This window comes from Mya arenaria, chromosome 7 (assembly GCF_026914265.1).
Source record: "Mya arenaria isolate MELC-2E11 chromosome 7, ASM2691426v1".
In the NCBI taxonomy this organism is placed as follows: domain Eukaryota; kingdom Metazoa; phylum Mollusca; class Bivalvia; order Myida; family Myidae; genus Mya; species Mya arenaria.
Window position 1 is genome coordinate 46287826 of NC_069128.1, and position 72089 is coordinate 46359914.

A 72089-nucleotide genomic window follows, 5' to 3' on the forward strand; every position below is an offset into this window, starting at 1 on the left:
TATGCATCTTTAAAACAAGTGTTTTCCTGTGTTTTAATCAAAACTTAGCAATACATATTTAACAAAGGTACCTTTATAATCAAAATACTCCAGAAAGATAAAAACTAGGAGAGTGTCAAATATGAACAAGCATAAATTTGTAATTATCAATTATGCGCTATACTTCACGTGCGATATGGCTTATTGGTGGTTTGAGTATAAGCAGATTTTAAATTAATCAAAGTGATAAGAATCTCTTGAGAAGGGAACGTTCATTACAAAGGAACAATTGTATTCATCTCATCTGGATGCTATAGTAACCGAGCGCAAAAATGATATCATGTATGTTTTACTGTCAATCATGTCAATGGTATTTTCACTTTTCCTCGCAGCTTATTTCTCACTAGTGGGAAAACTAACAACCGCATCCTCTGTGGTAATTTTATGTCATGACCAGTTCCATAAATATATAAGCCACGGGTCTCCCTCGGATGTTCTACTAAATTTATGTTAACGAACGAGGGAGGATTGTAAGAGAAACGAAATAAAAATTAATAAAATAACGTTTGATGAATTAGTTAATGTAGAAAATTTAAACAAGTCTGGTCTAAGAAAATATTGGATTATTCGACTTACAATCTGAGGTAAATGCATATTAACAAGTTAACGAGTTAGACATACTTTCTGTGATAAATGAATATTTACGATTTCGACTAACACACTGAAGTGAATTGATATCAAACAGTATTAAATTTAACTTACTTTGTCAATAACAGGCACGAAACATAATCAGAATTAATATTTGCTCATGTTATTACTTGAACGCGATGTGGGATAAACATTTCACTCAGTATCCCTAGTAGACCATGGCTGGTATTCAATATTGATCTTGATTGGATCTATGAAAGATGTACTTGTTATAAATAATAGACTAACAAAATGAATGAACGCAAGGCTGTTTGTCCATTAGATTAACTTTGGTAAACTTTGGTTGAATATTGAATACCATCCCAGGCGAACGTTTACGATCACGAACGACACTTGTAATTGTCTGCCCTCAGTTTAAATGGCGAAGAATATCTTGTATACATTCGAATATTTGTCTTATGAAAATATATGATAGACAGCAACGATAAACTTAAGTGCTTTATACCTATGTTTGAGATAGTAAAAGTCTAACAATTGCATATATCGTATTCATCATTGTAGATTAATTGTTATATTTGCATTTACATGAAGTGTTTGAGTGTTGAAACAATATATTACTAGTAAGGTTGAGCACTCATTGTTAATGTGATTTCGTTAAAAAAACAATCACTAAATAATGTCAGATGAGGGACGGAATAATGCAAACTTTTTCAAAGAAATACTGACTAACATTTGGATACTGACTCGGGAATATGAATAATTAATAACCATATTATATTTTACTTTCAGCTTTTTACAATAATTTTCAAGGACAGAGCAACAAGATAGTAGGACAAAGGAAGACATAAAACACAAAAGCATGTCCGTTTATGACAAGGGAATGATGCATACGTTGATTTTTGGGATGTTGCTAGTCCTAGTAGCGGGTCGGACAGTTCCATCAGATGACCTCGGAGAGAAAGTAATAAAACCTAACGGTGTTGTCACTAGGACCGAAGAAAGTTTACGGCAATATAGTGGACCGTAAGCCTGTTTACAATACCATTTTAATATGCATGTTTGTAAGTTGATATGCTGTGAATATTTTTTTTTGTAAAAACGCGGTTATCACATTTCTGTTTCTTCATGTTTTATTTGTCCTCATATATCTCAAATGTCGCATCAAAATTCATTTAGAGTAATCTGTGATAATTTGCGTCTAGATTATTTTTATAAACATATAGTATAACTTATTTGTGAAAGCATTGTTGCTTTGTATTGTTTTGTGAAGTGTCACTATATGAGTGTAAGAACTTTTCGTGCATTTGATATGACAGTGTAACAAATTGAAAAAATAACAGGCTTTTATTCAGCGAAATAATCATCGTTTAATGCACCATTTTACTTGTCGGTCTGACTAAAACAATTCAATATTATTCGTAACAATTTGCTTTCATATTGTGTCAGTGTTTTTGATTCAAAATGAATTGTATTCATTAGTTTCCAAATGCCCCTCTCTTATTTTACAGAACCGTTTACCAATTCGCCATACACGGTTTGTGTAATCACAGATTTGGCAAGGTCAGATTCTTCAGGGCGCTCCGTAATCACTTTCACAACATATCAGGTCCGCTCATAATATCTGACTATTCGCATAATACATTGTAATTTTATAGACTTGTTGCCTGAGAGTTAACAGCCGAACACGATTTAGGCATTCTTTGTTTCGTCATTGTTTTAATAAGGACCATGATTTCGATATGGGAAAACAACCATATTCAATTAAAGTATCAAATATTAGGTTTCTTTTTCTGCTGGTTAAGATTGTTGATTTCATTAAGTGTTTTTGATTTTTCAGATGATATGAAAATCGCATTTGTCCTTGACATTTGTAAACGACGAGATCAGATGCTGACCAAGTGGGTACAGGAAATATTTGATAATGACGGTATGTTCGATAGTTGATATGGGTAGAGGACAATGTATTAAAATATGAGTGATCTTCTTTGATTGGATTATTATAGTATTCACAAACAGTTCACACACTGGTCGAAGTTTAATGCCAGTAATCCGTAAAATATGATTGTTACATCAAAAATAATATTCATTATTTTCTGTTTTTAAAGGTGATGGATACATAAACCGTTTTGAAAAGGATTTCTACAGAAAATGAAACTCCGACATCGTATGGCACATGACAAGGGAAATTGATCATCGCTATAGTGTTTCGGTTCCGGATATAATCATTAGGACAGACCTGTCTCATTCAGTCTGAAATTCATAGTAACTGCGTACTCAGTGTTTTAACAATTGAATTCAAACAAAATATTTGTATAAGATAAACTACTTCGAAGGTGTAGAAGTTCCTCTGTTTTATATAACGAGAACTCTTTCACCTCCGAGAACATTTTAGAAAAGTAACAAACATCTGAAACATGAGAAAGATTTTGTCTCATCTCAACGTTCATTACATTACTAAACGAGTACTTTTATCTGGATTGCCACTGTGTGAAATAAAAAAAAATCATTTGTATTTATTTGTTGGTGATGCATTAACATTATTTTGTATTTGTCTAATTATTATGCATGCGTAAAAAAGCAAATTATGAGTAAAATGTGTGTTTAAACTTAATCTTTAAATGTTGTATGTAATGTTTAGTATACCTGTTTCATTATATGCTTCTAACTCAGCTTTTCATTATGTCAAGCTAGACGGCTTCTTTATAGTTTAAATTTTTCTATACATTTATAATGTCTGTGTATGTATATTTATTTTGCATAGTGCTGGCAAGTTGCAGATATATTTATATTGTATATATATGCACAGTTTGATGAATTTATTTATGTGATTAAATACACTTGATTGAACGACTTGTATACTTTATTTCTCCTTAATACAGTGACACAGTTGTTGGTAACAGTAGCTCAGGTAATTATTTTGAATCAGGATATGAACTGTTTTGAAAAACAAATCTTTAAAAAACGTGAGGTTTAGCGTAGAAATAGTCAATACAATTGAAAATACATGAACTTTAATCGGTAAACAAGAGCGAAAGCTTGTTTTATATCTTTAAGACGCAAGTTGTTATAACATAGCCAATGTTTGCTTAAACATATGTGATAACACATTTGTATCGAATTTATTTCCTCAAAGTATTTCAAAACCTGTTAATCACAGATCATATTGAGTAAATTAAGCGTTTACTCAGGACTAATATACTCTATTCGAACGTTTTTTGTCATCTTCCTTCCAGCTTTGGTCAGGACAATCTTGAATACAGAGATTTGTTAACAGCGATGCATGTTTCATTAAAACTGTTCCTTGATATGACTTGTCATCGCATTATAACCAACGCATTAGTAGCCAAACGTTTAAACATATAGTTTAATGACAGAGAGTAAAAGCCAAAGACAAAGAATACAAAAACAAACAAAGAATCACAAACAAGTTCCACAGAACAGCAGCACAAACAACACTGTGCATGTATACTATATAAAAACAAGGTGTTTTTATCGAGGATTGTTAGGTCACGCCTAGGAATGGTCAGTAAAATAAGTTTACTGGATGTTTAAACAAATTTGCGTGCACATCCTCATACTTATCCTAACAATCCTGAATAAAGTAAAAACGTAAAAGGTGTATCTTTTCAAAGGAGACAAGTATTCCTTTATTTCTAATGACATACGGATGACGATGAAATAAATCAAACGGTCTAGTTTATACTGCTCATTGGTCATATATCAAAAATTTCGGGAATATGCAAGCATCAATCTTGAGCTGCAAGACCTGCTCTTACTCATATATCAGGCATCAAAACTGTGAATATTATTGCAAAATTGCATCGAATAAAAAAGTGAACTGTTCTGCACCTGGTAACATTCACGTAAAATGATGTAACGATGAATTTGACCATGTTTTGATACAAATGAGATTTTAAGCTTACTGCCTCATTTAAACGAGGTTTTAAGGTAATAAAACCTCAGAACGACGGGCGAATGGAATATGACGTAAACATATGGAATGACCATTTATCGCAGATAATACAAACTCTCTGTTACCACTGCGTAAAAACACGTTTAATTTTAACTTCGACTGGATGTAAAATCCATTATATTAAGTTATATGGAATCTAGAAATATTTAAGCAAATATAATTTAATAACAAATCTTTTTACAATTACAATTTGCATAATCTTAATACAAACGGCACCTTAATTCGAGGACTCCTTAAACTCACTTTAAATGAACTCAAATGCTTTTTTAGGTGCACATTAAGCTTAAATCTCAAAACACTTACAACAAGGTCTGCATTTACTTAAAAGTATCTTTAAAATGCTTGCGACATAATTCTAATCATATAAACAAACACTGACGAAACATTAAACGTTTTTCATATAAGAAAGTCATCAAAAATGAATAAAAATGAAGAATTTACTAATTATTTTGATTTGATTACACACAATTCCAAAAATGAAAAATACTTTTTTAACATTTTAGTTATGGCATTCCATTAAGCATTCATTAAATTAAGTCTAAATTACTTTTGTAGTCTAGAGAAATGTTTTGAATGAAAATCAATGTATTGTTTATTTCCATGAACCTGTGTAGGCAGTCGGTCCCGGAAAGTGTGCTTACTCAATTATTTGTTATACTGGCCGGGAGTAGCAGTTAGAAAAAGGCAATCATTCTTTAGGGGGAACCCGCCAGCTTCTTATCATACAGAAACATGCAGGAAACATTGAAGTAGTCTTAGACGTTCTATTACAAAGATGCTATTTATAACTGCATAGCAATGGTTTATTGAGAACAAATAAAATAATTTCGACCTCATATTCATATCACTTGCTTAATAATAATAAGTGTTTATATTCTCCAAATCATATATAGGTTTTAAGGACAGTTACAACAAGTAATAATAGAGTATTAAATTATTAAAAAATATTTTTTTATAATAATCGAATTATTTTCATATATGTGACATCATATAAGAGAAAATGACATGAAATCAAATATTTATTATTAATTGCGAATAAAAGGTATAATTACATTTGTTTAAGATATTTAGGAAAAAATATTAAAACTTTATTATACACTGAAATATTTTATTAACCAAACTCCATGCTCTGATAAGAAATACTTTATTAAAAAAAAACTGTATGTTCAGCCAATGAAATTGCCGATATAATACCATTAACTTATTGGCTTAATCATTACGAATTTTAACTTTCGTGGGTGTTGAAAGGTCCGCCTGTTACAAACCCTGCATCATTTTGTCAGCCAATGAGGTTGTAAAGTTAGGCAGCTAGATGATCTGAAGTCATATCTTAATTATTAAAAAGATTTGCTTCGCTAACTCCGCCTATCGTTGTGATTTGATTTTATATTACGTCAACTGGTTACAATTGCAACACAGAGAACCATTTTAACTCAGCGTTTCCAAACGCTTATGTTGCGAATAAACTTGTTAAAATACCCGAATTTGAAACGCAAATATTAAACTCACAATATAAATTGCAGTAAACTTGAATTAGATTTTAAACACATTCGTGTTCGTGGAAGTTGAAGCTTCTAATTAACTCGAGTAAACGCGTCGATGTTTTCGAGCGATGTATTATTGAATAATATATCAGATTCACGCGTTTAAGTTGACTAATTCAAAAAGGCGATGACTAGAATAAAGAGTAAATAAAGTAAAAGTAGGAACGTGATAAGTTCATTTAAGAGTAATCATATAAAAGGTATCATAACCGCATTTTATTAATTGATACCACGTCAAGCCTAAATTGTGTCTTACAAAGAAAAGTCATTTGTATTAGGGGTATTTTATAGCTTTGTAAAATATGTCACTTGAAGTATGATAGTAAATTGTATTAAAACGTAGTTCAGTTAACAAAATTTAGATGCCAGTTTGAATACTTAAATATCGCATGTCGGTAATCTAAAACCACTTATTTACAAACCCGCATGCCACAATCATGAAACGTTTCAATTTACTTCAAAACCACTGCATCATTCAAAATATATACCGTCAAGATCAGCACAATAGTTCAAATGGTTCCAAATGTAACAAGATATATAAAACATATTAAATACAAAACAGTTATTGTTTATTATGTTTATGTCTTTTAAGATAATATCAAAATCACATTGATCCTTGATATATGCGAAGCATGAGATCAGACGCTAAGAAAGCTTGTAAAAAATATTCCATCAAGATGGTTAAGTTTAGAATTAATATGTTTAAAATTTGAAATAGTTATGCTCGTTATTTTGATATGTATAAGGATTTATAAATAGTTAAATATCAATATTAGCATGTTACAAACTATACGCAGCGCAGCAAAATATACATTTTTACCCTTATTTGTACAAACGTATAATTGATGACAAAAATCTCCAAAATATCAACGGATGAATAATATGATTCATTTATTCACGTATATATTAATGTAATTATTTTGTCATTATTCATATTTGCAATAAAAAGCTCTGGAATATCTGTTTTTGGTTATGGGTCATGCAGATATTTTCTTGTCCGAAATGTTAGGAACTTTCTCTAAATAAAAATAAAATCAGTAATGTGTTTTCGCTGTCTCTTTTATGATTTATTGGAAATCTATTTATTCCGTTTTTGTTGTTTGCTCGCAAAAGCTTGCTCGATTAATATTCTTGTATATTCCAAGCAAAGGTAAACGAAGAAACTGGTATCTCATTATTTGAAGTATTTCATCCTCACTGATATCATGAAAATAAACTACAAATAACTCAATCAACAATATTTGTTTTCCTTTTTTTAATGGCAACACTTCATAGAATTGAAGGCACTTAAAAATTAATGATACGAAGAATCAATTAGCTTTGGTCGATGTTGAATTTGAATAACAATGCATATACCTTAGAAAAGATTTACATCATAACCCCCCCCCCCCCCAAAAAAAAAAAGGAAATAGTACAATATTAAAAGAAAATACAGGCGACTAACTGACGGTAAGGTTCCTTTGAATAATGTTTTGTTTAGATCACCAATGAAAATCAACTTGAGAACAATTTAGATCAAAGCAGAATAAAATTAGATCAAAACAATTCGTTCCATAATTGAAAGAGGAAATGATTTACATCTTGCTATTCGAGAGGCCATTGAAACAAAAAAGCTACTCTTTGTGTACAAACAGCGATAAATGGACTGCAGTTGTTAGATAAAATGTAAATAATTTTGTTTTAAAACAAACATTTTTCGAAGAAACGGTATCAAAATGAAAGGAAATGTAAGTATTATAAGTATCGAAATGATATATTAGACAGACTTAAGCTAATTTAAAAAAGGATGGTCATCTATATTATGTACTTTACTAATATGTTAATACAATTTGCAATTCATATATGCATGTATATTTAATATAAATTTTGTTTGATCCAATTAAAGTCCCAGTTTTTATATGATACTCACATTATGTCTGGAACGTGAGAAGCATACGCTATTTTAACATGGTATTCATGGCTTCATGGAATTTAAATTTGCTAAAAAAATATTAAAAAAACTTTGTTTATGATTTTAAGATAGTAAATGTACGTGTAGTACACTTTTATTATATGCGCTTCTGTAGTATATGAGAAGTATCAAAGAAATTATAATGATATTGCAGTCTTTTCAAAATTGAAATAATACTTTGGTATTTTTACAGAAATTTAAGCCTCTCGCAATTCCAAATCAAACATCAGCGCAAACAGGCCTCGAACATATAGTCGCGACGACAATTGTAATGGCGTTACGCTCATAGACAATTATGCGCGCTTTTTTGAAAAACTAAAATCAACTGTCAACTTATACACTTTTATGTTATGTGTTAAAAAGAAGTATTGTAGGTTTCAGTGTAAGCTCAATGCTTCTTTCATGCTTTCCTCTAAATAATAAGATTATCAAATTGCTATTTTCACTGCATTGCTTGCAAGGGAAAAACATAAATAAGAAATGATTTCGTCATAAATACCTATTGTATTTATAAACGCTGATACTACCTTCTGTCTCACAAACACTTCACACAAGTAAAGACGTGTACTTATTAACACTCAATGGTGGTACCTTAAATACTAAAACTGCGATTAAGTGGAGAATGAGTATCGTTGTATATTAAGGACTTCATGCATTACTCATGACTGTTTTGTCGAATGTGTTACCTCTCAGTACGCATACCAGAAAAAAATCAAATCAAACTCCACTTCTCCCACTTATTACGTAGTAGTCAACGCAGCCGCTAGGGCATGAATGTACGATGTGATAAAATGCGTGTCTGTAGTAACACGCGAAAATTCTCATTTTCAACTTACCAAAAAGAAATTCAATATAAATTGATCAATGGACAAAGAAGAAACCAACAACTGGTACTGACACATTCATGTGGATAATTTGATTTGCTACAAGATAATTTGATTTGCATTATAAGATACATCGCGTTTTTATAATGGCATTTACCATACTATTTACGCCTCTTAATATGCTTAAGTTTGTATAGAAAGGGACTTGCACTCTCCGGAAATGGTGGGATATCATTTACCCAACTATTCTCTTTCCAAACGCAACTTTTTGGCTCACCAAAGTTTGACTCTTAGCTTTGATAATATTAAAATTAACACACAACGGATATCAATGCTTAGAGAAAGCTTATCTTTTGATGCAGATAATTGGTTTACGTTGATAATGTATATGTGCATCCCGCTGAGGCCACAAAAATTTCTCTCCCATTCATTATTTATTTAGAGCTGCTACATGAAGCATTCAACTTCAATCAACTATTAACTGGTCGTTCAACATTATTGCATATTTTATTGAATACATTTAAAAGGCAGGTCCTTGGATGCGTTGCATTTATGCAAAACCTCATTACCGTCAAATATCAAAGACTTATTTGCAATGGATTATCCAGAGGCAAGCCTGCTAGCATAATATTTAGCCAATAGCAATATTCAATGCCAAATAACGACATAAAAATGAGATACAAACGCTGCATGAAAATAAACATTAACATTTACCAATATATTATAATATAAAAGTGAATTACTGTCTGTACTAACATTGTTAGTCGAAATATGTGATATATAATCTCGTCTGTGTTAAAATGTTAATACTAACCTTTTTAGAACGGAATCAGAAGAAACATTTATTTTTAGCTTATATTTTTTGACGTCATAAATGACTCAGTCTGGTCAAACATGATAAACCTGATGAGAATATATCTTCAACCCGGAAAATCATAATTAAAGCCGTATTCATTTCATGATTTTCATACTTTATGAGACAAAGATAGTTTGCTACATGCTTCTTTAAATGCCACAACATGTTTCAGAAAAAGTTTCAATTTCATTTAAGAAAAGTCGTGACTTCATGTATGACAATTTATAAAACTCCGGTATAATAATATTTGCGGTAAGGATCAAAGTATTCTGATCAATGACCCTCGATAATACCGAGTTCAAGATTTGTATGTGTACTTTATATAGATCAAAAGTATTGCTTTTTTGACATTTTAACTTGTTTTGTATGGATGAATTTATTTCCAATTGAGCTGAATTAGTACTTGCATGATCGCTAGTGTTCCTGTCTTAATAGATTACTTTCATTCGATTATCCTCCTAACTCGATGTGATTTGGAATGGTTTTGCGAACACCTGTTAAATATGTAGGTCTTGTCCATGTCCTAAAACTTCTACCTCACAAATGATTAAAATTCAGTTTACAATTATGTTTGTTATTTATTCTTGCTGTATACATGTCGTATAACTGTAAACAAAAGTGTGAATCAGGTGTACCTGTCAGTTATGTTGAAATGAGTAATAATTGTATTTTCCACAATATAGTTGTCTGATCGACTGGACAAGTGCTTACCAGCCTTACCGGTCGTCCATAATCAGTATTCGAAACGTGTCATGATAGCCCGATGACATCAGGATTATTCGGCAACTAGTCGTTGAATACAATTCGGCCGGTTTTGTTGACTTCGACGCAGGTTTCTGTTCTTATACGCTGGATTTAATGGCTTCAACTGCATGATATATCACCCTATATCACAAGACAAACAGACAATGATTACGGAAATATTTGGGAAATTCCATAGTTACATGTTATAAGTTCAAATATGTAATCAATATCGATGTATCCAAATTGTTTCTTGGCCTGAAAGACGATGCATTTGTGAATGATTTACCATATATTAATATTAAACATCGAGTAGAGGAAGTATCCATTATACAAAACAAGGTATAATGTTTCTTAATAGTGAGCTAGCTTTCGGACCACATTTAAACTATAACAACGTATATTTCATTACAGAGATATAGATTATATGTTAACAAAGTGAGTCCTTGCTTTAAACATTATCGTGATAACTCCGTCATCATTTAAACTGTGTTCCGCGAGAACATTTCAAACATATATAGTTTCCATTGACACAGACACAATGTGTTTTAGACAAGATATAACGTAACGTAATTTTAACGAAGTTTACTAGTTTTTGATATATTAAAATTTGCTATACATTAACCGATTTTCAAAGTTTGAGTTAACAATATAGAGTAATAATGTGACAAAGACATCAATAAATTCAAACTCAATATTTGTTCTATCAGTCATGTACATTAGCGACTTTTAAGCTGAAATACGTTGCACCTCAATCTAGCATCACAATACAATATAATAATATTGACAGACGAAACAGTACCAAGTAAGAAAACAAACAGGCAAAGTGTCAATTATAAAACAAAACTTAATTAATTAATTACTGTAAAGTACGCAATATACCTGACTTTCGATATGGCCTATGAGTATTCTAAGCAAAAAGCAAAATTAAATTAATCATTTTGATATGAATCTCTTTTGGAGGGCAAGCTTATTACTTTACAATAATTGTATACTTCTTATCAAGATATTCCAGGAGCATTGCGCCAAAATGATATTATTTAATGTCTTAGCTTTATCATGTCAATGGTATTTGCAGTTTTTATTCTCGCAGATCATTTCTCATTAGTGGGAAACATCCAACCATAAGCCTCTGTGGTAATGTTTTCGTGGCTTGTGTAATACATATTTAAACAGCTCATTTGCTACAGATATATTATTAATTGAAGAGAAAGGAAAGAGAGAGGACTTTACACGCAACTTAGATATAATAAATACACGTTAGATTTAAAGTTAAATCTATATATCTAATCTATATAAACAATATCAACAGCTATCAATGAACCGGCAATAGTGTTCATATTCACAGACACAATATGACATAAACCAAAGGCTACCAATTAGTCTATAGATGATCAGTTTTTGGGTTACTAATTTCGTTCATAATCATGCGAGAAACTAATATATATCTCCCGAATAATACATTTTGTTCAAATGACGATAAGGTAAAATACCTTCAATAGCTTTCATACAATGATTCTATGAAAGAGAACGACGAATAGCTTAAACGCTTCATATCTTTGGTTGTTAATATAAATTGTATAAATTGTACGCATTTACGTAGCATATGTTGCAGTCTTTGCAGTAAAGCGAAGTGATGGAATGTTAATTTATTGCAGCGGCATTCAGTTTATGATGAAATAATTGTGCCTGTAATGTTCAATGACTACATTTTACTGCTGATACACGTTTAGTTAAAAACTCATTGCTAATGCGTTTTTTTTCTCGAAAACTAATTCTTTTAAAAGTGTCAAATGTTTGACGGTATTATTTACGCGAATGTAGAATAAATGCAGATACCATAGTAAGTCTGGAAATATATCAGCCATTTGTTGTTTTATTTTTAGAACTATTCAACCAGAGAAGACAGTGAACATTGGAATGTCTGTTAACAGTATGATAATGACTCGCACGTTAGTTTTAACGGTATTGTTTGTCACTGTTGCGAGCCGGGCAATTGAATCTAATGACTCTGTTGAGAAGCAAATGGAAAAGGACGATGACTTCACCAAGCCTGAAGAAAGCATACGACAATACACTGGACCGTAAGTCTGATTTTGATATTGTTTGAACCTTATTTTCATTAGAAGTTGTTTTGTGTCAAGAGCCTCTGGGTTGTTTTTAGATACACTCTTATTATAATTATGCCTCTCTTATGTTTTGTGTCCTAAATTTCAACAGTTTTGAACGTTTATAATATATGTGTAATTTGTAAAGCTTATACAGTTGAGTAGCGTTGCAAATTAATGATTTGCTTTATGGAGTATGTAGGTTATATCCATGGACGACTTCTCCTATAAAGTCTTATAAACGGATTTGTAATATATTGCTTTGCATTGAACCATTAAAAAATGTCCATGCACTTAGCTGTTAATAAAAAACAGATTACATACAATAATGGTGTCACGTGTTGTGTAGATAGAAAAAAAAACAAGAGTGTAGCTATTTTGTCTGGTCCTTCGGAACAATTACTTATGTTGGACTGTTGCTGCTACCATTGGATATCTCTGAAATATATTTCAAATGTTGGTTATTTATTATACAGAACCGTTCACCATTTCGCCACACACGGTCTGTGTAACCACAATCTAGGTAAGGTCAGATTCTTCAAGGCACTCCGGAATCATTTCCACGATATTTCAGGTTTGTATTATACATTTGACCTTAATATCTTACAAATATTTCATTTGTAAAATACGTGTTGCCTTTGAGGTAACAAGAAGACGGGAAATTGAATTCCCCAAATATGCAACATCGAGCAATATTTTGACAAAACGTCAAATAAAATGAATCAGTGAAGTGTATTTGCATTCGCAGTTTTTCATGTTCCAGTGCCTAATATTGTGTGTGTGTTCTTTTTCCAGATGCTTTGAAAATCTCATTTGTGCTTGATCTTTGTAAACGAAGGGATCAGATGCTGATAAAGTGGGTTCAGGAAATATTTGACAAAGACGGTATGTTCAGATTTTGACTTTTTTCTGTAGTTTTTCATATCGAAATGGTTAAAAAACAACATATATAAAACTGAGTACTTTCACTGAATTATTAAATAATAGGTTGTTTATTGTAACGGTATACCAATAGTTATGCTAGGATTAGACGTTTGTCGAAGTGAAATTAAATATGTATATTCTTACAATAACTGTGAGGGCAGTCAACCATCCAAAATTACCCTTATCACGTTCTTTTTTTAAGGTGACGGACACATCACCCTCTTTGAAAAGAAAATTTACCGATGAGACATTTGCAACAACAAAAGCAAGACATTTGAAGGTGTTAATTGCTATTCAGGAAGACTGCCCAAAGTTCACATGTTTTAATATTTTGTTTCCAGATACTTTATTAAGGAGGTACTGGATACACTGTTAAACACTATTGAGAGAAATCCGGATACATTATTCAGAAAAAGGCTTAAAACAGTATTGAAGAAAAGCATATCACATTCCTTAAGGATAGTGCCGAGATATGAAGTCGTAAAATTATGTTTTAGATATACAATGTCAACAGAACTGAAAGTGTTTCCAGAAAACTGATGATACTGTGTTGTACAACGGTGTAACTACTTTATTGTCAATATAGTGAACGTGTACCGCAATTTGACATTGAATGGTGTGTCTAAAATATACAAGAAACTCTTGTCGCTTCAGAATACAATCCGGAACACCTCGACCATTTTCCATCGAAAACATCCTCGGATGTATGCCAGTTTATCATTAGATTTAATTCGTTTTTTTATTTTAAATAGAAGTATTAATTACTTGTAGTGTTTTAGTAAGCATTTGTGTATTACTAAGTTTGAATTGCCATATGTGTAATATCGAGTACATAGTTAATATTCGAAGGGGTAAAGTCAGTAAGTTACTTGATGGATTGAAATTAATAAGCGATCTACTTGCCGTGTAGTTCAATATTTATATTTTTGACATGTTAACCGTCCATTTATATCCGAAATTGATTTCGATGGAAAATGGCCGAGGTGATCCACAGGCAAAAACTACAAGATGGATACAGACGTCTTAAAGAAATCCACATGCTGTCTATCATCTAAACATTTTGTTATTTTACGCTTACCGTAATCCAGAACATAAGCATTACAGTCTGTGATATAGTTGATTACTGTTTACATGTTTTAATATATTTATTCCGTGTTGTGTGATATGTTTTTGCAGTTATGTGTGTGTGTGTGTCTTTCGCAGCAAACAATCGGGCCATGTTGATACTGCCATTTAAAATGATGTCATTATGTTTCAGTGCAGTTGCCAAATGTTCTGCTTGAATCTTACTATAGCCATTACCTGTTACTTTGTGTGTGTCTACTGTCAAATATGTAAATGTTTTATATAATTTAAATGCTGTATTTAATTTAAAATTGCCTGTACAAATATATATTTATTTATTTCGCATAATGCTGGCGTTATGTATATTTATTTTTTTTGTAATAACATATCGTGATGAATTTACGTCGGTAATAAAATGCTATATATAATGCATTTTGATAATTTGATATCTATAAATTCCTTATGTGTTAGCAGTCTTAAACTAAAACAGATCAAATAACTTTGAATTTAGACGTAACTTTCCTTACCCTGTATTTGCTAGCGTTTTATTTGATATCAAAATCATAACATCAATACTACTTTGAGCTTCCACCATGAAATGGGCAGAGGAATCGCAAATGCATTCAGCAGTGTGTGTATACCACGTGATAAATTACGTTATATATGCTACTTTGGAAGGCAACATTTTGTTTCGAATGAAGACTTTAACCAAAGATTTACTATTAACTATATCTTGACCATTTTAAAGGAAACATAGGGCAGTTCATGATGATGGCGGAGCCACGCCCGCGGTCTTTTAGCAAAGTTTGTTTGAGCGTTTAGTTTCTGAAAACACTTCGACAATTCTTTTAACAAAATTGGCGACTGATGGAGAACTGTCAAAATACTATTTTGAAAACAGGTTTGTCGAAGTGTTTCAGAAAACTTTTCACCTAATCAATATTCAGTAATAGAACGAAGGCGTGGTCCTCCAAGCGGCATAGGTTTGCCTTTGTTTAATTTAAAATGGTTAAGAAAAGAAAACAAATCTTAAAAATCTTGCACACCTTGGTATTAGGGCCTTTGGCACATGTAGAACTACTTAAGAATAGTTGCCAGATAAGCTTTCACACAGTGAAATCCTTCTTAAAAAACATTAGTATTTGCATAAATAGTTTCCGAAACAAATCAATAACAGTTTTGTTTGAAATGTTTTTATCTGATTTATCAATATTAAACACCAACCAATCCCTTTTCTGCAGATCTGATGGGGTCATGTTAAAATCTGGTAGTGATTTTTTTTTGATGTAGCACATTCAAAGTACTACAGAAATGATGCAGAACTTCTTTAGACTGATAGCACTCGGAAGCGCAAAAAAATACCAACGCCTCCTACAAGTGGCTCAAGTGACATTCCATTTCCTATTATCATTAAGAAATATACAATGAGGCGGACTATAAAACAATGAATTCATTGTCCATGAAGTACGTGTTAAGAAGGAAGTAAATAAATGGTATTCCTGACAAGTCATACTGCTCATTGTTCTTATACCAAAGACATCAGGATTATGCAATTAACTGATATTGAACTTCTTGAACACGTCGATTGTTCACTTAACTATGCTCGCGACTTAATTGTCGAAACTTAAGGTATGATTGTTATTGTAAATGTACTAACAGAAGAGTATAATTGTTGAAACGTGCTGCATCATGAACGAACAACATATTAAACAATTATGTTCCCTAACTTACAATACAAATAATCGCATACCCCTATCATCCATGCCTTCCCCGAAAGGGTATTTATCCGTGTAAAGTAGGTATAAGATCAAATGACAACACGATTTAACGTAATCTACCACTTTTTCCATAACTGGGTAATGGGTCACCATAACAATGGATGAATAAAAGATGACTCTTGAATATGAATTAATCATTTAACGTAGAATATAAAAAGCGCACACTATTTACTATATTAGATAAAAGTCACAAGTGTTTAAGTTGACTGACTTAAAACAGACACTCGAATGAAGAGTGAATAATGTGAGAAAGTTGAAAAGCAGAAATATATTTTACGAGGTATAGCACTCACACTTCCATTACATCCTTTTATTAATTGTAATTCCGTCAAGCGTCAAATGCGTTTAACAAAGAAGGCATTTGTAACGGGATGGCTTTTATAACTTTGTAAAACGGTTATCATATTCCACCTTACAAAATATCATTTTCATAAAATAAAATATCTGATAAGATACCCGTCTTAATCATAAAATGTCTAGCGCCTGTCATCAAACCGCACTTCGTGTCATAACCGTATCATAACCGGTCATAAAACGTTTCAATTACATAAAATATCTGCATAAATTATAACAAATGATAAGTTCACGATCGACACAGAAGTAAAAACGGTTCTCTGCGGTGCAAATGTAACCAGAGAAGTGCACAAACTTATGTTCAACGTTTAAAAGTTTATATCATGTCGACTTTCATACCATTTTAATAAAAGTATCTCTTTATTTTCACACTTTTAATGCTGTCATTACAACTAACCAAAGACGTTGTCTAAAAAAGTGTTTTAATGGTTCAAATACTGATTATCATCAATGATTCTATATTTATTGAATGTCACCATTTAAACTGATTAGTAAGGATCGGTTAGCACGTTTATGGTCGGTACAGTCGAACCTCGCTGACTCGAACTCACAAGGTCCGGCGCAAATACCACGAGCCTCAGACAATTCGAGCCAAGAGGGTATGATAACCTTAAGCATAAAGCCATTGGTCCCTTAATTAAGTTTGACCCAACGACGAATCGAGCCAAGCGGCTGCGAGCAAACGGGTTGATTTAATATTCCTATGCAAGTTACGACTGTGGCTGTTTTATCCGTTACCTCGAGGATGTCGTTTTCTCCAAGGAACCAAAGCCAATCAGTGATTAATTGATTATCATTTTTGTCATGGACATTGAATCAAAAACAGATATCACAGTCAGCCATTCTAGTCTACAAATATTAAAGTGTTTATATTTCATTTTACAAATGAAAGTTGTAGATCAAACTTATTATGGATTGTTTACAATGATTTTTACTTCCAAAAAAGGTGTATTTTAAATTTCGATTACCTTACTTGTCCCTCAAGTATCATTGTATTATTTTTTCAATGTTGAAATTTCGCAAAAGTTATAAAACATATTTTCACAGAGTATATAAATAATGGTACATTTCAATTAATACGCGATAGTATATAAATGGTAATTGAACCGCTATCGACAGTCCTCACATCATGTTAAGCTATTTATCAAGTAGTTTAAAGGCCGCTAACCGTATGTTTTAATGCAATTAAATATTAAAATAAATACAATATTCGAAAAGCAGGAATTAAAGTTATTTACTAAAACTGCTGTCGGACACAATTTCCCGGTACAGATATGTAGACTTTTATGATATTGTGTATGTTTTATATAAACAAAAAAAAACATACTTTGTCAACATTGAAAGAAACGATGTCAACATTTTAGTGACAGTGTTTTAAAGTAGTAGGATAACTGAAAGCTTTCAAGCGGCCTTACTCCAACCGCTAAACGTGTCTGAATTAGTATGAACAAACACATATATTGGCCAGTACAACGAGCGCCACTTAAGGAAAGACAACGTTTATTGTCATGAGTATGAAGTTTAACATAAAACCTAGCCCATTAAAGCAGTACTCAGACGCGTTGTTAATTAAAATGGCAATGCCAAAACCTTATAATATTCCATAATTTGCGTCTTGTATTCCGCTTTATTCTGTGCTGAATAAATACGACATCTGTTAATGCATACTTAATATCAATGGTACATTAGCTGTGTCAAAAGCATTGGTTCCCTGCTGAGCGGTTTTTGTGCTCGACTTTTGTTAATATTGATATTTAAAATTACCGTAAACATATTAATATGTTAATAATGTCAGTTACATGAACTCTCTTGACCTTTGACTCCGTAGTAAGATTCGTCATGTTTCTAAACGGAAATGTCATTATTGTGAAGGCAGTGACTCACTTTTCGAAAGCCTCCTTCTAGTTATTAACGAGCATAATGATAGAAATATTGAGTAAGTCTGATTATACGCTACCGACGTAGATTCTTTTTTATATAATGCGATTAAACGTTTGATAAAAAAGATATACACGCTGGATTAGACCTGGAATTGGAACTCACTGTAAATGATATGGTATAATGATATGATGGCATTACTGATCTTGAGAAATTAACCTGCTCTGTAATGATCTATAACACAGGTTTATGTGTTGTTATTTACTCTGGTGTTAAGGTTGGAAAGATCCTTGTCTATTACACTAATGTTTTACCTTTATAAAAGGCTTACCAAAAGCACATCTGTGTTTATTTTTTTCTGTTTTATCCTTATCCATATACATATGGCAAGTTGTGGTAATGAATTGTGGTCAAGTACAAACACTCTTAAAGACATGTTTTCACATCTACCATTATTTGTCAAAAGAAAGCAATTAAAATTTTCGTCCAGACTAATCGAAAGAGATAAACGATAAAAATAATGAAGCAAGTTAATACGCTCACGCGATCTTTTTTTTCAACAGGTGAATTTGACTTGATGGATCTTTAGGAATAAAACAATACATGTTATGGTGAGAAGACTAGTAGTTGCAAATGCCCTTAACTATGTTAAGTGAGAGCAACGTGACATAACATATTAAAGCTGCACTCTCGCAGATTTACCGTTTAGACAACGTTTTTGTTTTTGTGTTGGAATGAGCCTATGCTTGCGTACATATCTGCAAACCAGTGCAAACCAAGACTGCGGACAAAAGATCAGATCGCCGATTTTTATATTACCGCTCGAAAATTAATAATTTATGACTGTAGGCGTTACTTATGCTTTTAGACAAATTATGAAAATCTACGTTCTGATTTTATGTCACTGGTTTCCATGCAGTTTCGCATAGATTGGCTCGTTCTAAGACAAAAAATAAAAAAAAATTCTTAAAAACGTTCAATCTGTGAGGGTGCAGCTTTTAAACGCACAAAACTGCATATTGTAGTTTTAAACTATCAAGTACGAGTAACACAATTGTTACACCAACATTGTAACATAATTCAATTTTAATTAATTTTGTTAGTGGGTTTTAGTGGGTTTGTTTTCTTTTCAAATTTATTTCCATGTTTAGTTTAAGGCTGAACAGTTATCTCATGTGAGTAAATCGTTCCTGTGTATCATCATGATTCGGCAACAAGTTTTTACAAAACAAGTTATAAGGTTTCAAAATGTGAAGTAGCTTTCGATTAACAAATGTTTATGACAGGATTAGGGTATTATAAGTGAACAAAACGAGCCACTGTTTTGAATGTTTCTGTTACTTCTCTGTCCTCATTTGAACTATTTTAACCGATCATATTGTCATAGCTAAAATTCCCGTATGTTACTGAAATGTTTCTGGTGCAGAGTTAATTGCTTTTGGACATTCTGTAACTGATACGGCACTGTGCATTATCAAATAAACAAATGGTGCCTGTATTTCTTTGTTAATATTGCCAATACCCTTTTTCATCTCCCTTTAATTTTGAGTTTGCAATTAAATATAATTAATAAAGGATCAACTTAATTCTAAATTTACATGTAGCGTTAAATACGACGAAGATATATAATATTATATACTATCAAACACAATCCGAAGAAATCAAAACTAATAAGGTGTCAATTATAACAAAAATACTGCCATTCTTCACGTGCGATATTGCTAATGGATATTCAGAGTAACAAACATATGTATCCTTTTGATAAGATAATCTTGAAGGTAGAACGTCTATTCTAGCATAAGAATAGCCTACAAAATCCAGAAACCAAGCTCAAAATGTTATAAAAGCTTAATAACTAAACGTTATTGTTAAATCATAAACACGCTGCTATAATACATATGACAAACAGATTCAATTGGTACATTTCATAATCGCGAACAAAGGTATAGAGCGCTTAAGCAAATCGTTGCATCATATCATACGATATCATAAACCTTTGAAGATATTTAAGAAGCATATCGACACTTCAACTATAGCCAAACGAATACAGTTTTCGTGTCAGATATTATAGCAAGTAAACAAGCTAATGTTATACGAAACACATTGCGTGGGACCACACTACCATTGAATTTAACAGCAAAAGTGATCTCGTTATAATTAATTATCTAAATTATATCAGATGTGAGACAGAATAATGCAAGAGTTGTCAAATCAATACTGACTAACATTTGGATATTGACTCGGGAGTATGAATAAATATCAACCATATCATATTTTACTTTTAGCTTTTTTACAATCATTTACAAGGAGAGAGCAACACGGTAGCAGGACAAAGGAAGAAATAAGACACCTAAGCATGTCGGATTCTGAAAAAGGGAGTGATGCAAACGTTGATAATTGTGGTGTTGCTAGTCCTAGTAGCTGGCCCAAATTTCTCGAAACTTCTTAAGCTTAACAGGCTTAAGTAGCTTATTTCAATTAGCCAAAATACATACTTAAATTAAAATTTGATAAATGAAAAATGGTGTATTGTGATTAACATAAAGATAATTTCTATCTAAGGTGACAAAAACTCTTAAAGAAGTTAATATTACGCAATTACCTGAAAACCAAAAATAATGAGATTAGCTTAATCCTGTTATAAGGGACTTAAGAAGTTTGGAGAAATTGGGAAGTTGATATGCTGTGCATAAAGCTTTTTGTAGATACGCATCTCAAATGTAGTCTCTAAATTCATTGAACATAATCTGTGATGATTTGTGCTTAGATTATAATCGTAAAAATATATTTTAACTTCTTTGTGAAAGCATTGCTGCTTTGTATTGTATTGTCAAGTATCACTGTATGTTTGTAAGAACTTTTTATGCATTAAATAAGACATTGTAACAAATTGAAACGATAACAGGTTTTATTCAGAAAAATAACCATTGTTAAATGCACTTTTTTCTTGTCGGCCTGACTAGAAACAATTTCAAATTATAATTCGTAACAATGACTGTTGTTTTCATATTGTGTCAGTATTTTTGCTTTAAAAATAATTTCATTTATAAGTTTCCAAAGTTTCTCTCTAATTTTACAGAACCGTTTACCATTTCGCTATACACGGTCTGTGTAATCACATATTTGCCAAGGTCAGATTCTTCAAGGCGCTCCGGAATCACTTTCGCAACATATGAGGTCCGTAAAAAATATCTGATATTTCACATAACACATTGTAATTACATATACTGATTGCCTGAGAGGTAACAGCCAAATATGATTTAGGCATTATTAGGTTCAACAATGTTGAGATAGAGAGCATGATATTGATTGGAAAAACAACTATATTTAATCAAAGTATCAAATATTATATTTCTATTTCTGCTGCTTCGGATTCACTTAAGTGTATATTGTTTTTCAGATGATATGAAAATCGCATTTGTCCTTGACATTTGTAAAAGACGGGATCAGATGCTGACGAAGTGGGTACAGGTAATATTTGATAATGACGGTGTGTTAAAAAATTGATACGGGTAGAGGACAATATATTAAATATGAGTTATATCCTTTGATTGTAGTATTGCAATAATCACAAACTGTTCACAAAATAGGTCGAAGCTTAAAGCTAGTAATACGTAAAATATTATTGTTACATCAAATAAAATATTATTTCATTTCCTTTTTTAAAAGTGATGGATACATAAACCGTTTTGAAAAGGATATCAACTGAAAAGCAAACTACGACATAGAATGGCAAATAACAAGGAATATTGACACTAAACACTGTACATTTAGGACGTCTATCTTAAGGTTAACCTTCGGCTGCCTTTCCTAGCTAGAGTCCACTCCTCCTAATGTCACAGATTCACCACCAGGGGTAGAGTTAATGTTTGTACCCGGAGTTTGTTGAAGGTTTACTCGGCGCTTTAACTGACTGTGTCCGAGGTTGAACCGGGTTACGTCTGGCTGTTGATCTAGGAGTATGGGAACCATCCTTACTTCCCGGTTGCGTTTTAGACTTAACAGTTGTGAGTTTTGTACCATTTTGCGGCGTCCCGTGTTTTTTCTTATGTTTAAAGATTGTGCATGTATATGTGATCCAGCATTGTTATCACCTCAATGCATTGCTAAAATATTACCATGTTATTTCGATTTAAGGTGGAACGCGACTATGAATTTTTTTTCGAGTTTCTGTCTGAAAATTGGAATACGAATAGAAGAGCATATGCCCGATTAGGAACTGTTTTTACATTTTCAATATTCGGAACAATTTTGAAACTATGACTCCTCAAAATATACCTCTGACGTCAATTTTGAGACGTCTCTCATATTTTTGCGTTCCAGCTACAATAACCGATAGTCTCACCAATTCTTCGTTAACAGCCAAGAAATTTAAACCTCAAGTGCGTCTTGTGAAAACGTTCACGCACATATATTTTTCGTTCTCTTGTTTTACGTTATTTTTTTTAAAATTCGTCTTTAACGTCATTTTTCGCAGGAAAAACGGCGTCGTGTTTCGCTGAAAAAAAATGCGCCTTTCTTTAATTCTTGAAAAAACTGCTCGTTTAATTTTTGATTTTTTTAAATACATGTATTCAATGTTTCATTACAAATCGCCTGATATCAAGAAAAGGGTACCTCACCGACTTCGTTTTTGCGCAGTATCAAATAATCTAACCCCTATACCTGTTATTGTTCATTACGTATTGTTATAAAACGTTTAGTATGACGTAAATCGAACTATTATTTACGCTAATAAAAGCTTAGTTTTCAATGAACAACTAATCAATAACACATAACAGTTGTTGTTAATTTTAGTTTAATTGATAATTCAACATTGTTTTCTTCTGTTGAATTCCGAATAGTCAACATTATTAAATCATTAAAGCACTGATTATAAATGAACTATAATAGTTAAAGTGACATGCTTATCCAAAATCCATGCATAAACATGTATAACAAGTTCAATTTTGTCTAATAAAACTTTAACTTCTTACTCAATTATGCATTTATGGAAAATATTTAATGACTGGTTACAAGATTTTAACCGCGTGTTTAATAACAGAATGCGCAAAAACATTAAATTATTGGTGAATGCTAAAATATTTACTGTGGTCTACCCTAATCTCATAATGTTAAAAATACCATGTTTTATGCTCATTTTTTTCAAATCAACTCGGTATTTCTCATAAGAACCTTTGTTTTCGACAAGGTTTCTGCATCCAAGCGTCAGATCACATACGACCTTACTATCATGGAAGATAAATAGACTTATTTTATTTGCATGTAGAATATAAGCTTTTTATTTATACTTATATATAGCTATATCCTACCTATATAAATATTTTGGCACCAATTTGCTATAATTTTAAACTGTTCTATTATGTATATAATATTATTTATGTTCTATGTCTAGCAATGGTTGGATGTATTGTGATTATGTCCAGCCATGGGTAAAAATAAGATATTGAGTTGAGTTGAGATGGGAGAGTAAGTGTGCATCATTAAATAGTTACTTTAAGCTCATTTTCTTAAGGGTTGTTATAGCTTACATACAAACACACGCACAAAACGTACAATAAAGTCACGTACGCAAGCACGCGTCAAATCAAAACGCACCCCACACACCATCCCATCCCGCACGCACGTACGCACGCACGCACGCACGCACGCATACACACACACACACACATACACACACGCGCACACACACATATACACGCACACGCACGCACGCACATACGCACGCACGCACGAACTCACGCGTGCACAGACATTGTACGCACGGCAGGGATATTGAGTGCGGGATAAGGTAGCTATGTTGGCTTCTGTATTATGGGCATTGAATGCATCGCCGAAAGTTGTCTCATGAAGTTGCTTATACGCACGAGAAGCTTTGATTACGTGGTAAAGTCATGAAAACAAAATAACTCGTTATGGATTAAAACAAACAATGCATTGATTAACACAATTGAACATTTTACTGCACTAAAAACGTTAACTTTAAGATCATTCTTTGAGCCCTTTGGAACATATATTTTATCATAGCGTGCATGTGTGTATATGCGTGTATGGGCGTGCATGGGTGTGCGTACATGTACGAGTATGTGGGCGTATACGTGCGTTCATGTGAGTGCATTTGTGTGAACTATAAAACCCTTAATAAGATGAGATAATAGAAACAATTCAATGTGATCATTTACAATCAGTGCAGACGCATGTATTAAACAAAAAAACGATTTACCACAACTAATACTATTGTTTTAATATGCCTTTAAGAATAAATATATATTGAAAACAATGGTTCTCATGCAGAATACCGAGTTTAATCTGAAAGAAATATGAGACCATAGTAAATCCTTTAGCATTCACAAAAAAAAAATGAATCATTTTTGCGCTTTCTACTATTAAATAAACAGTTACAATACTGTAATCAGTGAATAATATTTTGTATGAGTTTATTATTTAGTGAAGTAAGGGTTTATCAGTCAAAATAACTGTTTGTTATACATGTGGAATATTGATTTTGAATAAGAGTTTCACTTTAAAATTTTAGTGTGTTTTAACTTAACGCCAATGTATCATTCAATTTTAACCCGTTATATATTGACCACATGACTCATTTTCTTTCTGTTCAAAGAATGACCGATCATTTGTTATCGTCATGAACTGACCATCCCCCACCCCTCCCCAAACCGTTGCGTAACAAATGACCCTCATTGAAAATGTTCAAGAGTTATATTCACTACAAAACTTAGTCAATAATAAATATGGTTACCCCTGTTAGTGGAATTTATTAATTGTATATGTTTTTATACAACGATAACCGATTGACTACATCAAGATTAGATTCAAAACACTGAACTCTATAGTCGCGTTTTTGCGTATTTTATAGATCTGTATACTATTACATTTCTCTCCGATAGTGACATACAGAAGAAAACTTTGGATGACTTAAGGGGGGGGGGCTGCACCCCCTCTACTGCCGGTATTTTATAGATCTGTATACTATTACATTTCTCTCCGATAGTGACATACAGAAGAAAACTTTGGATGACTTAAGGGGGGGGGGGGGCTGCACCCCCTCTACTGCCGGGATCCGTTTGTGCTTTTTACAATGCAGATTTCTGTGGATTATCATTTCTTGGTTTGTTAGTTATATTTTGTGTATGAAATGAGTGTCACACACTGGTTTTACTATGCTTTTGCTTAGTTTAGAGCCTTATAACTGCAGATCTTTTCTGAAACTTATAAAAGAAATTGGTAACTAACGAAGTAGTAGAACCGTTTATTGTTGTGTTATTACTGTAGATGTAAATATACAAAACAAAGCACTAATCAGCATAGTCGCAGTTCATAGCATAGTGACTAGAACGATTATTGATGTGTATTATCAAAATATTATAATTCGGCAAATGAGATTGCTTAATAATTAAGAAAGCCTCTCATTAAATTGCCGCCAGATTTAAGTCATTGATTTATAAAGCTGGTTATTCAGCGCTCGTCTTGTGTGGAATTAGTAATGTACAACAACAATAACAAATATCACTAACATAAAACTGATCAGACACTCTAAGATCTCTAATCTTTCCATTTAATAAACAAAAAATATTCGATTAACGTCATGCTAAACGTTTAAATACACTACGAATTGAAAAAAGAAACAGGGGTTAGATTATTTGATACTGCGCAAAAACGAAGTCGGTGAGGCACCCTTTTCTTGATATCAGGCGATTTGGAATAAAACATTGAATACATGTATTTAAAAAAATCAAAAATTAAACGAGCAGTTTTTTCAAGAATTAAAGAAAGGCGCACTTTTTTCAGCGAAACACGACGCCGTTTTTCCTGCGAAAAATGACGTTATAAACGAATTTAAAAACAATAACGTTCAACAAGAGAAAGAAAAATATATGAGCGTGAACGTTTTCACAAGACACACTTGACGTTAAAATTTCATAGCTGTAAACGAAGAATTGAAGAAAATATCGGTTATTGTAGCTGGAACGCAAAAATATGACAGACGTCTCAAAATTGACGCCAGTGGCATATTTTGAAGACTCGTCGATTCAAAACAGTTCTGAATATTGAAAACGTTAAAACAGTCCCTAACTGTGCATATGCTCTTCTATTCGTATACCAATTTTCAGACAGAAACTCGAAAAAAAAATCATAGTCGCGTTCCACCTTAAATCTAATTATTGTATTTGAAACTACAAAAATACAACTAGTTTCTTTTATCATTTGCTAAGGAATGCAATTTTGAATATTATTACCATTTAGGTGTTTTACATTATTCGTCATTTTTCATGTCGTTAAGCCATACCATATAATATAAATCAAATAAAACGATTACGTGATACCAGTTTATACTCAATGTGGCATTAAACATTGTGAAATATTATCATTTGTTACCGCTTTTAGATCGTGTGAAACACTTCTGATAGAGTTTTTATATATTTATTGACACGAGCTATAACAAAGGAATGTAATTTCAAAATTTCCCTTCACATAATATATTTTTAACATGTTCGTTTATTCAGAAAGAACAACATGTTTTTATTCCGCTTTACATGAAAATATAGAATACGCCATATTAACTGATGATATCTGGGTAATGGTTCCAGTTGACACATATTTATGAATGCTAAAAACATTACGATCCTCATCTAGTCAATGGCTGATTTTATTGTTAATAGTTTGAAGCTTAACACAAATCACAGTATGAGTAAATGTTATATGATATTATTAAATAGTAAAGATGAGTTGTCCTTCGTGTATTTAAGATATTCAAAAAAATGCTTTTCGCATCATAGATGGATCACAAAGTGAAGTTAAAAACGTTAACAGTACAATCCACTCTCGGCACTTTCTTCGAAATGTTTATAAGATAAAAAAAACACACAATATAATGAAAAAAATTCAGCAGTGTAACTACTTCTATTAAGAGCAATGCCTCAAACACATTCAATATCGAGTGTAGAAAACGGAACGTGTTGCTTGTAATTCTAAATGTTATGTTACGTAGAATCTTAAGCTAATCCATATACTAGAAAAGTGGAATACACATTTGCTATGAAATGGCATTGTAAATGCAGAGGTACATTTAGTAAAGAATGAAACAGTACATAACAATTCCAGGAAATAAGTATAGATATGTCGCAGACATATCAGAGCATATCACAGACAGATGTTCATTGGTCTTCACAAGGTCCAATATTCGTATAAAATATGAAGGTTTGCTCTTAATGAACAAGAGAATAGAACGGATTGACCAGCAATCCATTACGTGGTCAAACCAGTCCAGATGTGTTCAAAAATGAAAATGGACACTATAATGTTTCTAGATCAGCGACAGCATTGTAAAACATGTCCTCCTCGAAACGGGATATACGTTCATCACCTGAAAGTAAAACACGTTTAAATGTTAAATGTATAAGCTGTTTTTTAATTTTCTTCGAATTTCTAAACATATGATAGCATATGGCAAAGGCAGATACAATACTTTACAGTAAGCTTAACACAAGGTTTAGCCCACCTTTAGCCGTAGGCCTTCCCCTCCCTCCCCATAACCGAATATTAAGGCTGTAAACTTTTTCTAGAAAGTTGATGAGAGTACCCTATTTTCTTTTATAAAAAGAGTTGCCTTATTAAGCATTATTAACTTTTTTACCCTACTTAAATTACAATTAAAGGTTTTGCCCCCTCCCCAGTCAAATCTACTCGAAGGTGTTATTTGGACAATTCTTAGAACAGCTATCATTCCTTGTATCAGTATACACGTGTTGGAGCACCTATTCAGACAGCCAACCGCCAACATCTTTGCAAATAGTTTGGGCATTCTACAAAATCTGTGTTTTTGAACACTTTAGTCACTCTTTCCATCCGTATCAACGTGGTGGATCACCAATTCACTCAACCAACTGCCTGGTAATGTGTAAAAGGAATATTCCACGGATAACCTGAATGACTATGAACATAGCAGTCATTTATAACATCCGTATAAACTTGTTTCCTCACCTACTCAACACTCAAGCCGCCTGTTTCTTTGCAAAGGTAGTTGACCACGGTCATATTGAATGAGTATGAATATAGAAGACTGACTTACCATCAGTATCTACGTGTTGCCGCACCCACTCAGCAAGCCAGCCGCCTGAATCCTTGCAAAGGCTGTCGACCATGAACAACATGAAATCATCTGAAAAATATTTTAAGCGAAATAAGGATACTTATTCTGTTAGGGAATACACTATTCTGTTGGACAATTGCAAATAAATTAATAATTTCGCATTCGAACAATCATAGGTGAAATATTTCCTTCGAAAATGCAATATTTGTTATTGTACCCAATGTCTACAGCAGACGCAAATGTATTTTTTTACAAAATCAAGCATAGTTTTGGGATGAACTACTATTCTGATGTGAACAAAGACAGCATATTTTGTTGTTTATAAACAAGCCAATACTATAATATTCGCATACCATTTGTGAAGCCTGTGTTTCCTTGCTTCTCTGAAGATGAGCAAGCCTTGCCTAGTACTGCCCTCTGGAACATCTGCCTCCGTTCATGAGTCTTGCAAAGGTGTTCTTGTCCAAACCTTTCGGCACTTCTGAACAAACAAACACAAACCACATATCAAAAGGATCAGTCTTGTACTGTTCAATGGAACATTTATGCACATTCATCCCTTTTTGGTGTTCGTTGATTGCCAAAATGTTAATGTTTATACTTGAATGTTGCAATATAAGTTAAACAAAAGTACAATTTTTTATCCCATTTTTAGTTTATCTGTTCTCAATGTAATATTATAGATACAGTAAGGTCACTCTTATTTACCATATATGTTCAAGTAAAATACATATAAGACACCAGAAATTAATTACATTAAAATGTGTGATTATTTGTTTCAGTGTAAGGTGGCAATATAGTGTACCGATTTTGCAGCAAAAGCTATGTTTCTCGAGTAGTTCAGTCAGATGTAAACTACTTACTTTTGAAGTCCACAAGGTTAACACTATTGTGATTTTAAACTGAAACTATTTCTTGTTCGTAATTGTGAAAAACATGATATTAAAATAAAAGCTAATAATGGTTTTGCAGAAATATATTTTATTGTACTGAGAAGTCTCTATAAATTACATCAAAGATAATGATAAAATCCATTTATCGTATAGTTTTGTAATCTGTTTGTTCTTGCCATTTCATATACATATTTGTAATTTTTCTTTGCAAACAGTTCAGACTATAAGATGTGTATTTGTATATGATGGTCGGTAAGCTGCCTTTGATTATGGCTTTTTTTCGATATACAATCAAAGTAACTTAAAGAAACAATGAACGTCAGACAAAAACCACATTAATTGACCTATTGTTAAAAGAGGTTAAAGCGTACAGGCAATACCGGAAACAATCGTCTAATTTGAAAAAAAATATTAAAAGCATCAATACAGCAATAAATATCCTTGAATCATTTGATTAAAGGAAATTGTTTTGCATGATATTTTTTAGTTAAACAACATCATCTTCTTGTCCATATAATGATCAAAATCAAAGGTACAGTTGCATCATTTGTTCTGCATTAATCATCTCAATATAGGAATAAATGTAACATTTTATCCTCAGTTAAATTGTGTGCAAATCATATATTCTACGTAGTTAAAAATGAACCGTTAACATTGACAAGCATAAAGAAATATATTTTTTGTTAAGTTGTTTCGGAAAATAACTTATTATTTCAGAGGTAAATTCCTTTTTTATTTTGAATTTAAATTGTTTCAGTCATTCCCTTTTTTGCATTGAATCGACTCCAAAAGGGATTAAAACGAAACTGTTTGCGGTCAAATATTGCGTGCAAAAATTATTTACGTAGTAAGACATAAACCATTACTTAGCATAGAGTAACACTGACAAGCATGAAACGGCCGTCTTATAAAGAATATTCTACTATTTAAGAGGCAAATGCCCATTCTTAATTTAAATAAGTTAAGTCGAGTATATGGCGTAATAACATTACAGTTTCAAACATTAAGCATATGATAAACTGAAAGTTGATACTTAACAATCATATCAAGTCACACTCATTTAATAGTCGGAATATGTAAGGTATATCGTTTTATGATAAAAAAACTCACCAATAATCCCTGAAATATTTTCATATATGGTTCAAGCCCATTTGCATACGCCAGGATAAATATAATACAAGTATTTGCTCATGTAACTGTAACTGTAACATGTGATTGCTATTACGAAATTAACAAAAACAAATCAATACTTAAGATTTCACATTAGTGTAGCTAATGTATCTTGATCAGAAGGAACAGAATATTATTACACAATATATTATATTTCGTGGTTGTACTTACAAATAGTTGAAAGACTTTCCATTTACACGTAAAATGTTCATTCCCAAAACACTCAGTACCAGCATGATAACACACCTCATCTTCTATTTCCACTGTAAGAATAAAAATGCACTAAGCTCATCTTTGCATGATTGTACGGCATCAAGATGAATTTAACGCCTTCAAAAGATGTTTCCATTTTCAGGAATTATTAAAACAAAACGTAGCATGTTTTATAACAGCAGACGCATACCACTATTTTTAAATTATGCGATTATGTTTCAAAATAGAACAATTAAAACTATCGGAATATGCTGTTATCAAAAGTCAAAACATATGATTGTAAAAAATCACATAGAGATGTCCCTAATGTTAAATATAACAATACTATAAGAGGTCTTTTTTCATGAATAAATTACTGATTGATTATGAAAAGATTTTGTTGACTAAAACGTTAAGATCGAGATGACATTTTATAGCCATTCAAAACCACAACTATTATGAAAACGCTTTAATATCAAAAACAAAAATGATTTGGAAAAAATGGTTTAACACTTATTATTATTTCTGAAATTAACAACTAAAATTGTATAAAGTACTTACCACGTATAATCAATTATATAAAAAAGAAACTACACAAAAATGAAGAAGTATTTAAAGAGCAACTCAATTATATAACTTGGATACTTAGATTGAGATTACCTTGTGAATTAATATCATTTTATACTAACCAATTGTTTCGTTACTCAGAGAATATGCTTCCTTCGAATTTGTAATCCATTCCTCACGCCAATCAGGAAAGTCAATTGAATCACGAGACCATTTCCACTCATAACGTAATAATCAAGGTATTGGTGAGCATATGAATGCACGAAATGAGGAGATGCCTTTCTGCGGTAACACACTTATATTATCACTTTAATATTTGAGAAAAGTTAATGTTATATTAAGTGCTCCAACGTAAAGGTAAAAACCGGATACTGGTACCGACTAATTTAATTAATGATAGTATTGGAACATCAAAAGTTGGTTAAAAGATGATATATCTGAATTATGATAATTATCATTTTCATTTCTCAAATATCTCCTTACAATGACATTAAATATAGTGTTAAATACACCGCATCACGCGCTCACACTGTGAATGAAGGGAAAGGATATCCCCTTTCACTCTTTCTATATGGTGGGATATGATATACCCAGCTTCTAGGCTTACCATTGTTTGAAACTTAGCAGCAATGACATTAATTTAGTGAAAGGAGTAAACAAGCTTTGAGAAAAACTTAAGCTAAAAGCAAAAATATTTTTTCCATAAATATTATGGTCCCTACCTTCCCTTACTCCTCCTCACACCGCACATTGTGTGTGTACCAAAGGACATGCTTATACGAGATTTTTAGCAGACTGGAACCCTACGGGCAGTAGGCTGACATTTGAACACATACAAAAAGCAACGTTATTTTTTTTTATTGCGTGCTTTTCTTAATGACTTAAAGTGTGCAATTTCATTGGCTGAAAATATTTGTTGTATTCTTAGACTGATGCTTTGTTGCATATGTCTTTACCTTTAATGACTGGTTTCAATCAGACCAAAACGTCGTAATAATGCATGAGCCTCTGTCGTATACTTAGTCGGTTCACGTGGCTATTAACGCTCAGACGAAATAGCAACGATTTATAAGATTTGGAGCTCTTGAATGATTTTTTTTTATCACGTATACGTAACAAAATGATCACTGAAATTATACGACAATATTTTCACAAGTTCTAGCGTAAAAAATATTGCACTCTTTACCTTTACCTTAACCGCAGGAAATCTTAATACGATTCAGAAATTATGCAAATATGTCTATAGGAATTATATTACATTTACTTTTTTGATATCATTTAATAATATTCAAATCAGATTAAAATATATTTTTATCCCGGACATAGCATCATGAAATCGGTGTTAAGTTCATACCTGTCATACTAAACGGTACAAACATCTTTTCCTACATGCATAATTCTTAGCCACTATACGATGATAAGGTATTCAATTTCATTAGAAAGTAACTTTTTGTGCACGTTTGGAATGTCACGTATGACGTCATACATTAAGAACATTTATTATTTCGTACAGCTTCATGAATATAAACCTATATCAGTAAAATTAATCATTTCGAAATAAAAACTATTAAGAATGTTCAATATGTTCCTCGGAATGAAATATAATTTTCTACAAAACGTGGATACACATCTGTGTAATAGTCAATTCCAGACGCGGTATTATACGGGATAGAAAAACGTCGCTATCGTGAAAAGATTATTTTATTTGGAAGCACATACTAAAATGCATTAACTCCTTGGTAACCTCATATAGTTAAGGTCATGTTTTAGCATTTATATAAGACAGTGGAAACAACATGGGTACTCCTTGAAGCCTACAACACCTATATTAATATAAAAGTGAATCTTCCCTTTCACTGAATGCATAATTATTGCGGCATACGAACCATGCCCGTTTGGAGGTGCTGATAAAACACCTGGAGGTCATAGTATAAGGAAAAGGTTGCCACGCGCAGAGGGAATACATCAATTAATGGGTTACTTATTCGGGAATCTTATTTATGCTATAAAAAGCAAAGAACAGAAAGTCAGAAGGAAGCCTTTTCTACGTCCTGAATTTGAAAAATAAGACACATTTATGTTACATCGTCTTGGTTGGTACAACACTGTCAACGGCTCTGACCTCTTTAGGCGATTTTGAAGAATGCAAAAATAAAACATTATGATGACGTGTGATGACAATAAAACCGTAACCGAAAACGCAGTAAAGGTACTTCAAATTTAATTTAATGTTTATTTAGTTATCTTTTTTCAAATTTTAGTTCTGAATTAATACAATTGGAATGGTTGACTGTCAACATAAGAATAGAACATTGGTAACAAGGTTACCATTGCGATTTCGGATCCCTTTTTAAGTTCGTACTGCTGTTAGAAATGACCGTTAACTAGTAAACATATTAAAAATGCCATTCACAATGACTCACTTAATCTATAGAATATGACGTAGCATATTAGGTTCGCACTACACTTGATGAAATTGTCATTAATCATTCGGCAAGGCGTGTTATGATTCACTCTAATAAAGCCTGAGATTCAGTAATTAACGAGCACAATGAAAGAAATACTGTGTAATTCTGCTTATCAGCGTCCAGCCCAGACTCTAACTTACAATCTCGGTTTTAAAGCTTGGTGATAAGCTTCTCTTAAATTGATAAGAATTGTTACAATTTTAATTGAAAAACCTTGTAAAATGTTTTCTATAATGTCGTTTCCTTGTTGATCTTGATAGAAATTAATTTGATATTAAATGAATCAGAATCAGGTTGTTGTCAATCCCGCTTAGTCAATCCTTGTATGTACTTGTCCAATACACTTATTTTTCAATGAAAATAGTATTGTTGGTTTAACAACAACATTTTATGCTGATATTTAAGTAAGCTTTTTTCTGACAATTTTTTTTTTTTATTTTGAACATAATCTTAAACCATTTAAATTTAAAAGAAAGCTTAGACAGTTTTTTTTGTATTTGGTAACCAAGTAAGAGTGATAATTAGTTGACTGTGGTCAACAGACTTTCAAATATTATTGATAACACATAAGCAGGCAGTTAATCACTACCGAATGTTTTCGCTAACAGGTGTGTTTGCTTCATTTAATGTTCTGTGCTTAGCAATGTGTGTAATGGTGAGATGACAAGTCATTGCGATTGCCCTCAACAATGATAGACGCAAAAACATGTTGCTTGTAATTATAATAAAATGGGCAATACGTTAAATACAATTGTATAAAGGACCACCAACACTGCACATAAATTCAGCGAAAGCTATTCACATCATATATATGATTTTAATCTCATATACATATTATGTCTATATCAAACATTCAAAATAACTATTGTTTGATATTTATTTCTTTGAACTTGCATTGGAGTCATTTCGAAATTGATATCCGTATATATTTGTATAGTGTACAGCGAAATGATAAAAGAAAATTGGATTCATAGCGTTGAGCGTCATCATGTTGTCATGCATAATAACACCAATGAGATAACAGGACACTTCATGTAATTATACAAATACATATGATAACCCAGCCGAAAAAGCGAACACCAATTGGTCGCAAAGCGGTTCAAGTATATTAAGTAGGCCCTGGTCAGCGAGCGATCAATTGAGTATTTGAGAGTTCCGTTACGCCTAACAAACGTTCGTTCACCGACTTTCGGTAACGTAAACGTGTTCTTATATGTGAAAGTTTTTTATTGTCTGTTATTCAGGAAGTTTGCAATTCCAAGAGTTAAATGGATTTTTAGTATGACCATTTGCCACTTTTAAAGGCAACTTCACTTACTAGCAAAAGCCAACAAATACAACAATATAAAGAAAACATGCATACACAGATATAAAATATGTAGCCAATATTGCATCATTCCTTTTACATCTTGTCGTAAATGACTACGCAGTTTAATTTATTCTACGTTATGTGAAATATTCATATCACGAAGGAAAGTAGTAATCAATCAAAACAAAGTATTAGGTTTCAATTCATTGAGCCTGTATTCGACCCACAAATATTTAAACTATTATGTGCATTTTAATGACAATTTTAGGGTATATTAAGTAAATAACATTAATCTTTGTATTATATGTTATTGCAATAACGGTGTCCTTCTTGAACTTAATTAAGTGAAAAACTTGCAACCACTGAACTCCCATTCCATGTAACTGAAACCTAAGTGGTGCAGATTTTACATTTTAGGGAATCAACTCGAACTGGTACGAACTGATACGAGAGTACATAGCAGAATAAGGACTTCTGTCACTCTTCTATATTACATCAAACATGTATTTAGCTTATCCCCAGTTCTCTTATTAATTTCAACTTAGTAGTGTAATGTAATCAAGAAAGGAACGACCGAATATTAAACATAACTTTGCAACAGATAAATTGATAAACATAAATTACTTAAAGTAACAAGTAGTATCTAATACTCATGCTATCTACTTTAGCTGAGAGTATTGTGAAAGCTTGAACTCACGTAGAGTTGACTGAAAGGTGTGTGGTGCTGAATAAATGTTGATGTTTTGGCCAGTCTTTAAATAGAGCGATGTTCTAAAATATCAATTAAATAAATGTTTTTTGTTTTTTTTATTTTTTTTTTACATTTACCCAGCTTTTCAAAAGACATTTAATGTTGCAATTCAGTGCCATAGAAAAAAAAATTATTATGCGTCTTTAAAACAAGTGTTTTCCTGTGTTTTAATCAAAACTAAGCAACAAATATTTCACACAAGTACCTATATAATAAAAAATACTCCAGAAAGATAAAATATGAACAAGCATAAATTTGTAATTATCAATTATGCGCTATACTTCACGTGCGATATGGCTTATTGGTGGTTTGAGTATAAGCAGATTTTAAATTAATCAAAGTGATAAGAATCTCTTGAGAAGGGAACGTTCATTACAAAGCAACAATTGTATTCATCTTATCTGGATGCTATAGTAACCGAGCGCAAAAATGATATCATGTATGTTTTACTGTCAATCATGTCAATGGTATTTTCACTTTTCCTTCGCAGCTAATTTCTCACTAGTGGGAAAACTAACAACCGCATCCTCTGTGGTAATTTTATGTCATGACGAGTTCCATAAATATATAAGCCACGAGTCTCCCTCGGATGTTCTACTAACTTTATGTAAACGAACGAGAGAGGATTGTAAGAGCAACGAAATAAATAATAATAATAATAATAATAATAAAATAACGTTTTATGAATTAGTTTATGTAGAAAATTTAAACAAGTCTGGTCTAAGAAAATATTGGATTATTCGACTTACAATCTGAGGTAAATGCATATTAACAAGTTAACGAGTTAGACATACTTTCTGTGGTAAATGAATATTTACGATTTCGACTAACACACTGAAGTGAATTGATATCAACCAGTATTATATTAAGTTATTATCATAACTTACTTTGTCAATAACTTGCACGAAACATAATCAGAATTAATATTTACTCATGTTATTACTTGAACGCGATGTGGGATAAACATGTCACTCAGTATCCCCAGTAGACAATGGCTGGTATTCAATATTGATCTTGATTGGATCTATGAAAGATATAGCTGATTGGATTACTTGTTATTAATAATAGACTAACAGAATGAATGAACGCAATGCTGTTTGTCCATAAGATTAACTTTGGTAAACTTTTGTTGAATATTGAATACCATTCCAGACAAACGTTTACGATCACGAACGACACTTGTAATTGTTTGCCCTCAGTTTAAATGGCGAAGAATATCTTGTATACATTCGAATATTTGTCTTATGAAAATATATGATAGACAGCAGCGATAAACTTAAGTGCTTTATACCTATGTTTGAGATAGTAAAAGTCTAAAAATTGCATCAACCGCATGCATAGTTGTAGATTAATTGTTATGTTTGCATTTACCTGAAGTGTTTGAGTGTTGAAACAATATATTACTAGTAAGGTTGAGCACTCATTGTTAATGTGATTTCGTTTAAAAAAGCAATCACTAAATAATGTTAGATGAGAGACGTAATAATGGAAGCAATACTGGCTAACATTTGGATACTGACTCGAGAATCTGAATAATTATCAACCATATTATATTTTACTTTCAGCTTTTTACAATCATTTTCAAGGAAAGTGCAACAAGATAGTAGGACAATGGAAGACATAAAACACAAAAGCATGTCGGTTTATGACAAGGGAATGATGCATACGTTGATTTTTGGGATGTTGCTAGTCCTCGTAACGGGTCGGACAGTTCCATCAGACGACTTCGGAGAGAAAGTAATAAAACCTAACGGTGTTGTCATTAGGACCGAAGAAAGTTTACGGCAATATAGTGGACCGTAAGCCTGTTTACAATAGCAATTTACTATGCATGTTTGTAAGTTGATATGCTGTGAATATTAGTTGTTGTTTTTTTGTAAAAACGCGGTTATCACATTTCTGTTTGTTCATGTGTTATTTGTCCTTATATACCTGAAAAGTCGCATCAAAATTCATTTAGAGTAATCTGTGATAATTTGCGTCTAGATTATTCTTATGAACATATAGTATAACTTATTTGTGAAAGTATTGTTGCTTTTTATTGTTTTGTGAAGTGTCACTATATGTGTGTAAGAACTATTCGTGCAATTCATAACACATTGTAACAAATTGAAAAAAATAACAGGCTTTTATTCAGCGAAATAAACATCGTTTAATGCACCATTTTCTTTTCGGTCTGACTAAAACAATTCAATATTATTCGTAACAATTTGCTTTCATATTGTGTCAGTGTTTTCGATTCAAAATGAATTGTATTCATCAATTTCCAAATGCCCCTCTCTTATTTTACAGAACCGTTTACCAATTCGCCATACACGGTTTGTGTAATCACAGATTTGGCAAGGTCAGATTCTTCAGGGCGCTCCGTAATCACTTTCACAACATATCAGGTCCGCTCATAATATCTGACTATTCGCATAATACATTGTAATTTTATATACTTGTTGCCTGAGAGTTAACGGCCGAACACGATTGAGGCATTCTTAGTTTCATCATTGTTTTGATAAGGAGCATGATTTCGATATGGGAAAACAACCATATTCAATTAAAGTATCAAATATAAGGTTTATTTTTCTGCTGCTTAAGATTATTGATTTCATTAAGTGATTTTGATTTTTCAGATGATATGAAAATCGCATTTGTCCTTGACATTTGTAAACGACGAGATCAGATGCTGACCAAGTGGGTACAGGAAATATTTGATAATGACGGTATGTTCGATAGTTAATATGGGTAGAGGACAATGTATTAAAATATGAGTGATCTTCTTTGATTGGATTATTATAGTATTCACAAACAGTTCACACACTGGTCGAAGTTTAATGCCAGTAATCCGTAAAATATAATTGTTACATCAAAAATAATATTCATTATTTTCTGTTTTTAAAGGTGATGGATACATAAACCGTTTTGAAAAGGATATCTACAGAAAATGAAACTCCGACATCGTATGGCACATGACAAGGGAAATTGATCATCGCTATAGTGTTTCGGTTCCGGATATAATCATTAGGACAGACCTGTCTCATTCAGTCTGAAATTCATAGTAACTGCGTACTCAGTGTTTGAACAATTGAATTAATTATTTTTTATTTGTATAAGATAAACTTCTTCGAAGTTGTAGAAGTTTTTCTGTTTTATATAACGAGAACTCTTTTACCTCCGAGAACATTTTAGAAAAGTAACGAACATCTGAAACATGGGAAAGGTTTTGTCTCATCTCAACGTTCATAACATTACTAAACGAGTACTTTTATCCGGATTGCCGGCATTACACTGTGTGAAATAAAAAATACATTTGTATTTATTTGTCGGTGATGCATTAACATTATTTTGTATTTGTCTAATTATTATGCATGCGTAAAAAAGGAAATTATGAGTAAATGTGTATTTAAACTTAATCTTTAAATGGTGTATGCAATATTTCGTATACCTGTTTCATTATATGCCTCTAACTCAGCTTTTCATTATGTCAAGCTAGACGGCCTCTTTATGATTTACATTTTTCTATGCATTTATATTGTCTGTGTATGTATATTTATTTTGCATAGTGCTGGCAAGTTGCATATCTATTTATATTGTATAATTGTATATATCTGCATAGTTTGATGAATTTATTTATGTGATTAAATACACTTGATTGAATGACTTGTATACTTTAGTTATCCTTAATACAGTGACACAGTTGTTGGTAGCAGTAGCTCAGGTAATTATTATGAATCAGGATATCAACTGTTTTGAAAAAAAAATAATATGCATTTGAGGTATTGCCCTATGAAATCAGAACAAATCTTTAAAGAACGTGAGGTTAAGCGTAGAAATAGTCAATACAATTGAAAATACATGGACTTTAATCGGTAAACAAGAGTGAAAGCTTGTTTTATATCTTTAAGACGCAAGTTGTAATAACATAGCCAATGTTTGCTTAAACATATGTAATAACACATTTGTATCCAATATATTTCCTTGAAAGTATTTAAAAACCTGTTCATATTGAGTAAATTAATCGATTACTCAGGACTAATATACTCTACTCGAATGTTTTTTGTCAACATCTTTCCAGCTTTGGTCAGGACAATCTTGAATACAGAGATTTGTTAACAGCGATGCATGTTTCATTAACGGTTAAACATATAGTTTAATGACAGAGGGTAAAAGCATAAGACAAAGAATACAAAAACAAACTAAGAATCACAAACAACAAAAAGTTCCACAGAACAGCAGCACAAACAACACTGTGAAAGTATACTATATAAAGGGCTTTTTTATCAAGAATTGTTAGGTCACGCCTAGTAACTGTCAGTAAAATAAATTTACTGGATGTTTAAACAAATTTGCGTGCACATCCTCATACTTATCTTAACAATCCTGAATAAAGTAAAAAGGTAAAAGGTGAATCTTATCAAAGTAGACAAGTATACAGTTATTTCTAATGACGTACGGATGTCGAAGAAATAAATTCAACGGTGTAGTTCATACTGCTCATTGCTCATATATCAACAATTCTGGGAATATGCAAGCATCAATCTTAAGCTGCAGGACCTGCGCGTACTCAAATATCAGACATCCAAACTGTGAATATTATTGCAAAATTGCATCGCATAAAAGGTGTTAACTGTTCTGCACCTGGTAACATTGGCATAAAATGATTTAAAGATGAAATTGACCATGTCTCGATACATATGTGATTTAAAGCTTACTGTCTTAATCAAACGAGGTTTTAAGGTAATAAAACCTTAGAACGACGGGCGAATGGAGTATGACGTTTGAGTATGGAATGACCATTTATCGCAGTTGATACAAACTCGCTGTACTACATACTACCACTGATCGAAAAACTGTCTATAATTATAACTTTAAATGGGGGTAAAGTCAATAACACCTTAAGCGTTAAGGAATTTAGAAACGTTAAATCGTTCTTAGATTCAGGTGTAAGTTAAGTTTAAATAACGTTTACACCTTAAGAACACACAGAGTTAAAACGTTAAATTGAACTAAATATAATTAAATATCAAATCATTTTCAATTAAACTTTGCATAATTTTAATACTAACGGCATTTTAGGTACGCCTAAATCCTAAAGTTTACTTGCAAAACAATAATAAATCAAGACGCTTGATTTTCTGTTTGAGAGAAAACACTTAAAAAATGTTTTATAAGTTTATTCAAGTTCCGAAATGAACCTGCAGGCCAAACGATGGTTGAATCTAAATTATACATAAAGCAGCAACAGGCTGAATTAGATATTTAAGGAATGAAATGCGGGTTGGATGTCATGAACTTAATTCGGACTCCACACACTTTGCTCAACCCAATTGCGTTCTTACCCCCGATCATGACATCTACCCCGCAATTCATTCCACCATATTTACACAAATAAGTAATAATTTGTTTGCGTTTATCGATTGGTAAACGCAATTGCCGAAAGGCAGTTCATTTAAGGAATGGAAGTTGAGGTGTAAATATTTAACAATGACATAACAGTATAAGAAACAAAATCTCAAAACACGTACAACAAGGCCTGCATTTAAGTAAAAGTATCTTTGAAATGATTAAGATATAATTCTAAACGAATAAACAAACACTGACGAAACATTTAACATCAAATGGTTGTCATATAAGAAAGTCATCAAAAATGAGTAAAAAAGGAGGAATGTACTAATTATTTTGATTTGATTACACTTTATTCCAAAGATGAAAAGCACGGTTTTACATTTTAGTTATGACATTCTATTTATCATTCATTAATCTTAATCACTTTTGTAGTCTATAGATATGTTTTGAATAAAGATCAATGTACAGTTTATGTATATATATATATACCTGTGTAGGCAGTCGGCCCCGGAAAATGTGCTTACTGAATCACTTGTTATACTTGACGGGATCAGCAGTTAGAAATAGGCGATTAATCTTTAAGGGGGACTCGCCCACTTCTTATCATTCATTGAGAAACATGCAGTAAACATTGAAGTTGACTGTCTATAACAAGGGTGTTATTTATAACTGCATAGCAGTAATTCATTGAGAACAAATAAAATAAGTTCGACCTCATATTCATATCACTTTCTTAATAATAATTAGCTAAGTGTTCATATTTTCCAAATCATATATAATTTTTCAGGACAATTACAATGAGACAAAGAATAACATTATAAATTGTGTATATATTTTTTATCGAAACGTTATCATATATCTGACATCATATTACAGAAAAGTATGTGAAAACAAATATAAGTTATTAATTGCGTATAATAGATATAAAAAAATCCTTCGATGTTTAGGAAAAAGTGATAACAACTATAATATAAACTAAAATATTTTATTAACAAAACTTCATGCTCTGATAAGAAATACTTTATTAAGAAAACAATCTGTATGTTCAGCCAATGAAATTGCCGATATGATATACCAACTTATTGGCTTAATCATTAAGAATTTTAACTTTCGTGGATGTTGAAAGGTCCGCCCGATACACACCCTGCATCATTGTGTCAGCCAATGAGGTTGTATCGTTAGGCAGTTAGATGATCTAATATCATAGCTTTATGATTAAAAAGACTCGCTTCGCTAACTCCGCCTATCGTTGTAATTTGATTTTATATTATGTAAACTGGTTACACTTGTAACACAGCGAACCATTTTAACTCAGCGTTTCCAAACGTTTATGTTGCGAATAAATTTGTTAAAATATCCGAATTTGAAACGCAAATCTTAAACTTACAATATAAATTGCAGTAAACTTGAATTAGATTTCAAATACATTCGTGTTCGTGGAAGTTGAAGCTTCTAATAAACTCGAGTAAACGCGTCGATGTTTTCGAGCGATGTGTTATTGAATAATATATCAGATTCACGCGTTTAAGTTGACTAATTCAAAAAGGCGGTGACTAGAATAAAGAGTAAATAAAGTAAAAGTAGGAACGTGATAAGTTCATTTAAGAGTAATCATATAAAAGGTATCATAACCGCATTTTATTAATTGATACCACGTCAAACCTAAATTGTGTCTTACAAAGAAGAGTCATTTGTATTAGGGGAATTTAATAGCTTTGTAAAATATGTCACTTAAAGTATGATAGTAAATTGTATTAAAACGTATTTCAGTAAACAAAGTTAAGATGTCAGTTTAAATACTTAAATATCTTTTGTCGGTAATCCAAAACCACTTATTTACAAAACCGCATGCCACAATATTGAAACGTTTCAATTTACTTTAAAACATCTGCATCATTCAAATTTTATACCTTCAAGATCAGCGCAATAGTTCCAATGGTTCCCAATGTAACCAGATATATAAAACCTATTAAATACAAAACAGATATTGGTTATTATGTTTGTTTCTTTTAAGATGATATCAAAATCACTTTTATCCTTGGCATTGTGCGAAGCATGAGATCAGAAGCTTAGAAAATTGTTAAAAGAATATTCGATCAAGATCGTAAATTTTAGAATTAATATGTTTAATATTTGAAATAGTAAGGCTCGTTGTTTTGGTATATATAAGGATTTGTAAATAGTTAAATATCAATATTAGCATATTACAAACTATACGCAGTGCAAAATATACATTTTTACTCCTATTTGTACATACGTATAATTGATGACCAACAATCTCTGAAATATCAACGAATGAATAATATAATTTATTTATTAACGTCATGTACTTATTTTGTCATACTTTTTATTTGCAATAAAAAGGCTCTTGAGTATTTGCCTCTGGTTAAGGGCCATGGACATATGTTCTTGTCCAATATGTTAGCAATTTTCTATACTTAAAAATAAAATCGGGAATCGCTTTTCGATGTCTCTTTTATGATCAGTTGGAAATCAATTTAATCCGTTTTTGTCGTTTGCTCGCATAAACTTGCTCGATGAATATTCTGGTCAATTTTGATCAAAGGTAAGCGAAGGATCTGGTATCACATTGTTTTAAAAATTTGAACCTAAATGATACTTTGAAAATAGACTACAATTAACTCAATTTACAATATTGTTTTCCTTTTTTAATGACAAAACTTCATAGAATTGAAGGCACTTACAAAATAATGATACAATGGATCAACAAGCTTTGATCGATGTTGTATTTGAATAACAATGCATATACCTTAGAAAAGATTTACATCATAAAACCTCCTAAACGCAAATAGTACAACATAGAAAGGAAGTACAGGCGTCTAACTGACGGTAAGGATCCTTTGAATCATGTTTTGTTTAGATCACCAATGAAAATCAACTTGAAAACAATTAAGATCAAAGCAGAATGAAAATATATCAAAACCGTTTGTTCCATTCTTGAAAGAGGATTTTGGGTACAGATCATACCTCTCGAGAGACTTTTGAAATAAAAACGTGAGTCTATGTGTCCAAACAACAATAAATAAAGTGCAGTTGTTAAATAAAGTGTAAATAATAAAACTTTGCGATATGTTTGTAAGAGAATTATTTTGATTTAAAAACAACATTATATCAAAGAAAAGGATCAAAATGCAAGGAAATGGAAGTGTTCTGAGTATAGAAATATATGTTAGTAAGACTTAAACGTTCTACGTGTTATAGTTACAGTATTAAAACAAGGTAAAACCAAGTAAGAACATGAATATACAGTTATATCGATATAACTTTCTTTCTGTTTTCTGCTAAAAATGGTATTTAAACGAAAGCTAAAGTGAAAAGAATGGTGATCTACATTATTCATTTTACTTATATCTAAATACTTTAAATGAATTTTGCTTCATCCCATTGAAGTCCGATTGTTTTGACACTCACATGTCTCTATGTCTGGAAGGTGAGAAGCATACGCTATTTCAACATGGTATTCATGGCGTTGTGGTTTTAGATTTGCTTATACAAAGATGACAAAACTTTGTTTATGACTTTATGATAGTCAGGGTACATGTAGTACACGTTAATTAAATGCGCTCATGTGGTATACGAGAAATATCAGTGAATTAAAAATGATACACAAATGTAATTCACTCTTTTAAAAAGAGAAATTACTTTTTTTTTACTCTTGTGAAATTTAAGCGGCTTGTTATCCCAAATCAAACATCAGCGCGAACAAGGCTCGAACACAAGGTCGCGACGACAATTGTAATTGCGTTACATTCATAGACAATTCGGCGCGCTTTGGTAAAAAAAAATATCAACTGTCAACTTATACACTTTTATGTTATATGTTAAAAAGAAGTATTGTAGGTTTAAGTGTAAGATTGATACTTCTTTCATGCTTTCCTCTAAATAATAAGAACATCAAATTGATATGTTCACTGCATTGCTTGCAAGGGAAAAAACATAAATAAGAAATGATTTCGTCATAAATACCTATTGTATTTGTAAACGCTGATACTACATTCTGTCTCACAAACACTTCACACAAGTAAAGACATATACTTATTAACACCCAATGGTGGTACATTAAGTACTAAAACTGCGATTTAGTGGAGAATGAGTATCATTGTATATTAAGGACTTCATACATTACTCATGATTTTTTTTTCGAATGCGTTACCTCTCAGTACGCATACCAGAAAAAAATCAATTCAATCTCCACTTTTCCCACTTATTACGTAGTAGTCAACGCATCCGCGAGGGCATGAATGTACGATGTGATAAAATGCGTGTCTGTTGTAACACGCGAAGATTCTCATTTTCAAACTTACCAAAAAGAAATGCAATATAAATTCAACAATGGACAAAGAAGAAACCAACAACTGGCACTGACACATTTATGTGGATAATTTGATTTGCTACAAGATAATTTTATTTGCATTATAATACACATCGTGTTTTTATAATGGCATTTACTACAGTATCTTCGCCTCTTAATATGCTTAAGCTTGTATAAAAATGGACTTGCACTCTCTGGTGGGATATCATTTACCCAACTATTCTCTTTCCAAACGCACCTTTTTGACTCACCAATGTTTGACTCTTAGATTTGTTAATATTTAAATTAACACACAAAGGATATCAATGCTTAGAGAAAGCTTATATTTTGATGCAGATAATTGGTTTACATGAATAATGTCTATATGCTATCCGCTGAGGCCACTTAACACTCTCTCCCATTCATTATTTATTTAGAGCTGCTACATGAAGCATTCATCTTCAATTAACTACTAACTGGTCGTTCAACATTATTGCCTATGTTATTGAATACGTTTAAAAGGCCGGTCCTTGAATGCGTTGCATTTGTGCAAAACGTCATTTCCGTCAAATATCAAAGACTTATTTGCAATGGGTTAACAAGAGGCAAGCCTGCTAGCATATTATTGTCAAATAACAACAGCAAAATGAGATACAAACGCTGCATGAAAATTAACATTTACCAATATATTATAATAGGAAAGTGTTTTAGTAACTGTACTAACACTGGTAGTCGTAATATATGATATGTTATCTCGTCTGTGTTAAAAATGTTAATGCTAACTGTTTTAGAACGGAAACCGAAGTAACATTTATTTTTAGCTTATATTTATTTGACGTCATAAATGACTCACTCTGGTCAAACATGATAAACCTCATAAAACTATATCTTCAACCCGGAAAAATATAATTAAAGTCGTATTCATTCATGAATTTCATACTTGGTATTTGAGACAAATATCTGTAGCAACATGCGTCTTCAAATGCCACAACATGTTTCAAAACAAGTTTCAATTTTATTTAAGAAAAATCGTGTCTTCATGTACGACATTTTTTAAAACTTCCGGTAAAATAATATTTGCGGTCAGGATCAAAGTATCCTGATAAATGACCCTCGATAATACCGAGTTCAAGATTTGTATGTTTACGTTATATAATTCAAAAGAATTAAATGAATACAAGTCTAATGATTTTTATCAGATTTTTATTGCTTTTTGTGACATTTGAACTTGTTTTGTATTGATGAATCTCATTTCCAATTGAGCTGAATGCTGAATACTTGCATGATCGCTAGTGTTCCTGTCTGAATAGTTTACTTTCATCCGAATACCCTCCCGATGTTTTGGGATGGTTTTGCGAACACCTGTTAAATAGGTACTGAAATGATCTTGTCCATGTCCTAAAACTTCTACCTCACAAATGATTTAAATTCAATTTACAGTTATTTTTGTTATTTATTCTTACTGTATACTTGTCGTAATACTGTAAACAAAAGTGTGTATCACGTGTACCTGCCTTTTGTTTGTTCTCTGCTGAAAATTCAGTGTTATGTTTAAATGAAAACAATTGTATAATTCACGAAATAGTTGTCTGATCGATTGGCGAGCACTTGCCAGCCATACCGGTCGTCCATAATCAGTATTCGACACGTGTCATGATAGCCCGATGACAACAGGATTATTCGCAACTAGTCTTTGAATACAATTCGGCCGGTTTTGTTGTTGTCGGACGCAGGTTTCTGTTCCTGTACGCTGGAAATATGACAAAAAAACACGGAACATGGAAATATTTCGAATTGAATAGTTACATATTACAAAAGTTCAAATATGTAATCAATATCGCTCTATTCCCATTGTTTCTTGTCCTGAATGACGATGCTTTTGTGAATGATTGACTTTAAATTAATATCAAACATCACGAAAAGGAAGCAGTTATTATACAAAATAAGGTATAAAGTTTCAAAATCGTGAGCTAGCCTTTGGTACACATATATTTTGACTTTATTGTATTACAGAGATATTGATTATATGTTAAAAAAGTGAGTCCTTAATTTAAATATTATTGTGATCTCTTCATTTGAACTATGTTCCGCGAGAGCAAAGAGATATAATTCCCATGGTATAGACATATCATGTTTGGGTTTTCTTAAACAGATACGATGTTACGAAACATAACCACAGCGAAGTTCACTAGTGTTTTGATTTATTAAATTTGCTAAATAATTACAGGTTTTCCAACTGAAATTTGATTTAACACTAGAGTGTAATAATGCGACAAAGAAATAAAGAAATTTAAATTTAAGACTTATTTAAAAGTCAGTCATATATTTTAGCGACCTTTTAAATCAAATTAGTAGCACCTTAATTTATCACCACAAAACAATTTAATATTATTGACAGACAAAACAGGCAAAGTGACAATTATAAAACAGGAATCACTAGATTAATTAATATCAAGTACGTAATATACTTTATATTCGATATTGCCTATGAGTATTCTAAGCAAAAAGCAAAATTAAATTAATCATTTTGATATGAATCTCTTGTGGGAGGGCAAGTTTATTGCTTAACAATGTTGGTATACTTCTTATCAAGATATTCCCAGAACCTAGCGCCAAAATGATATCATTTTATGTCTTTCGCTTTATCATGTCAATGGTATTTGCAGTTTATTTCGCAGATCATTTCTCATTAGTGGGAAACATCCAACCATAAGCCTCTGTGGTAATGTTTTCGTGGCTTGTGTAATACATATTTAAACCGCTCGTTTGCTACTGAAATATTATTAATTGAATAGAAACGAATGAGAGAGGACTGTACACGCAACTTAGATATAATAAATAAACGTTATATTTAAAGGAATTTTAGATACTTTCTATAATAATTTTGGACTTTCGACATACACTCTAAGGTATTTATTATCTTCTTAATTAATTAAATTTATAAATTGTTTAGATCTTTAATTTTAATGGGACACTATATTGGAACAGACACAATGTAAACCTAAAAGTATTTCGCTATCACGCCTCGTGTATCAAAAGCTATAAATGAACTTGCAATTGTGTCCATATTCACAGACATACTATGAAATAAACCAAAGGCTACCAATTAGTATATAGATGATCAGTGCGATCATGCGAAAATCTAATATATATATATCTCCCGAATAATGTATTTGGTTCAAATGACGATAAGGTACTATGATATATCTTCAATAGCTTTCATATGATAATTCCATGATAGAGAACGACGATTAGCTTAAACTTTCCATATCTTTGGTTGTTTTGTATCAAATAGGCGCGTAAGCATTGCAGTAGAATGTTTTGCAATATTTGCAGTTAAGAGAAGTGATGGAATGTTTATGTATTGCAGCGGCATTCAAGTTTATGATGAAATAATTGTGACTGTAATGTTTAATGACAGCTATAATTTACTGCTGATACACGTTTGGTTAAAAACTCGTTGTTAATGTGTTTTTGTCTCGAAAACTAAATTTTTAAAAAGTGTCAAATGTTTGACGTTATTATTAACGTGTAGGTAGAATAAATGCAGATACCATAGTGAGTATGAAAATTCATCAGCCATTTGTTATTATTTTCAGAACTATTCAACCAGGGACCACGAATAAGATAAGACAATGCACATTGGAATGTCCGTTAGCAGTATGATATCAACTCGCACGTTAATTTTAACGGTGTTGTTAGTCACTGTTGTGGGACGGGTAATTGAATCTAATGACTCTGTTGAGAAGCAAATGGAAAAGGACGATGACTTCACCAAGCCTGAAGAAAGTATACGAAAATACATTGGACCGTAAGTCTGATTTTAATATTGTTTCAACCTTATTTTTATTAGAAGTTATTTTGTGTCAAGAGCCTCAGGGTGGTTTTTAGGTAAACTCTTATTATGATTATGCGTCTCTTAAGTTTTGTGTCCTAAATTTCAACAGTTTTGAACGTTAATAATATAGATGTAATTTGTAAAGCTTATACAGTTGAGTAGCGTTGCAAATTAATGACTTGCTTTATGGTGTATGTAGATTATATCCATAGACGACTTCTCCTATAAAGTCTTATAAACGGATTTGTAATATATTGCTTTGCATTGAACCATTAAAAAATGTCCATGCATTTAGCTGTTAATAAAAGACAGATTACATACAATAATGGTGTCACGTGTTGTGTAGATGGAAAAAAAAACAAGAGAGTGTAGCTATTTTGTCTGGACCTTCGGAACAATTACTTATGTTGGACTGTTGCTGCTACCATTGGATATCTCTTAAATATATTTAAATGTTGGATATTTATTCTACAGAACCGTTCACCATTTCGCCACACACAGTCTTTGTAACCACAATCAGGGCAAGGTCAGATTCTTCAAGGCACTCCGGAATCATTTCCACAATATTTCAGGTTTGTATTATACATTTGACCGTAATATCTTACAATTTTTTTTCATTTGTGAAATACGTGTTGCCTTTGAAGTAACTAGAAGACGGGATTTTGAATTTCCCACATATGCAACATCGAGCAATATTTTGACAAAACCTCAAATAAAAAAAATCAGTAAAGTGTATTTGCATTCGACCTTTTTCATGTTCCAGTGCCTAATATTGTGTGTGTGTTCTTTTTCCAGATGCTATGAAAATCTCATTTGTGCTTGATCTTTGTAAACGAAGGGATCAGATGCTGATAAAGTGGGTTCAGGAAATATTTGACAAAGACGGTATGTTCAGATTTTGACTTTTTTCTGTAGTTTTTCATATAGAACTGGTCAAAACAAACATAAATAAAACTACGTACTTTCACTGAATAATTAAATAACAGGTTGTTTATTTTAACCGTATAACAATACTTATGCTAGGGTTACACGTTTGTCGAAGTCAACTTAAATATGAATATCCTTGCAATAACTCTAAGGGCAGTCCACCATCCAAAATTAACCTTATCACGTTCTTTTTTGAAGGTGATGGACACATCACCCTCTTTGAAAAGGAGATTTACCGATGAGCCATATAAAACAACAAATGCAAGACAGTTGAAGGTGAGAATTGCTACTCAGGAAGACTGACCAAATTTTACATATTTCAATAATTTGTTTCCGGATACGTTATTACGGGAAACCGGATACACTATTGAGGAAAAACACGATATACTTTTGAGGAAACACCTGATTCCCTTACTGAGGGATAGCCGGATTCAATATTGTGGTAAAGGCTTTAAACAGTATTGAAGAAAGACATATCTCATTCCTTAATGATAGTGTCAAAATCTGAAATCGGACATTAGTAGGAAACAAAGTTTAAAATATACAACCTGAAAAAAAATTACAAAAAATGTGTGCAGAAAATTGTTGATACTGTGTTGTACAACGGTATAAGTACTGAATTGTCAATATAGTGAACGTGTACCTAAATTTGACATTGAATGATAACAATGTGTCTGAAATATACAAGAAACTCTTGTCGCTTCAAACTACAATCCGGAACACCTCGACCATTTTCCATCGAAATTATCCTTCGAAATTGCCAGTTCATCATTAGAATTAGTTCGTTTTTTTTTTAAATAAAAGTATAAATTACTTGTAGTGTTTTAGTGAGCATTTTCGTATTACTAAGTTTGAATTGCCATATGTGTAATATCGAATACATAATTAAGATTTACAGGAGTAAAGTTATTAAGTTTAACTGATTGATTGAAATTAATAAGCGATCTACTTGCCGTGTAGTTCATTCTTAAGATTTCTGATATTGTTAACCGTCCATTTACATCCGAGATTATTTCGATGGTGAATGGCCGAGGTGACCCGCAGAAATCTTAGAGAAATCCACGTGCTGCATATCATCTAAAAATTGGATATGTTTACAGTGATCCAGCAAATTAGCAATACAGTCTGTGATATAGTTGATTACGGTTTACATGTTTAATATTTTTCCGTGTTGTGTGATCTGTTTTGCAGTTATATGTGGGTTTTTTTTGCAGAAAACAATCGGGCCATGTTGGTACTGCCATTTAAAATGGTGTCATTATATTACAGTGCAATTGTCAAATTTTCTGCTTGATTCTTACTGTAGTTATTACCTGTTAGTTTGTGTGTGTATAAGGTCAAATATGTGATTGTTTTATATAATTTATATGTTGTATTTACTTTAAAATTGCCTGTACAAATATATATTTATTTATTTTGCATAATGCTGGCGTTATGCATCTTTATTTATTTTGTAATAACAAATCGTGATAAATTTACGTCGGTAATAAAATGAATTAGATATTAAATGTTTATAATTGGATTACTATCAATCCCTGATGTGACAGCAGTTTTACACTAAAATAGATCAAATAACTTTGAAAATGAACGTAACTTCTGTTGAAGCGAATTTGTATGCGTTTTATTTGATATCAAACCAGAATCAAAACATTCCATCAAAAACGGTCAGAGCAATCGCAAATTCATTAAACAGTATGTGTATACCACATGATAAATTACCTCATAAAAATGCTACGTTGGAAGGCAACATTTTTAAAACAACGAAAAACTTTCGGGTTTTTTTTCACCATTTTTTATGAAACAAAGGGCAGATTAGGCCGCGCTTAAAGAGCCCTTCATTCGCTTTATTACTGGATAATGATTAGGTTTTGAGTTTCCTCAAACACTTCGACAAACCTGTTTCCAAATATGATGTTTTGACAGTGCGGCGGTGTTGTGAAAAGGTTTGTCGAAGTGTTTTAAGAAACAGACGCTAAACCAAACTCTGGTAAAAGACCGAACGGGTGGCTCCGCAAGTGGCGTTAACTGTGCTCTTTCATTTGAAATGGTGAAGAAATAGTTAAGACATCTTAAGGTTAAAGTATTTATTCGAAACAAAATGTTGCCTTTCGACGTAGCATGTATGACGTAATTTATCACGTGGTACACACACATTGTTATTGGGGCCTTTGATAACTTTATAAGTACTAAAGCATATTTGCACTGTGCCCAATTTCTCTAATTTAGATGGATGAAAAAAGGTTTACTGTAATTATCATACAGATACTTCCTATCCAAAGTATAAAAACTCTTAAAAATGTACATGTATCGAAAATTATTGAAAAACAAAAATAGTGAGCTTAGCTTAATCCTGTTATAAGGGACTTAGAACGTTTCGAGAAATATGGGCCTGATAATATTTCACTCAGTGAAATCCTTTTTAAAAGATCATAAATATTTGCTTCAATAATTTCCGAAACAATAACGTATTTGTTTCAAATGTTTTATTTTTAAATAAATCCAAAAACAACAATGAAAGAAGCCCTTTTCTGCAAATCAGATGGGGTCAAGTAAAACAACTGGTAGATATTTTTAGTTGTTGTAGCACATTCAAAGTACTACTAAATTGATACAGAATTTCTATAAACTGATAGCACTCGGAAGTTCACTATTACCAACGCCTCCTACAAGTGGCTCAAGTGACATTTCATTTCCTATTATCATTATGATGTATACAATGATTCGAACTATAAAACAATGAGTCCATTGTCCATGAAGTACGAGTTAAGAAGGAATGGTATTCCTGACAAGTCATACTTCTCATTGTTCGTATAACAACGTTATCAGGAGTATGCAATTAACTGATATTGAACTTCTTGAACAGGACGATTGTTCACTTAACTATACTCGCGACTTAATTAAGCTATGAGTGTTATTGTAAATGTACTAAGAGAAGAGTATAATTGTTTAAAACGTTCTGCAGCATGTACGAATAGCATACTATTAAACAATTATTTTCCCTAACAAATAATTGTACATGCCTTCCCCGATAAGGTATTGATCCGTGTAAAGTTGGTATGAGATCATTTGGCAACACAAGCACGATTTAATGCAATCTACCACCTTTTCCATAACGTATGGGTAATAGATCACCATAAAAATGGATGAATCACTGATGACTTTTGAAACATAAATTTATCATTTATCGCAGCATATACTAAGCGCAAACTATTTATTTTATGAGATAAACCTCACAAGTGTTTAAGTTGAAAGAAACTTACTCGAATGAAGAGTGAATAATGTGAGAAAAGTTGGAAATCAGAAAGATTGCACTCACATTTTCATTACAGCGTTATATTAATTGATATTCGGCCAAGCGTCAAATGTGATTAACAAAGAAGTCATTTGTAACGGGGTGGTTTTGATCACTTTGTAAAATGGGAATCATATTCCGCCTTTCAAAATATCATTTTTATAAAATTAAATATCTGATATGATACCCGTCTTAATCATAAAATATCTAGCGCCTGTCCTCAAAACCCACTTCGTGTCATAACCGTATCATAACCAGTCAAAAAAACGTTTGAAATACATTAAATATCTGCATAAATTAAAATAGATGATAAGTTCACGATCGACACGGCATTTAAAACGGTTCTCTGCGGTGCAAGTGTAATCAGAGAAGTGCAAACTATTATCGATGTTATGTTCAACGCTTTAAAGTTTTATATCATGTCGACTTTCGTACCATTTTAATAAAAAATATCTCCTTATTTACACACTTATAACGCTGTCATCACAACTAACTAAAGACGTTGACTAAAATAGCGTTTTAATGGTTTATATACAAATATTCATCAATGATTTTATATCTATTGAATGTCACCATTAAAACTGATTTGTAAGGATCGGTTAGCACGTTTATGGTCGGTACAGTCGAAACTCGCTGGCTCGAACTCACAAGGTCCGGCACCAATACCTCGATCCCTAGACAATTTGAGCCAAGCGGGTATGCTACCTATAGCATAAAGCGATAGGTCCCTTACATCGAGTTCGAACCAACGACGAATCGAGCCAAGCGAGTTCGAGCCAACGGGGTTCGACTGTTCTTACTTATTATTTCTGTGCAAGTTTCTACTTTGGCAGTCTCATCCTTAAATTTCTTCATGGAACTAAAGCCAACCAGATATTTAATTAATCATCAATAATGGCATGAACATTGAAACAAAAACAGCTGTCACAGTCGGCCATTCTACTCTAAAAGTACCAAAGTGTTACCATTTAATTTTTCAAATGAAAATTGTAGATTTAAGTTATTATGGTTTGTTTACAATGACCTGTGCCTCCAAAAATTTCGACTACATTGCTTGTCCCTGAAATATTATTTGTATTATTTTTCAATGTCGATGTTTCGCAAAAGATTTGAAACATGTTTAACAGTGTATAAGGAATATTTCAATTAATACGCGATAGTATAGAATGTCATAATATTCTAGTTAACATGATACTGGCAGAAGGTAAATCATTCTTGAGACACGTAGTAAGCCCAAATAAACCAGGTGATAATTTCTCCATTCAGATATTGGTGCTATTTAATAGTCGGTGGTTAATGAACTAGTATTTGATATTAATTCATTTTGAACGTGTGAGTAATTTTTACCGGTTATTCATTGTATTTGACTTAAAAGTGGGGTAGAAAAGACTACTTTAATATTATTCATGAACATATTTTCAGATGTACATAAATAATATTTCGCTTCGTTTAATAAATTTTGAAGAAAGTAAGATATACCCGATCATATCAAGGAAACTGGTGAATGCTGTCTCACCATATCCATCTCCATAATTAAGATTTTGAGTGTATGTAGGATATCAGTTAATGATGTGGTTAAGCGAACTGCAACATATACACTTATCGAATATCAATCTATGTTGAACTGCAGGGTGACAAACCAGAATGATAACAATTCCGGTCGACAATGTCTTTTCCCGCACGTATATATTTGTAACGGATTAAAGAGAACTGTTTTATTTTACAACGATTATAAATAAAAATATATTAACTTATAATACGTCACTCTAGTTGGCAAGATGTCGAGCGAGAGTGTGACCTTGTGTTGTAGGGGAAATCGGAGAACTCGGAGAAAACTCACTTTTCCGGCTTAGTGACCACGAACCACTGCGCTAACGGGATAACCGAGCATAATTGAGCAGCATGTGTTGATATGTATGACGATAGAACGCTAAATTTTATTCTAAGCCTCAGTTTTGATTTCGTGTGTGTTATCTTCCTGATATTTGTATTTTATTAAATAATTCATTATGATATTTTCTTTCATGCTTAACGATTAAATATGGGGTTTTAACAGTGAAATAACAACAGTGAAAATATCAATTTGATATTTTCGTTGCAAAATAAGGAGTGAAAATATCAACTTTCAGAACTACTTTTAAATTCCTTTGTTGTTACATGTACTTGCCTTGATCAAAACAGAACACTGGACTTCAGTAAATTATGTCAAAAAAAATAAATAAAGAAATGTTTTATAAATTTAAATAAATATATAACTGGAAATTAACAACTTACCGTGTATTACCGGTTATCCCGTTTATCAAACATTTTACTGATCTTTGAAGGTGAATGTTCGAACATTAGCTTTCATACCAAACAAATTACAGACAAAAACAACTGTTCGAACATAAATAAAATCTTATATCATCGTTCAAATGTACTTTGAACTGTTTGTCGTTGTAGTACGTAAAATGAGCTTCCTGGAGAATTTACACAACAATTTACAGATAGATCCGGTATTTTTTACCCCACCCACAACTCAAAATGTGTCAACAAACTAGCGTGGCTTTTACCCTTTATCTGGAAAACAAACATTTTAAAGCGAAACAGACTGGTCTCTGACAGTAAGATGACTGAATATTAACTTACTATAAAAACACGCGTACATGAAGGCGTAAACTAAGAAGAATGGTTAAGATCCAATGAGTATCCACATTTGTATTACTAACACATTTGACCTTCCAAATTTTCATTCTTTAAATAGCGGCGTAGTAATTTGGTTATGTATTCATGCCAATCTTAAAATAAAAAGTGTTTTCATTATTTTTTGGAAAATATGTGCACTAATAATACTTCATTGTTTACTGTTCATAAAGCTTTGCAATAAAAAACGTGCGAATATTAAGCTATAAGAATGAATAGCAGAGAACTATTTCTCAGCAAACCGAAGGTAGAAAAGTTGACAGCTATAATAATGCATGAGGGGCGCCCCACGGGTAGCGGCGTAAAGCCCACCCTTTTCAAAAAAGGGGGTAATTCAGAAATAAATAAAAAAACAAATTAAACTCCGAAAATAAGCATTAAAGAAACAGAAAATTTGTTTATTTCAGTGTAAGATCGTATTTAATTTCACTCGTGATCATAAAAAAAGTACATTTTCACTCGTGGCTTCGCCACTCGTGAAAATATGTTTTTCTATGACACTCGTGAAATAATATACGATCTTACACTGAAATAAACAAAAATCCTCTACATCTTGCATTTAAATGTGTAACGTCATTCTGGTATATTCACTTGCTGGCAATCTTTTCTGGCTAGTTTCCTCTATTGAATTAATCAAGTTGATATAGTGTATAATAATATTCCGCACGTAAATGCAAAAAAGAAAGTTGGAGGAAAATCCATTATATAATTGATAGTACAGATTTACCTAAGTAGCTTAAGATCTTAACGACACCCACCGTCTGTATCACAATGTGTTCTTACGAGAAAATAATTAAAATGCAATAAGAAAGCCGGACGAATAAGACACAATTATGTAATTGAAAGATGCTTTATGATCACGGAACAATAACCGGGATTACAATTATACAAAAGGCTACATCAATGTGACAACCAGTTCATTACAATTGAGATAACCCTTCTCACAAAGTGCATTGCATGAACGTTAATTCTAAGAGAAAAAACTTTCCGCGACTGATTGCCATATGCTCACGTTATATCAGCGTAGTTCAGAAATTCCAGATATGACAGTTTAATATGTTTACGAGTGCAGCTGCAGATATGCGCATACCTTAGCATCGTCAACATGCAAATAAAATAAACCTTTTTGTTGTGGGTATTAATAGCACGGCCAGAAAGTGAAATTGTAAATTTATTGCACTTACTCTCTTATCACACAACCTATTTTTTGAACAAATGATTAAGGTATTAGCCGTTTAATAAACACTTTTATAAAAGCTTAAACCGACAAAATAGTTATAATTATAGTATACTATGGGACTTTTATCCAAATTTTGAAGATTTTTACCATGATTTAAAAAAGTTATTTATGTTTCATTACACCCACCCCTAAACACCAAGGGCTACAAAGAGTGACAAGTAAATATTTTGTCAATATTTGATTTTTTTCGCATTTTCTGAGATAATGAAATAAACACAACAGTTTCTTGTAAAATAAACTTTAGTTAACAGAAAACTAAAGTTCAAACGAACACATTATTGATACACATCGAAAAAATCATTTTGATTGATCTTGTGAGTCTTCGGAACAGAGCAATTGTTCAATGTTTGAAAATATATAGCATTTTTATAAAATTCAAAAAAAAAAGTTATACATAAGGCAAGCTGCTGAAATCATTTTAAATATTATCTATGATGTATATTGAACAATTTAAAAGACAATTTATGATAGTTTACCGTCCAGTTTTGAAGAATATATACATAATGTCATGTAACCATACATTTTTATAGCTAATAAAATGCTTAAAAATCAATGTTTTTCTTGTAAAAAATTATAAAGCTTGGTTGGACTAACTCATCAAATATACACTTTCAAATTAATGAACTTTTCATATGATACTTACTCAAAATACAGAGTTTAAAAAAATGAGTGTACTTTTAAACTTAAATATGTTTAGAAACAAGAACACTAAGTGGGCGGTAATGCCCCTCCAAAAATGTCAGAGTGAAAGTTCTCAACTAATGTTGTTGTTTTTTTAATATTATAACATGTAAACAATCTCTGTGGATTATTTGATGTATATCTGTTTTATTCTGTCATTGGTATTTTAACATTTAGATTTTTTCACAATAATTCTTCACTCTTCAACAATTGAAGTTTGGTCTGTTCCCATGCGTTTGTACTTGTAATGTGTGCACATATGATAACTACTCAATGCTGAGTCATGCCCCTTCAGGTACTTTACCCATCTAGACTGTTTAGTGCTGTAAAGGAAGAAAGTTGTACTTTAAAGCCTTTCTAAATAATAAATATAGATAATTATATTGCCTCACATATACAAAACAAAATATAAACAGTTTAATATTTCTCGACATTATTTTGAAAATAAAAAAAACAAACTGATACATACATGTATATATAAAGAAAATTAATAAATTTATCAATAAAATTCATCATCATCATCATCATCATCATCATCATCATCATTATCATCATCAGCAGCAGCACCACCACTACAACCACCACCATCACCACCACCACCACCACTTGATCACCACCACCACCACTTGATTATTGAATACAGTGTGTTTTAAAAAAAAAAACCTAGTCAAATATGTTTTATATGAAATACTCACATCATCTCTGTCAGATGTGACTGCCTTGTGGACAGACATGGCTGTCAAATCTGCTCTCAAGGATCCAACATAGTATTTAATGAAGACTGAAATTATTCTTAACCCGGTGTTGTTGACTAAGTAATGTTCAATCATTTTCCTGCCTGAAAAAAATAGATTTCTGATTATCGAAACTACCACCGTAAAACACGAATCCACAAGTATTATACATTCTCCACTAATATCTGTTTTAGCCAAGAGTAAGGGTTGGTAGGCACAACTGTGTAGTTGTTCTGCATATATGGTTGATAATTATTCACAACAGTCTGGGGTTTTAACGAAAACCTACACCAAGCAAATGAATGTCGCTAGTGTCCAAGCAGTCATGGCTTCAAGCCCCAAACCACGTACAACTTTTTCTCACAGGTTAATTTTGAAAATATGCATTTTGTAAACAAATAACGGGTATGTACATGTATTATGGTTATGTAAGAAATAGGTCACGTACCAAAACACATCATTTTTAAACAAAATTTTAAGTCTAATATTTTTCTAAGATAAAACAATCAATTAAAGATAACATATTCCTATCATATACATAAATAATGTACATAAGTACATATAAAATATGTAACATGTACATAAGTACATGTAAAATATGTAACATGTACATAATTAAGTACATGTAAAAATATGAACATGGTGTCTTAACATTAAGCTAATAAAAATGATTTTAGAATTTCAATGATAAATTAAACATTTTTGAACACATCAACGTACAAAACTGCTCAAAGATACTTTCATTCATAGCCCTTTGATACGAAAATCTGAATATCCCAGTTCCATGCTGATTCCATACGCGTGTAATTCACTTACAATCCATGTTTTACTGTAATGACTCAAATGGTTAGATGTATCGTAATCAACTGTCAGCGTGCACGTTTAGTGTTTATTTATTTTAAACGTATATTCATAAGAAAAACATCACCGAGTTTCCAAAAACTACCATGTATAAATTCCACTACTGACCTATGAATAGCGGGGAAATACCTTCTGTTTCTAAAAATCGGTATTTCATTTTCAAATAAAACACACATCTATTACTGTTTATAAACAAAATAGATTATACAATCCAGTTTACTATATGTCGCCATGAGATATCTGATGTACAACATGAGTTTTCTGATATACTAGTAAGCTTGTCACGCCAGCCAGCAAATTGGAAGAATGTCACATTTTATAAACGCACAGTTAATCATTTATGAACCAATAGCGGCTCATTTGGACCGGCGCACATCGAAACACTATTAATGACAGCATTTCAAATTTGACCTTTTTATAACGACTTAAAGCATATGTGATAAATAAATCATAGCACCAAATTCAATATTTATCTGACCTTAACTTGTTTTTTTTCAAGTAACGATTGTCTACAATATTCTGGGACACTCAATGTTAATAAAGATATTGTGTGTTTTAGTTACTGAACCTTTAGATTAAATGACCTTGAACTTGGTATCTCTCTACGCGAATGAAATATCGTTTTAAAGAAAATGTCATCGTTGACATTTTCTTTCTCGACAATAAGAACCTTAAAGCTGCACTCTCACAGATGTACCGGTTTTTTTTTTACTTTTTGTCTTGGAAAGAACATTTTTTGCGTAAATATCTGCAAACCAACGATAAAAGATTGCTGACAAAAGATCAGATCGCAGATTTTCATATTTCTGTTCGGAAATTAATGTTTTGGGCTTAAACCGTGACTAATGGTTTAAGAAAAATACATAAAACATCAATATTTGAACTTAAATATAAAATTTGCGATTTAATTTTTTGTCAACAATCTTATATAAATGGATTCCATGAATTTTCGCAAAAATTTGCTTGTTCCAAGACAAAAATTTAAAAAGTTGTCAAAACGTTCAATCTGTGAGGGTGCAGCTTTAAGTTCTCATAATTGTACCTATGTCACCTTTAAAGAACTGCATATACATAAACCAATTACAGACTAACTTGTAACAGCACACCAGACTCCAAAATCACGAACAAACCCAAGACATTTCGCAATCTCAAGTTCAACTCTTTTCACACATAAACGTGCTATAATTCAAAATCATATAATAATGTTTGAATTATTTAAAGGAAAATTTTCGAATTTATCATTTTGATAAGCAGCATTATTTAATAATTCTTTTGAAATATTACTCCAGCAGAAAATGAAATTGAGTAATAATTAAAAAATAGTATGTAGTACTCAAGTACAATTTCGCCTTCGAAGTATTTATTGTTGATATATTGACCAAAGTTTTTTTTATGAAATTAATCTTTGAGAGAACACACCTTTAAACTAAGTTTTGTAAAAACGTGTAAAAACCATAAATACTTGGCTGCTAATATATTAGAAATAATTGATTTGGATTTATATTGAGAATTAACATAAATATGCTTGTGATGCAACGAAAATTGTAATACGTTTGGCTTAATTTCAAACACTAATGTGAAACTTGCATAGTTACAAATGTTTGTCTGAAGATTAGCCTTACAGTCAACAATAAACCTATGTTTGATTATAAAGTGTGTTTTAGCATTGGCAGTAAGATTGTCTAGATTATGCACATTTCCTTGCGCAATAAATATTTCTGAATTGTACAAACGACAAAAATAAACCGACATAAGCGATTAACCGTTGATAAGAATGCTTTTCAGTTGGAATTCTTTGCGGATGAAGTTGAGTCTCAAAATGTAATTCTCTGAAGAGTTTCAAAAATGTTCACGGAGGAATATAATGTATTTGCTCATGAAAATTAGATTCTGAGGAATGTTTAAGGTTCTTAAATGAAATGCACGTAATTAACAGTTATTTGTAGTTACCTATTTACAAATACTTTACATGATAATGCTTTAAAGCAAAATATATCTGAGACACAGAATATCTTCACGGAATAAATATAAAGACAAACATAAAGTTGACGATGTTCGTTGGAAATAGAGGATCAATTCGACAGTTGATATTTACGTTGTTGATTGTCTTAGTGACGGGACGGGCGATGGTATCAAATGACTACGTTGAGGGTCAAATACAAAATGACGGTTTTGTGAAAAGGACTGTAGACAATTCTGCTTACAACAATGGACCGTAAGTTTGAATATTTTAATGTTCTTTTATTTTTTCTTGTTCGAAAATGACTGTTAAACATGCTGATTCCACGTTTTGCAACTAGTTTATAATGTTTAAATACTCATTATTCTGCCTTTGTTAGTAGGGAGTAATAGTTAATGTCAAGTCACAATTATGAAGTATTAATCCAAATTGATAAAATGTTCTAGCATTGACGTAAATTATGAACATGGTCATACAAATAAAAAATATTATTGCATAAAATGTGTGCTTTCGGTCCGTTTTCGCGGTGCGTTAAAACGTAAAAACCCGGGCGTTATCGGTGGAATACGTGCATTATTCAGTAAATTCACTTGCCGTTAATGACCGGCTTTTTGTTTTACATAACCGCTATCAGGGCCCGCATCATAACTATGGACGCTGAGCGCCCTTGTTTCTGACCGAAAGTGGGTTCGCTATTCAAAATTGTGCACGAAATGTATTTTTTTTCTCTGATGCTGAAGATGCTGTATCATTTTAACCAGAACATTTAAAAAAAAATCCCGGTTTAAATTAGTTGTCAAAACATACAAATGATAAATTAGGAATACATCGGTAGTTAATCGATCACCTGACAGATAGTGTGTTTAAAAATTCCAAGTAATCCAGTAAATTTCTAAAAAAACACACAGTTTCCAATCGACTGAACACCGAAAAAATTGCGTCAAAACAAAAATGCAACTGTTGAGTTATGTTGCGGCCCTAATCGAGCTAAATGTAAAACTTTTTCAATGACATCGCTCGTAACGTCACGCACTTACTTGTCATGGGGGTATTTTGAACTAAATGTTATTGCATTTTCGTGACATTTAATAGCTTTTTTAACATAAAAGATACTCATGGTGTGTATTTTATACAATTATAGCGATAATTCACCTTTTTTCGGTCGATACCATCTGCAAAGGCCCTTAAAAAGTTTACAACCCTCATGCTTTGCACTCGGGCTGTAAACCATTTTGCGGGCCTTTGCAGATGGTAACGACCTCAAAATGGTGTATTAACCCTATAAAACTACCGTTACTATTAACCTGCATTTGAACTGATATTTTTATGATACATGACAGTCCTTAATAATTCTCGAATATGTTGTTCATTCAACAGAACAGTCATCAGCTTTGCCAGACACGGTCTGTGCAATCACCGATTTGGCAAGGTCAGATTCTTCATGGCGCTCCAGAAGCATTTCCACATGATATCAGGTTTGGGTATAACTTATTATCTTTCAAAGATAACAGCCCTATGAACGACTCATTGCATGAAATTAATCAGTAAACTATGCTACTGCAAGCAACGTGCCAACGTCTTGCAATAACTGGTGGCAATTACTTTACTGAAAGGTTACATTATAACTTATAGTCGGTATGTTCAATGTATAAATGGCGGTAGTTGTAATGGCAATATAACGTGCATGCACTTCCTCGTATTAAGATCTATTGAATCTGGATAAATAAATATTGTTTGTGTATTGGAAGAATTGCTTTTTAACAGAATTTCGACTTGAATATAAAGAGTTTGTGTTTTGCTTCAATATATCAAAAATAGCTATTAATCTATTTGATTTGTTTGCAGATGATATGAAAATCGCTTTCATCCTAGATATTTGTAAACGAAGGGATCATATGCTAACAATGTGGGTTGAAGAAATTTTCGACAACGATGGTACGTTGAGTTCTTGCAATATTTACATAAGATTTATAATCAGATGAATAAACAACATGTGCGTTAATCTCTACATTTATGAAGAATACAACTGTATAAACCTATCCATGTACATAACCTCAGTACATGTAATGAGTATGATGTCATCTCAGTATATGTAATTAGTATTACATTACCTCGGTACATGTAATAAGTATTAAATTATTTCAGTACCTTTTATAAGTATTTCCTTATCTCAATACATATAATAAGTATTACATTTCTTAAGTTCATGCAATAAGCGTTTTTTTTTCTCACCTCAATACATGTAGTAAGTATTACATTTCCTAAGTTCATGCAATAAGTATTTCATAACTTCAGTACATGTAGTAAGTTTTATATATTCTAAGTTCATGTAATAAGTATTTCCTTACCTCAATACATGTAGTAAGTATTACATTTCCTAAGTTCATGCAATATGTTTCCCTTACCTCAAAATGTGTTGTAGGTATTTTATTTCCTAAGTAAATGTAATTCCTTTTTCATTACCTCAGAACATGTAAAAGGTATACCATTTTCTCAGTACATGTAATAAGTGTAATATTACCTCTGTACATGCAATATGTATACTAAGACCTCGATACATGTAATAAGTATAATATTACCCCAGTACATGTAGTAAGTTTAATATATCCTAAGTTCATGCCAATAGGTGTTTCATTACCGCAGTACATGTTATACGTTTTTCATTACCTCAGTACATGTAATAAGTGTAATATCACCTCAGTACATGAAATAAGTATAATATCACCTGTATAACATAAACTCACTAGATATAATAAGTATAATATTACCTCAGTTCATGTAATAAGTATAATATCACCTCAGTACATGGCATGAGTACAATACTGCTTCAGTACATGTTATAAGTATACTAGAACCCCAGTACATGTAATAAGTATAATATAACCTCAGTACATGTAATTAATATAACGTAGTGTGCTTACCTTGCTTATGTTGTAACACTGTACACCATTTGGTAACAAATGTACCTATAAATGATAAATATCTAAGTTTGCATTTAATAAACCTTATTTCGTACTTATTTTAAAGGTGACGGATTCATAACCAGATTTGAAAGGCAGATCAACCGGTGAACCAGATATGGCAGGGTATGACACGAGGCAGGATAAACATACCACCAACCTGAGAGGAAATGTGATGGAGTGATAGTGTGTTACAAATACTGCATTTTGGTCTAGGATAAATAACTGCCAACTAATGGGTCTCATTCTGACATGAACGAAGTCAGCCGTCAGACATTTATATAATATGCGACCAAGATGTCTACTCAAAATTTAAGTTCCTGCCAAACTGTTCGTATAAATTGAAAGGCTATGCAAACAATATGTTGTATACAACAGGAACTGCTACACCCTGGATACCATTTCGATAAAGCTTTGTGCATTTTGTTTATTTTTTCACATTCTTGATATTCCGGTATGTGTTGTGTTGAACATTTTCCGTATCGTTACCATCTGCTTACAGTGATCCCTTTGTGTAATTTATTCGGTTGGGATATAATGTGTTCCACATTTGGAGCCTCCTTGGCCACGCCCTTGTGCTTATAAACTAAAACAAACTTTATGTGGTTTGGTTTAAAATCCCACTTTTTGGAAATATTCGCACAATTGCCTTGTCTATGATCATTATATTTGCAGAAAGATATACATATTTTTTGCAACAGTTTACTCAGAATATATTTTCTTTTGTTATATCATCATATAATGACATGATCACATTTAATTTGTTTGTGGCAATCTCCCACTCACATGCTACAATAAGCCAGCATAAATATGCTTTTGTTTACATTTATGACATACGATTGACATTAAACATACTGAATCGTACTGAATTGTATATTTCTGTATGCTCGTGGTGAATAGCATCCTACTAATGTGTACGTCTATAATACCGTAGGCATAATTGTGCAGTGTTTGATTCATTCATAGCATAACTTCGTTTCGCCTGAGCCAACAACGAGAGCGGATTGACTTTTATAATGATGCAATAGACTGTGGTTAAATAAAGAAGATGAAGTAACTAAATGGGTACAGGTAGATTCGGGTATCGAAAACGATAATGTCATGAGTTCGGCAGCATTTCAGATCCTTTCTTCGATAACAACTATTCAGATACCTCGGATTTGAATGCCTTGTAGGTTGCTGTCGAGTCTTTGAATATTGAAAACTTTATGTACTGTAAACGTGCATACCTAATGCGCTACTAATCTAACTTAAGCGGCAATACAAGGATGATTTGCTCGCTGATTTATTTAGCGACCATAATGAAAAACATCACAAACAGAACAAGTATGTATTTCACATAATAATAGATTAAACCCTCCCTATGGCACATACATTTGTGCCAAAAACCGCAATGTTTAATACCGATCACATGCAATTCAAGATAGCGTTATATCTTTGTCTGACGTGTGTTATACCACCTGTCTGGACTCAATCCCTTCTAAAGTAATATATAAATATTCGCCTCCTCCGAATGAGCAGGATCTGCAGCAGTGTACGCATTTGAAGTAAATACGAAACTGACATTCCGTAAATAGACTCTATCAATGCTGTCAATAGAGGTTCAATAATCATTCATGTTAATTATATAGAAAATTTAGAATTAAGACTGATACAGTTTAGGGTGCTTCCGAAGTAGCATTTTGTCAAATTAAATATTTTGCAAAATAAATAAAAAAAAAATGATCATGATACTTGACATAAATTGTAATTGAACCGCTATCGACAGCCCTGACAGTATATAAATATATTTATAAAGTAGTTTAAAGGCCGCTAACCGTATGTTTTAATGTGATTAAATATTTAAACAAAAATATTCTAAAAGCAGGAATTTAAGTCATTTACTTAACCTGCTGTCGGACATAATTTTCGGTACAGATATATAGACTTTTATGATAATGTTTCATATATGTTTCAAACTATAATTTGTCAACATTAAAAGAAACGATGTCAACATTTTAGTGACAGTGCTTGTTTCAAGGAAGCAGAATAATGGGAAGCTATCAAGCGGACTTACTCCAACCGCTAGATGTGTCTGAATTAGTATGTACAAACACATATATTGGCCAGTACAACGAGCGCTGCTTAAGGAAAGGCAACGTTGAATGTCATGATAATGGAGTTTAACATAAAACCTAGACTATGAAAGCAGTACTCAGACACGTTGATATTTAAAATGGCAATGCCAAAAGCTTATGATATTCCATTAGTTGCGTCTGTTATTCCGCTTTATTCTGTTCTGAATAAATACGACATCTGTTTATGCATACTTAATATATTTGCCACATTGGCTGTGTCAAAAGCGTTGGTACCAGGTTGGGAGGTTTTGATGCTCAATATGTTAAGACTACCATTTACATTAACTCACTTGACATTTGACTCCTTAGTAAGATTAGTATAATACATTCGTCATTTTTTAACGAAAAAGTCATTATTGTGAATGCAATATGTGATATGATTCTCCTTTCGAAAGCCTCCATCTAGTTATTAACGAGTATACTGATAGAAATACTGAGTAAGTCTGATTATACGCTCCCTGCGTATATTCTTGTTTATATAGTGCGATTAAAAGTTTGATAAGAAATATTTATACGCTGTATTAGAACTGGATATGGAACTCTCTGTAAATGATATGGTATAATGATATGATGTCATTACTGGTCTTGTGAAGAAATAAACCTTATCTGTAATGATTATAACAAGGGTGAATATGTCGTTATGAATGATAATAAGGTGGTTGAAAGGGAACCAGAAATATTTTATCAAATGACGTCACAATAACGCGGAAAAATATCAACCGCGTGATTAGCGATCCGAACATATCCGATGATATCGCGTTCATCGGATGATAACCGCAATTGATAAAAGGCAGTTCATTCAGGTTGCACTCGCACAGACTGAACTTTTTTTCTTCTTTTTTTTGTCTTGGAACGAGGCAGTTTATGCGAAAAGGCAAGGAAACAAGTGATATATAAATCGAAGATTTTCAAATTTAAGTTCAAAAATTGTTGACTTAAGCTTTTTTCTTAAAGCGGAAGTAACGCTTTTAGCCATAAAACATTTTTTTTTTTAATATTAGCATGAACGTCTGCGATCTGATAGTCTTATAACACTGGTTTGAAGTTATGTACGCAAACATTGGCTCATTTCAACACAAACGCATCTTGAAAACGCATACAACTGCATATTCAGAATAGATACACCAACGATGCAACATAAATCACGTACAGTTATCTCATGTGAGTAAATCGTTTCTTCTGTTTATCATCATCATTCGGCAACAAGCTTATACAAGACAAGGTATAAGGTTTCAAAACGTGAGGTAGCATTCGATTTACAAATATTTATGACAGAATTAGGGTATTATAAGTAGATAAAACGAGCCTTTGTTTTGAATGTTTCTGTTATTTCTCTGTCCTTATATGAACTATTTCAAGCGATAACATTGCCATAGCTAAAATTCCCGTATATGTTACTGAAATGTTTCTGGTGCAGAGTTAATTTCTTTTGGACATCCTGTAACTGATACGGGGATGTGAACTATAAACAAAAATCCAATGATTCATTTAGTGCTTTGTTAATATTGCCTATACGCCTTTTCATCTTCGTTTAATTGTGAGGTTGCAATTAATTATAATCAATAAAGAAAACAACTAATTTCTAAATGTATTCGTAGCGTAATATACGACGAAGCTGTTTAATACTAAATATTGATTAACACCAGCCGAATAAAGCAGAAATAATAAGTTGTCAATTATAAAAAAAAAATTCTACCATCTTCACCTGCGATATTGCTAATGGGTATTCTGAGTAACAAGCATATTTATCATTTTGATAAGAAACTGAGGGTAGAACGTTTATTCTAGAACAAGAATTGCATTATTTATCGATACATTTCAGAAAGCAAGCTCAAAATGATATGAAAATGTCAACAATCAAACGTTACTGTTAAACTATAAACACTCTAACTGTAATTCAGACGACATATTCAAATGATTCATATCATAGTCGCGAACAAAGGTATACAGCGCTTAAGTAGATCATTTTATTCTATCATACGATATCAGAAAACTTTGAAGGTATTTAAGAGGCATATCCGTACTTCAACTACAGCCAAACGAATACAGTTTAGTGTAAGTTTTCATAGCATGCAAACAAACTAATGTACTACAAAACGCATTTAGTAGGACCAATACAAGCATTGAATTTAAATGCGAAATGATCTAGTTTTCAAATAAATTATGTTATCTTGAATAAAGTGGCACTACTGCATGAGACATGTTTGTGTTAGTTAGCTTCTCAGGAGCAGAATAACTTTCCCACATTGCATTGACAGATCGTTCCAGATAGCCATTGACTATTCGTCGTGTTGCGTTCTGAGCGCTGACATTTTTGGCTCATCGGTTAATCTCTATTCCAGTTGGCTGATGTATCCGTCAACCTTAGACATGAAAATTGAGTATACGAGTATTTTGGATTTAATAATAAGGATATTAGTTAATGCTAGCGTTATCTTTACTTTTTTGTTTTCTTGTATTTACATCTGTGATTACACGTGATTGGTGTTAATGTCTACATTTGAATACAGTGTAATATAAAAACTAGGTTCGTTTCACGCTTTGGAAACGAAGTCTAGTAATTTTTTAAAGGTTATGCTACCACATGTTATATTGTCCACTCAAATATAGACAAATCATCACTTAATACGGTTTTGGTAACCGCCTTCAAACGATCTGAGAAATCGCAAATGTATTCAGTATGGCAAACGTTAAACCCATTTGCAAGTAATAAATCGTATTTGCCAAATCTGGCCCAAAATATCGCAACAATAATAGTCAAATCTTGTGTGAATGTATTTAACACAGAACTGCATGACATGATTCAGAATTGTTTTTGTTTTACTCTCTTCTGAAAGAGAACTATCGCAAATATTATGATGACGAAAATATTTGGTCAATATTTTATGACTCTAATTGAGTCCAGTTAATATGTTTTAGTTATTACATAAATACATTTTGTGCTCTGTTGTACCGAACATTTTAATTTATATAAACTATCTGAGAGAAAAACACATTTAAGATACGCACAAAGCGAGCTATGATTTATAAGAGTCTCTGGTTTGTTACCGACATTAACATGCTTATAAACATTGAGTATCATTGTGCTTCACCAATACATAAGGGGGTCGATTTAAATTATAATTCAAAGCAAAAGAACCTCGGTATCGGACCATCACTATTGCCCTTGAAGATCAGACATCATTTTCGGATCCTGCAGAATTGTGATTGCGTTTTTTTCGTAAAGCTTTTCCATGATCCCTCAGGTAGATTTGTCATCAGAGTAAAGTGAATCAAATTGTATTAAAATTTCATTGCAAATAGCACTTTCCATAGTTTCGGACGGACAGGCAGTGATGTCGCTGAAAGGAAACATCAGTAAGGTGTTCAGGCGATTTTAAACGGGTTTATATTCCTTGAATACTGTCTGTTTTAATTTGTAACCATTTATTTCATCTTAATCGGTAGAGTATGGTGTAAGTTATTTTTTGATATGAATACGATCATGAACAACAGTTTTTCATTGATTTTACGAGAGCGCCCTATTGCATGACACCTCTAATTCCATTCGAACACCGTTCAAACACCTTTTTCTACTGGAAGGGGGGCATGTGTTCTTTCATTCCATAAATATTCGTTTTTATCAAAACTCAATTAGCATCTCCGGGAATGATATTCAATAGACCAACCTCTTCTCAGACGCGTGAATTTTTCGAATGTCAACAACGTCCTATGGAAAAATCTGCGAGTAGGAACATGGTTGTTCGAGGCGGTCCCTGTAAATTCTGAGTTAGTTTGTTGTAACAATTATCACGGTAATAAAGAAGTACTCATACTCCGTATGGTATTTTAAAATATAATATAAAACATAAAGCGATCGTTTGTTGTTAACATAAACAAGTCCATACATTTCAGTTTTAGGTCATTTACATATTTGACGTCGCATTCTGAACGCCCTAAAATCAATACATCATGAAATGTTTCTTGTTTAAACTTGTGAAGAAAGAAGTGGAGCGAAGTGAAATCGAACACACTCGTCCTGATGACACAAAACTAGATGACCAAACAAAGGATCAATCAAACTCCGTGTATGTATAACATTTTATTGTAAACAACGTTGGATGTTTAATTGTATAAGCTATGTTTGCTAAACACTTATAAACTTAAAACAAATGGCTATTAAGCACACATATATATATATATATATATATATATATATATATATATATATAGTCGCCAAAATACGTGTCTGTGATGCATTGTCATAAGTGCTACATACACCACATTTACATGGATTCTCGCTTATGGACAATTATGAGTTCGTGTACTCATAAATCAGTTGATGCCCACACTGAATTTCTGTTTTGCTAATCGACCAAGGATGTTTACCAGACCATATTATATTAAAGACATGGTCATGTAAAAGTGATCATTCTACAAATGTATAATTCCTGTAGACCTTTTGTGTTACTCGTTTAGTAGCTGCGACCTGTTCATGTACATGTTATCAGCCTGTAATGTATAAGTTGTTTAGACGCTGTGTGTACTCGTTAAATGGCTGTTTCTTGAAACATTTGCTTGTTAATTGCTTGTCAAGTGGATTCATCCTTGTTTGCATTGTATTATAAACGAAAGTACTCCATGGGTAAGTACGGTCAAAGTCAACACTTGCACCAGCCTTTGACTTTTCGTCACATTTCCAAAAAAATACTATTGTTTAGACAAAATGAAAGAGAATATTTTATATATGCTGGTAAAATCTGAACAATATGAAATGTTGATAAGGCCTTTTTTACAGCATACAGTATAAAAACAATTCTCAAAAACGAGTTTCACTTCTAAGTAAATTAGTGATTGCAGACACTGATTACATTGATATTAAAATAATGTTATCAATATATTCTTGGGTTTCATTGATTTTTTTTTCTGTGAAATTGAAGTGGAGGCCAATGTTATGTTGTATGTAGCCGAATGTGAACCAAGCTACAGAAATTCTCTTCATTCCAGCTTTCGGAGACAATATTCTTCGTCCTTTGCGCAAAGGAAAATAATATCCTATACTTATTGGTGAAAGAAATATTTGATTAAAAC

The 72089-nt window shown here is 32.1% G+C and overlaps 5 protein-coding genes and 1 long non-coding RNA gene across 6 annotated transcripts; 5 read left to right on the forward strand and 1 right to left on the reverse strand.

The window, feature by feature from the left end:
• The first annotated feature begins 565 nt into the window (after positions 1-565).
• On the forward strand, positions 566-2571 carry LOC128241183 (uncharacterized). The gene is made up of 4 exons (XM_052958144.1): positions 566-623; positions 1417-1650; positions 2136-2233; positions 2465-2571. Exons 2-4 carry the CDS (start codon positions 1487-1489, stop codon positions 2569-2571), a joined length of 369 nt encoding a protein of 122 aa, XP_052814104.1. The 5' UTR covers positions 566-623; positions 1417-1486.
• Positions 2572-12457: 9886 nt separating this feature from the next.
• On the forward strand, positions 12458-14012 carry LOC128241185 (uncharacterized). The gene is made up of 4 exons (XM_052958145.1): positions 12458-12600; positions 13101-13198; positions 13420-13509; positions 13751-14012. Exons 1-4 carry the CDS (start codon positions 12458-12460, stop codon positions 13792-13794), a joined length of 375 nt encoding a protein of 124 aa, XP_052814105.1. The 3' UTR covers positions 13795-14012.
• A 13464-nt stretch (positions 14013-27476) lies between these two features.
• On the reverse strand, positions 27477-31773 carry LOC128240194 (uncharacterized). Its single transcript, XM_052956712.1, has 5 exons — positions 31676-31773; positions 30966-31057; positions 29085-29212; positions 28711-28800; positions 27477-28005 (listed from the first exon to the last, which is right to left on the reverse strand). Exons 2-5 carry the CDS (start codon positions 31043-31045, stop codon positions 27935-27937), a joined length of 369 nt encoding a protein of 122 aa, XP_052812672.1. The 5' UTR covers positions 31046-31057; positions 31676-31773; the 3' UTR covers positions 27477-27934.
• A 6600-nt stretch (positions 31774-38373) lies between these two features.
• On the forward strand, positions 38374-39118 carry LOC128239910 (uncharacterized). The gene is made up of 3 exons (XR_008261964.1): positions 38374-38471; positions 38703-38792; positions 38971-39118. It is a non-coding gene; the product is annotated as an uncharacterized LOC128239910 (long non-coding RNA).
• A 9350-nt stretch (positions 39119-48468) lies between these two features.
• Positions 48469-51961, forward strand: LOC128241665 (uncharacterized). Its single transcript, XM_052958687.1, has 5 exons — positions 48469-48636; positions 49327-49538; positions 50040-50137; positions 50361-50450; positions 50691-51961. The coding sequence occupies exons 2-5, from the start codon at positions 49363-49365 to the stop codon at positions 50732-50734; spliced, it is 408 nt and encodes a 135-aa protein (XP_052814647.1). The 5' UTR covers positions 48469-48636; positions 49327-49362; the 3' UTR covers positions 50735-51961.
• A 9690-nt stretch (positions 51962-61651) lies between these two features.
• Positions 61652-65766, forward strand: LOC128241458 (uncharacterized). The gene is made up of 4 exons (XM_052958389.1): positions 61652-62197; positions 63320-63417; positions 63788-63877; positions 64970-65766. Exons 1-4 carry the CDS (start codon positions 62034-62036, stop codon positions 65011-65013), a joined length of 396 nt encoding a protein of 131 aa, XP_052814349.1. The 5' UTR covers positions 61652-62033; the 3' UTR covers positions 65014-65766.
• Positions 65767-72089: the final 6323 nt, after the last annotated feature.

Bases quoted from the DNA above. Each gene is read 5' to 3' on its own strand.
- LOC128241665 (XM_052958687.1), top strand. From the start codon at position 49,363: ATGCACATTGGAATGTCCGTTAGCAGTATGATATCAACTCGCACGTTA. The intron at 50,138-50,360 runs GTTTGTATTATA...TTCTTTTTCCAG, and splicing joins TCATTTCCACAATATTTCAG to ATGCTATGAAAATCTCATTT. The intron at 50,451-50,690 runs GTATGTTCAGAT...TCTTTTTTGAAG, and splicing joins GGAAATATTTGACAAAGACG to GTGATGGACACATCACCCTC.
- LOC128240194 (XM_052956712.1), bottom strand. From the start codon at position 31,045: ATGAGGTGTGTTATCATGCTGGTACTGAGTGTTTTGGGAATGAACATT. The intron at 29,213-30,965 runs GTAAGTACAACC...TTGTTTGTTCAG, and splicing joins GGAAAGTCTTTCAACTATTT to AAGTGCCGAAAGGTTTGGAC. The intron at 28,006-28,710 runs GTAAGTCAGTCT...TTTTACTTTCAG, and splicing joins GCAACACGTAGATACTGATG to GTGATGAACGTATATCCCGT.
- LOC128241185 (XM_052958145.1), top strand. From the start codon at position 12,458: ATGACTCGCACGTTAGTTTTAACGGTATTGTTTGTCACTGTTGCGAGC. The intron at 12,601-13,100 runs GTAAGTCTGATT...TTTATTATACAG, and splicing joins ATACGACAATACACTGGACC to AACCGTTCACCATTTCGCCA. The intron at 13,199-13,419 runs GTTTGTATTATA...TTCTTTTTCCAG, and splicing joins TCATTTCCACGATATTTCAG to ATGCTTTGAAAATCTCATTT.
- LOC128241183 (XM_052958144.1), top strand. From the start codon at position 1,487: ATGTCCGTTTATGACAAGGGAATGATGCATACGTTGATTTTTGGGATG. The intron at 1,651-2,135 runs GTAAGCCTGTTT...CTTATTTTACAG, and splicing joins TTACGGCAATATAGTGGACC to AACCGTTTACCAATTCGCCA. The intron at 2,234-2,464 runs GTCCGCTCATAA...TTGATTTTTCAG, and splicing joins TCACTTTCACAACATATCAG to ATGATATGAAAATCGCATTT.
- LOC128241458 (XM_052958389.1), top strand. From the start codon at position 62,034: ATGTTCGTTGGAAATAGAGGATCAATTCGACAGTTGATATTTACGTTG. The intron at 62,198-63,319 runs GTAAGTTTGAAT...TTCATTCAACAG, and splicing joins TCTGCTTACAACAATGGACC to AACAGTCATCAGCTTTGCCA. The intron at 63,878-64,969 runs GTACGTTGAGTT...CTTATTTTAAAG, and splicing joins AGAAATTTTCGACAACGATG to GTGACGGATTCATAACCAGA.